This window comes from Pelodiscus sinensis, chromosome 1 (assembly GCF_052426305.1).
Source record: "Pelodiscus sinensis isolate ZL-2025 chromosome 1, ASM5242630v1, whole genome shotgun sequence".
NCBI classification, from domain to species: domain Eukaryota; kingdom Metazoa; phylum Chordata; order Testudines; family Trionychidae; genus Pelodiscus; species Pelodiscus sinensis.
Window position 1 is genome coordinate 342,501,081 of NC_143052.1, and position 55,562 is coordinate 342,556,642.

Below are 55,562 nucleotides of genomic sequence, written 5' to 3' on the forward strand. Positions count from 1 at the left end.
CACTTGCTTTTGCGGAAAAACTTGCCAGCTGTCTACACTGGCCGCTTGAATTTGCGCAAGAACACTGACGATCTAATGTAAGATTGTCAGTGTTCTTGCACAAATACTATGCTGCTCCCATTCGGGAAAAAGCCCTCTTGCGCAAATGTATTTGCGCAAGAGGGCCAGTGTAGACAGCTAAAAACTGTTTTGCGCAAAAAAGCCCCAATGGCGAAAATGGCGATCAGAGCTTTCTTGCGCAAAACTGCATCTAGATTGGCACGGATGCTTTTCCGCAAAAAGTGCTTTTGCACAAAAGCGTCCGTGCCAATCTAGACGCTCTTTTCCGCAAATGCTTTTAATGGAAAAACTTTTCAGTTAAAAGCATTTGTGGAAAATCATGCCAGTCTAGACACAGCCCTTGTGTTTTATGTGAGCCTATGCCTTACTGTTTGGAATGCATACTCTGTGTACTTCAGTTTCCCTGTGTATTACACCAGTGCCTAGGTGGTGGGGAAAAAGAGGTGTGACTTTGCTGACACTCATGCGGAAGTTGAGGTGGTTCTAGCTGCTTGCACCTACCGTGCCCATTGTAACCTGAGACTTTGCTTGGAAAGCAAGACAAAGATGAGGAGAGAGGCAAGTATGGCAGCTGGACGCAGGTGAGTCTCTGCTGGTTTGGGGCTCTGGGGAAGGACCAGGTCTCTGTCTCTGGGCTCCTTTCTCCCAAGATGGACTTTATTAAATGCTCCTGCTTTCTGTGCTAGTGAGCTCTGCTCTGAGTTCTGGTAACTAATAAGCTTTATGATCTCTTCTAGACAGTGCTTGGTCCTGCCGTGAGGGCAGGGGACTGGACTTGATGAGCTCTTGAGGTCCCCTCCCATTCTAGTGTTCTAGGATTCCAGGATTCTGTGTTACACACTGGAGGAGAGTCACTGCTCACTGTGGAGTTGAGGTGCCCTCGGTGGTGAACCTAGGGTTGGGGGAGCCTAGGTCCCAGCCCACCCCCAGGGCTGTCCCTAAGGGGGTGCAGGGCCTGAGGCAACCATCCCACCGCAGGCCCCGCCTCTCCCCTGCTCCCCCCACTCTGTCTCTTCCCTAAGCCTCAAACCTGCTGCACTCCTGCCACACCCCTTCCCGCCCTTGCATCACCCCTTTGGCCCCTCCCCCAAGCAACGTGGCCCGGGGGATCACTCTGGGGCTTGGCGTGGGGCAGCAGCAGGGATTGCCACAACCCCCCATACCAGTGGGATTCTGGCCCTCCCAGGCCGTTGTGTCTCACTTCTCCCAGTCAGTCGCCCCAAACCATCCATAGAGTTGCCAGGTGTCCGGTATTTGCACCGTCTGTCTGGTAGAAAAATTCAGAAAATACCGGACACGTGCAATGTCCCGTATTTTCTGAATTCCACACCGGACGGAAGCCTGGCGGGGCGGGGGAGCGACTGGGAGGCAGGGGCAGGGGCCGCGATTGGCGCTGGCAGCCCTGTGGTCACGTGCAAAAGCCGGGTGGGGCAGGGCAGGGGCCAGGACTCCCAGCCACTCCCCCGCCCGGCTTTTACACACAACCAGTGGCTCCTAGAGCCAATCGCGGCCCTGCCTCCCACCTAGGAGCCTCTGGTTATGTGCAGAAGCCGAGGTTATGTGCAGTGACTCCCAGCCCCGCCCCCGCCTGGCTTTTGCTCGCAACTAAAGGGAGTGCCTGCTGGGGGCGCGACCCAAAGGACTCCGGCTGTGGCCAGTGGCTGCACCCCCTCCCCACTGCCAGGTCTGCTTCCCGCCCCCCTTCCTCCGGGCCCCCCTCTCCTCCCGTCCAGCCTCGCGGCCCCCGACCTCCCCAGCTCTGCTTCCCGGGCCCCCTCCCTGCGGCCCCCGGACACCCCCCCGCCAGCTCTGCTTCCCGCCCCCCCTCTTCCCGTCCCCCCTTCCTCCCGTCTAGCCCCGCGGCCCCCAACCTCCCCCAGCTCTGCTTCCCAGGCCCCCCCCCCGCGGCCCCCGGCCTCCCCCAGCTCTGCTTCCCGGGCCCCCTCCCTGCACCCCCCGGACACCCCCCCCCCGCCAGCTCTGCTTCCCGCCCCCCCTCTTCCCGTCCCCCCTTCCTCCCGTCTAGCCCTGCGGCCCCCGGCCTCCCCCAGCTCTGCTTCCCGGGCCCCCTCCCTGCGGCCCCCGGACACCCCCCCCCCGCCAGCTCTGCTTCCCGCCCCCCCTCTTCCCGTCCCCCCTTCCTCCCGTCTAGCCCCGCGGCCCCCAACCTCCCCCAGCTCTGCTTCCCAGGCCCCCCCCTGCGGCCCCCGGCCTCCACCCCACCAGCTCTGCTTCCCGCCCCCCCTCTTCCCGTCCCCCCTTCCTCCCGTCTAGCCCCGCGGCCCCCGACCTCCCCCAGCTCTGCTTCCCGGGCCCCCTCCCTGCGGCCCCCGGACACCCCCCCGCCAGCTCTGCTTCCCGCCCCCCCTCTTCCCGTCCCCCCTTCCTCCCGTCTAGCCCCGCGGCCCCCAACCTCCCCCAGCTCTGCTTCCCGGCCCCCCCACTCCCGCGGCCCCCGGCCTCACCCCCGCCAGCTCTGCTTCCCGCCCTGCCCCCCTCCCAGCCAGTCCCGCCACTCCGCCCCCGCCAGGTGTCTGTTTTTTTGGCACTCTACCTGGCAACCCTAGACAGGACAGCTCTGCTTACCAATACTTCTCAGGGCCCCTGTGGGAGCCAAGACCCCACACACACTGTAGGGGCAGGACACCCACCCCAGTGGGAGGCGCATGGCCTTAGCCTTTCCCTCCCCTTCCATCTCCCGACCTGAGCACAGGGAGCGATGATGGGCAGTGTGCATCCCCACCTGGGGTTTGAGTCTAGGATTTTGGTTCAGGCCCATCTCCGGTTCCATGTAGTTTTGATTATTTGTATTTGTTGTTGTTTCACAGAGTTTCTTTTTAATGCTCCAAGGAGCCAGTTTGTGGGACCAAACTAAGACAAGAGCTGATCTCTGGACCATAATTCAGTTGCTGGTGGGTAGCTCTAGGAGGAGATAAGGCCTGCCATTGCTTTCAGCCATTAATGGCTCCCTGCTGCAAGAATGCCCATGAAAAACGCAAAGCAAGCACAAATGCTGAGCTCTGGGCATTGATTTAGGTCCCTGTGGTACCCAAGTGCACAGCCCTGGCTTTGCAACTGGCCTGTAAACAAACCATTTATAACCAAGGCTTTAATTCGCTTCTGCTCCTCCAACTCAAATCTAGAGTCACTCCCACTCAGCTGCTGCCCTGTCCACTTCATTGAAACCGCCCTCCTCAGGGTCACTGCCTCGTCTTGGCCAGGCCTAGGGCCTGTTCTCCATTCTCCTCCTCCTGCTCTTGTGTTACCTTTCAGGCTCTGCAGGGCCAGGGCATAGCAAGCCCTGGCTTGAGGAGAACCCAGCAAACAGGTGCAGGGAACTGGCCCAGCTAAACAGCAGCTAAGGATTGGCTCTGCTTCCCAGAGGGATCCAGCTGCGTAAGGGAGGGAGAAACACGTTCCTGGATAGCACCACCAGCGGCAGGGTGGCATGGGGCCGGCCACCCAGCTCTCTAGTCCCCGAGGCTAAGGTAAGGCCAGGACCCTTGAGCTACTGAGGGAGGAAAGCAAAGACCCTGCAGTCTCAGTCCAGGTCAGGACTATTTATTGGTTACTTTTAAACACTGCTTGTGGCAGAGGAGTAAAACAGCCTGCGTGGAAGACTCAGGGAGCTTTGCTCAGCTCTGGCTGTTTTGTTCCCAAGCTGGAGGCCAGACTGCACTTTGATACTTTTGCATGCTGCCGGGCCCTGGCCTGTCCCTGTGTGCCCTTCGAACTGCCCCCTCTCTGCTCATTAACAGCCACCTTTGGCACTTCTTCCCCCCTCCCCTGGTGTTCTTGTGGGGTTTGTCCTTGGCCAGCTCCATTTCTCCTCCCATGCCCTCTCCCTGGGTGACTGTCTCTCCATTCGTACAAATTCAGCAATCCTGGCTGTGCAGAGGACTCACAAATCTCTCTCTCCACAGCTGATCTGTCTCCCTCCATCTGGTCCTGCCGCTCAGCCTGTCCGGCTCCGGTGGAAACTGAGCTCCTGAGGTCTATTTCTATTCCCCCAGCCTCACTAGTTGTTGTCACCGTCCCACAGGCCACCCAGGCTTGCAGCCTGGTGGGGTCATTGGGCCATTCCTAAGAATGGCTTCTTCCTTCTCCACAACATACTAGACTCTAGAACTTTTTCCTTGTCCCAGTGTCTGCAAAGCTTTATCCAGGCTCAGATTATCTTCCACTGCAGCCTCCTGTCTGGCCTCCCTGGTAACAACACCCGCCCACTTCAGGCCATCCCAAATGTAGCTGCCAAAGGGCCTTCCTTATGTATGGATCTGGTGATGTCAACTCCCCACCTCTTCACTAGGCCCACAGCATGCTACATTCAAGCTGCATGCCTCATTCTTGTCTTCTAGGCCCTGCACAACACTGCTTTATCCTGCATCTTGGACCGTGTCTCTTCTTATGTCCCTCAGACTCCACTCTATCAATGGCACTGGCCTTGATGCTCTATAGCTGCAGAAGTCAGACAGGAGATGGTCACAGCAATCAAGCTGAGAAGCCACTGAGGCCTGGACAATGGCCGTGACGACAGAAAACACAGGACAGATTGCGGCGCTATTATGCAAGAAGAAACAACAGGGTTTAGTAAACGCGCCGATGAGAATAGATAGGGATGGGAAGTTAAAGGGTATGTCTACACTGCAGGGTATCCCGGAAGAACTCCACTGTGTCCAGGGAACACGTTTGCTCTTCCGCTTTTTTTTGCAGAAGTGCACAAGCGCTCCTTCGGAAGCTCTGTCTTCCGCAGGGTATGTCTACACTACCCCGCTAGTTCGAACTAGCGGGGTAATGTAGGCATACCGCACTTGCAAATGAAGCCCGGGATTTGAATTTCCCGGGCTTCATTTGCATAAGCGGGGAGCCGCCATTTTTAAAACCCCGCTGGTTCGAACCCCGTGCAGCGCGGCTACACGGGGCTCGAACTAGGTAGTTCGGACTAGGCTTCCTATTCCGAACTACCGGTACACCTCGGTAACACCGGTAACACTGGTGTACCGGTAGTTCGGAACAGGAAGCCTAGTCCGAACTACCTAGTTCGAGCCCCGTGTAGCCGCGCTGCACGGGGTTCGAACCAGCGGGGTTTTAAAAATGGCGGCTCCCCGCTTATGCAAATGAAGCCCGGGAAATTCAAATCCCGGGCTTCATTTGCAAGTGCGGTATGCCTACATTACCCTCCTAGTTCGAACTAGGAGGGTAGTGTAGACATACCCTCATTCCATGAGGAAGAAGGGATCTTCCAAAAGAGGGGGATTTTCTGAAATTTGGCCCAGTGTAGATGGGCCAAATTTCAGAAAAGCCTCTTCTGAAAAAAAATTAGAAAAAGCAACTCAAAATGTGGAGCGCATTTTGCGTCATTTTTTCTGAAAAAAAGCTGAAGTGTAGACCTAGCCTTAGAGAGTAATTTATTTTTCCTGATACATCTCCCTGTGGCACGTGGGCAACCTTGTTTAAGGCCTGAGCAAGAGAGTTATTAATAGAAATAGTGCACGCAATGATGGCAGATGACCTGCTTTATTTGGCTGGATTAAGCATGGGATTACTGGAGGAGTGTTTAAATGTTCACAAAGCTCTGCTGCTTTTTCCCATTGTTGTCTGTTGTTTCTTCCAAAGAGGAGAATTTTGTGTAGTTATCCAGCCTCGGAATAATACCAGCTGCAATGTGATCAGAATTTGGAACGAGCACAATGAAAATGAACAGTCCCAAGCATTCCCCATTTAGAAACGAATCTGCCGTTTTTTCCTTCTTGTGCTAAAAGAGGTGATTGCTGTTTCATTAATAAAAATCAGCGTTACAATAAAAACCTTTGAGAGCATCCTGACTGCTTTCCATATGGCTGAGGGAGGAGGACATGAAGAAGAGGGAGAGGTGATGGCTGTAGAAACCATGGGGAGCTAGAGGCAATGTCAAATAATCTGGACAGATGGCTGATGGCCTCCTAAAGATTACTCTTCATTCCCCAGCATAAAACTTACATGGTGCTAAATCTCATTAAGTGTTGCATTTAATAAAGTTCTGAATATGAAGAAGCAGCTAATTAAAGTCCCAATTACCTGCCAAATGTGCCCTTTAGAAACATACTTCCTGTCTCAAACAGCCCCACCCTCTTCATCTTCTGTCCATACTTTCTCCTTAAGAAAGCGTTTAGGATTAAACGCTTTGTGTGCGTAGCACCATTCACTTGGACTCACGGGGCAGATTCTCTTGTCTGGTACATCGGTGCAGCCCTGTTGAAATCAGTAGGATTGCAGCAGTCGGAGAGAGAAGGGAGTATGGTTTTGTAGTCTCACAGAGTGTGTTTCCAAAGGGATTTGGGAATGTCAGCATCATCTTTTTTCCTGCATTCATCCCTATTTCAGCAGACACGACACATTCCGAAAGCTGGGAGGGTTGATAGTGGTTAGGCTGGTAGACCTGGGCTCAGGACTCTTGTAGAGCTATCTAGTCCTAGCTCTGCCACAAACTGGTTAGGTGACCTGAGGGCAGATCACTTACAACCTGACTTTTTCCTTTCAAGGTGCAGAATGCTAGCAGCTCCTATTCAGTGGGGTTGGTGGATGCCCAGTGCTTGTAAATATTAGGCCTATGTACCACTCCGTGCCTCAGTTTACCTCATATGGGGGCAACAGGCTCAGTATCCATTTCATCAGGGTGTTGCGAAAACTGCTCAATGAATGTTAAGAAAGTACTTGGGAATCCTTGGCTCCCTAGACGGTTGCAACATAGTATGAAGAAATGTGAGTACTATGCCAACCTGCGAGCGTTGCCAGCTGTACCCAGACCTAACATCCAGCAGGAGCTGCCTCAGCTGGGATCTCAAACTCTTTGAAATGCACCCTGCCCTTTATAAAGGCTCTAGTCTCTTTCATGCCAGTGGGATACAGCCTTCATGGATGGCAACAGTTCTCTTTGTTACAGAGGGTCACGCTGTGATACCGGGAATTTGAACCTCCTAGTAAATTATATTTAGTGCTGGGAGGGGGGGAAGTAACCCAAAATGTGTGTAAGATACAGCACCAAATGAAGAGACTAATAAGCATACATGTCTGCATCAAAATTATGTTTAAAAACTATAGCACTTTACACAGCCGAGATTACGAATACACGTCACTTTATCAGGGCATTTTCTCAGCTCATTGGTGACTGCTCTGAGCTGTCTCTCACGATAGATGCTTGGCTTGATAAAGCCCTGGCTGAGTTGATCTAGTTGGGATTGGTCCTGCCTTGGGCAGGGGGCTGGACTTGATGACCTCCTGAGGTCTTTTCCAGCTCTATGGTTCTATGATTCCTATCTGCTACCTTGGTATGATTACTGAGTATGTCTACACTGCAACCAGGAGGTGTGACAGCAGCAGGTGCAGACAGACCTGGGCGAAGGCCGTTCAGCTATGTAGCCAGGGTCCTGGGTGGGCAGGGCTAGCCCATGCAGCCACCGCTGCTGCAGCAGTTATTACTCAAGGTCAGTTACATTGCCAGCTAGAGCAAAGCCAAGTCTGCTGTGTGTACATGTGCTGCAATCACGCCTTCTGATTGCAGTGCAGACAACCTCTGTTGAAGCCAACCAGGTGACCTTGGGGTGAAAGGCCTTATTGCCTATCTTGATGCTGAGGACACTGGCCTCTTCACCCTTGCACTTGAATTTTTCCATGGCTAATCTATGAAAACGACACCTCCTTAAAGTTATATTGAAGGGAGGGTCTTAATACCACTGCCCAGAAACAGTAGTTTTACCCATGAAAGCTCATGATCCAATATATTTTTGTTAGTCTCTAAAATGCCACAGGACCACTCATTGTTTTTAAAGTTACAGACTAGCTCAGCTACCCCTCTGACACTTAACAACGGTGATGTCGCTCTTAAGGCAGACGTAGTAACAGGAGTTTTTCTAAAGGGGAATTTGAATATTGATGGGATTTTTATTTGACAGTCTCTTACCTAGTGCTCATGACATTCTAAAGTGTGAGAAACTGGAGAAGGTATCTTATGGTACTAGTGTAAACTAGAGATAGGCCTAAATTCAAACTCTGGATCTAATCACACACCAGTGTGGGGGAAACAGACCCCAAATTTGCAGCTGGTCCCTAGCTTTCTGGAGGGCTGAATCCAAACTGCAGGTTCTGAGCGTTCCAGATGGTGGAGCTGAATTTTGTGTCTTGGGCCCATCCCTGAGTTTGGCCAAAATGGGGTGGCCTGGTTTATATAAATTCCAGATGCTTGTCCTCTGGGACATTGTATTTAGTTTTATGTTCCTCAAAGAGTTTGCACAGCTCTTGAATATACGTCTGATGTACTCGATCAACTTCTTCTTGGGAGGGGTTGTGCTTCTTTTCCACCTTAATCGGCTTCCCAACTGGAAAACAAAGGCATGAACCTTAGGAGAGACCAAACCCCATGTGCTGGGGTATCCAGATACCACCCTCATTTTTAACACCAAGCTATGGCTTCTGCAGGCAGGCCCACCAACATGGGGGAGGGTAAAGAAGGCAGTTGCCCTGAGACCTGGTGATCAAAAGGGCTCAGGGCTTCCAGCTGTCACCACTGCTACTGTAGGAATGACAGTGGCTGGAGCCCTGAGCCCTAAAAACCACCACTGGAGCACCACATGGCATGCTCCTGGTGGCTCTAGGGCAGTGTTTCTTAAACTGTGTGGTGAGGCAGTCGGACGTGTGCCGCAGAGAACAACGGAATTCAAAATGGCCGCCCTTAAAGGGGGCAGGTGACCTTTTTTTTTTGCTCAATAACTTCCCCCCAATCCTTTTTTTTCTCAGTAACTTCCCTACCCCCCCACCCCCAACCTTTTTTTTTTTTTTTTTTTTTTTTTGGTGTTTCTCCATAAAAAAAAATGTATCGTTTGGTGTTGCTCGGTCTTAAAAAGTTTAAGAAACACTACTCTACGGGATACTAGTTGCCTCTAGCCCTGCCCCTTCTACCAAAGGCCATACCCCTTCTGGGAGCACAGAACCAGTGTCCCCCCACACCATGCCCAAAGGCCTGACAAGTCTGTCAGTCCCCCTGACCTGGAGGCTGCAGGTTCACGTATGCAATGTTCTAATCAAACAACACTGTAATTAGGGATCAAGATGCAATATTATATGCTAGGGACTTGCATTTGGGAGGTGGTGGGCTTAGCTGACAGGGCATTGCCCTACCCTTCACGAGACCTAGGATCTAGTCCTGTCGCTGTTGGGTGACCTTGGGCAAGTCTGGTTGCTTCTGTTTTCCTCATCTGTAAAATGGGGATAATGACACTGATCTGCTTTTGTAAAGCATTTTGTGATCTAGGGATGAAGAGTGCTAGAGAAGAAGTAGGTAACATCATCTGTAGCTATCATGAGATGCTAAGGCTGACTGTCACCACTTGAGGGAAATGAGATGCCGTGTTGGAGCTCCTATCAAGCTGCCCAAGCAGCCCTCACTGTCACTAAGGTGGAACAGCTCTGGAATAACTTTTGTTCTAAAACACAGGGAAAAGATGTCAGCGAAGCTACAAGATGCCCTTGCAATCTTGGCTCTTGCCCAAAGAATAGCCATGGGAACACTGTGGCTATCACCAAAAAAGACTCCTCCCCTTTACTCTTAAGCTGGATTTGTCTACACGCCTATTCACAGAAAGCCCCGGGGGGGTAGACATAGGGCAGAGGGAATGTGTCTACACTGCAGCAAAACATACATCACTGACCCACATTCAATGACTCAGGCTGCGGGGCTAAAACACTGCAGTGGACACATTTGGGCTCAGGCTGCAACCCAGATGTGGGACCTCACCAAAGAGGAGGTTTCCAGAGCCTGGGCTCCAGCCTGAGTCCGAATAGCTACTCTGCAATTTTAAACCTCCCCACTCCCCACCCCCCAGCTCCAGCCCCAGCAGCTGGAGTCAGTGGACCCGGGGCGGGTGTTTTATTGCACGTCCACAGATGCCCAGTTTTTCAAAAGACACTTGCCATGTTGATTGCTTCCATTTCTGGGGCCCTGTGCAGTACCATTATGTTGGTGCCCTTATGCCCAATGGCAGCCTGGGTGGGTGGGTGCCATAATTTTTTAGAGATGTGGTTTTATAGCCTCAGAAACACACTAAGGAAATATTTTTAAAGCACATTTTAAATTAAGCTCCTGTCGATTAACACGGTAAGTTCAGAAACTGATCGTATATATTTGGGGTTGGCAAATGCCTGTTAAATGGCTTCAGTATCACTTGAATGGCTTTTTCACAGGATCAGTGTTCTGCTAATAGCTCTGGTAGGCTTTGTCACTTTTAAGTTAACTAGATCCTCTCCAGAGGAAGCAGAGTCACAGAACAGGAATAGGGAGAGGTGAGGGTGGGAGTGGTGGACATTAAGACCCAGCAGTGCCCCATATTTTCAGATGCCCTACACAGCTGCATATTCTGCATATGGGTAAGGACGACTATCTGCTCACCTGCTGAAAATCAGGCTAAGTCACAGAGCTATTTTGAAACACCTCGATTCATTCCTCATTTTTAAAAATCTGCAGCTTAAATGATCTGGCTAGAGAGATTAATGCTCAGATTCTCAAAGGTATTTAGGTTCCTAATTTCCATTATGATCAATGAAAAATGCGGACAGGCCTAAGTGTCTCTAGCAATGAGAACAACAGGCTCTTCCTCCCCGAGAAGCAATTTCCAGTGGCACAGGGCACCTCTTTAGAAGACTGGAAGACCTTGGGGTTATCTCCTTCTCTTCTGAATTTCAATCTAATTGTGTTTGTCAGGTTGCAAAAGGTTCCTATTGTTTTAGGTAGCTGTCCATCTGTCTAATTAAAGGCCCTGAAAATACACCTGTGAGTGCAAGTAAACCCATTGAGAGGATCCAAACAAACTGTAAAACAATTAGGAGTAATTGCAGGCTGTCAAACCCAATCAGCACCAGTCAGCCTTGGTCTTCTCAGCCTCTCTAATTAGACTAACAAATGTTGGCTGTGCTTAGTGGGATCAATACACAGTTGGCAAAAGCAGATGCAAAAACCACTGGGCTCCGTTGGAATTTGGCTATACACTGACTCCCATGCTAGGAACCACCTTTCTCTGCAGTTTGTTTGCCAAGACCCAAGCCCTCAAAGCTATGGAAGTGCCTATTTCCTACTGGGTCTTTGGGGGGTATTTAAGCAGCTCTAAACATTGCACTGCTCCTTTTAATCATTCCTGTAAACTCTGTAGGGTTGCAGTTTTGTACTGTCTCTGAGCTGCTGGTGGAACTGGCTTGCGGACACTGAAACGATTAAGTCTACTGAGGATGACACAAAGTCCTAGCTCAGTTCAAAGCTGAACCTAGGCAACCTGGACCCAAAGTGCAGCATAAAGGGAGCTTCCTCAGAGGCACCTTCCCTGTGCACGTGGGAAGCAGCTGGCTTTCAAGTTCAGATGAACGGGGAACTTCACACCATATGGGAGCTATGGTTTCAGGCTGCCTGCAGACTCAGGTAGACATTGTTTGTACTTCTCACATGTGTAAGCATTTCTTTCCATCCGGGAGCCCTAGACATATGCCTGAAATGAACCATGGTTTAGTCTGTGTAAACTGGCAGAAAATCCTTAACTCCCCCTGGAGAAAGCAAGGGAAAGGGTTGTATGTCTTTGAGTAACAGCACCAACTGGGCTGTGCTGGGGTGATTTAGCATAAGCACTTCCCCTTCGACAAGGCTGTGTCGAAAGGCACTACCTTTCCTTAGGCGGGGACGTGCCTTTTAAGAATCTCCGAGTGCAATCGCAGCAGGCCATTCTGAGCCAAGGACCCACTTACCCACGGTGAAGATGGGCCGTCGGTATGGGAGCAGCCCTAAGCTGTACTGGAACACGCCCCGGGCATGGAACAGGGGGAGGGAGATGCCCATGATTTGCTGAAGACGGTGCTGCATCCTCCTCAGCCAGGAGCCTTTGGGGTTGTCGACCTGGTCAAAGAGCTCATTCTCTCCAAAGGAAAACACGGGGACCAGAGGAGCCCTGCAGAGGCAGAAAGGGGACGTGTTGGGCAGCTCACGCGCCGCATGCCAGCAGACACGGCACGTGAGGGGAGGCTCTTTCTCTGTGCATGGCCAGGAGCCAGCAGAGTTCGGCACTCAGCAAGAGCTCCCGCTCTGCCACTGGACAGGAGCTACGGTGAAGGCTCTGCCGCTGCCAGGCCTCCTCTGGGAGAGCAGCTCTGCAAGAGCACGTGCTGGCATGCAGCGGCCCTGCGAGCCTATCAAAGGGGTCCCCACCTTGCTCAGAGCAGGCAAGCTGCCCCTTCCCACAGGTGCTGGGCAGGGCTGTCTAGGGAGTGTTTTCAGAACACAATGCTGGCCTTAAGCATAAGCAAAGCCAATGGCCACTTGGGGCCTGGTGCTAACGCCCACTGAAGTCAATGAAGAGATTCCCACCAATGTCATCAGGCTTTGGAGCTGGCCGTTAGAGGTACCCTGTCCAGCATGAGTCCAGGTCCTCTCAGGCCCAGCTCTCCTTGCGGCAATGGAACTAGAAGGGGAATGGCCCTGACAGCAGGCTGCCCTCTTCTCCTCTAGCAAAGGGAGCCAAAGTGGCCTTGTTTCCCTGCCTCCCTCCACCCCCCCTTTGCTCAGGTGTAGGCCTGGGAGCAGCGACAGGGCTCACAGCAGTACCCGTGCTCGATGGCCACTCGGACGAACCCCTTTCGGTTTTTCAGCAGTAGGGTGAAGGCTCCAGGCCGCGCATCCAGGGCCTCCTGGGCCCCTCCCACCACAATGGTCAGCATGTTCCCACCTCCCTTTCTCCTCAGCACGTAGGAAGCGCTGTCTTTGTCTGACGGGATGAGGCCTGGGTGGTGCAGAGATAAGAAGAGACATTTGACACTAAGAGCCTCACTTACCAGGGGCCAGTCATTCACACATCACTACTTGAAGAGCTCCACCAAGGTGCTTGAAGGCACTTCCTCCTCCTCTCTTCTATAGCACCAGGAGCTGAGACAGCCCTTTCCAGCCCCACAAGCCCCCAAAGGGGGACAGTCACAGGGTGAGATGGTCTCTTTTAGGGAACCTGGGCTCTACCTATGACAGTGACCCAGGGCCTGGGGCCCGTGCAGGAGATGTAACATGCATGGGATCTGTCCCTTTGTCTGTGACGTCGAGGTCACGTTTCTGTCTCACTGATGTAAATGATTTCTCAACAACAGAAGTGTGGGCACCACAATGCATGGCGTGTGGTGACTGGTGATAGAAGGAGTGGTATCCCTCAAATGAGGACCCTTGCCGACGTAGATAAAGCCCATTCCCAGCCTTGAAAAATCTCCAGTTTAAATAAGACAAAGCAAAACAGAGGCAAGATCTGGAGCCTGGCCTGCCAGTGTGTGTGTGTGTGTGTGTGTGTGTGTGTGTGTGTGTGTGGAGGGGGGAGCAGAGTAGGCAGTTGCCATGGCGCCCAGAGATTTCAAAGGGCCTCAGGGCTCCCACCCGTTACTGCTGCCACTGTTAAATTGCTGCTTGAGCCCCATGTGACATGCTCTGTGCGGCTCTGAGTGTTAGAGGGTGGGGTGTGCTGTGGTCTGGGGGTGCTAAGGGCTAGTCGCCCCGGCCTGCTTCTTCCACCCGAGGCCCTGACCCTTTTGGGAGCACAGAGACGGGCCCGACACACCTTACCCAGGGCCCCGTGGAAGTTGTCACCTCCCCTGCCTGGGGTCCTACCTCTGCAGAGGATTGGGGTTACTAATGGGGAGGAATAAGGGGAAGTGACTGCCTGGGGAAATGGGTTTTAAGCAGGGACTTAGAAGTGAGTGAAGGTGTTTGGCAGATGTGGTCAAAAAGACTGTTCCTGATGCAGGAGGCATCATGGTGGAAAAAAAATACTTGCATGATTCTTAGAGAGAACAGGCAGCGTCAGTCAAAGGAATAGGCTGAAAAGCAGGACTGTAACCAAGGCGGGACAAGCAGGGCAGCTGTCCAGGGTGCAAAGCCAGGGAGACAGAAAAATGACCAAAAAATGGGAGAAAGCACAAATATTTTCCAGGTGCTAAAAAGCTTAGTTATAGCTCATGGCAGTGAGTCTCAGAGCCCCATTGAACTGACACGGCTCATGCTGCAGGGCTAAAAATGGTCTCTTTCCCCCTCCATCCAGTGGGAATGTCTCCAGTGCTCTTTTTAGCCCTGGAGCGAGCACCTCGGTTAGATGAGACTTGTTACTGGGCCGGTGTTTTTTAGTGTAGATGTGACTTGTCGATTGGGAGCTACCTCTGCTGTATGATGGTTTGTTATTTGCATTGTGTCTCCCTGGCAGTAGTTTCTTTGTAAAAGCAGCAGCAGCAGAGAAGACGTTTTTCACCCCCTTTCATAGTAAGGGCAAGTTCTCACTATGTGCCATTTGGACATAAAAGAATTGAATTCTGCACCCAGCACGTGGGGGATTTAGTTTGCCCTTTGAAATCAGCAGAAGTGACGCAGCGATGTCCTCAGCTTTGAGAGTGGATGCGGTTGTGTCAGGTCTTGTTGGCTTTTCTTTCACTGTTTCGCATAACAAGCAACACACGGACAGAGTGATCTCGTAGCTGAGACACTTGGCTGGGACTCACAGATGGGAGGGGCAAATCCTTGTTCTGTCACAGATTCCCTCTGTGACCATGGGCAAGTCACTTAACCCCACTGTGCTTCTGCTCCCCCTCTGCAAAATTGGAGTCTTTGTCTTGCCTATTTAGACTGTAAGTTCTTCAGATAGTTTTTTTGCATGATCTGTTTGTATAGCACCTAGCACAATGGGGCCTGGACTGAGGACTCTGAGGATATGTCTAGACTACATGGCTCCATCAACGGAGCCATGTAGATGAGTTTACTAGACATAGCAAAATGAAGCTGCGATTTAAATAATTGCTGCTTCATTTACATCAAAATGGCCGCCGCACTGTGCCGACGATCAGCTGATTGGCACAGCGGGGTAGTCTGGACGCTCCGCAGTCGACAAGGGAAGCCTTTGTTGACTTCTCTGTTATGCCTCATGGAATGAGGTTTACCGGGGCAGTCGGCAAAGGCTTCCATTGTTGACTGCGGCGCGTCCACACTGCCCCACTGTCCCGCCAAACAGCTGATTGGCATAGCGTGGCGGCCATTTTGATGTAAATGAAGCGGCGATTATTTAAATAGATGCTTCATTTTCCTATGTCTAGTAAACTCATCTACATGGCTCCGTCAATGGAGCCATGTAGTCTAGACATACCCTGAGTGCTGCGGTAACACAGACAATACAGTATATAACATGAAAAGTTAAACCAATAACGTGGGGAGAGGAGAGAAGGAAGGTCATAGCCTTTAAAGGTCTGATTGTTCCTCCAGCAGAGCTTTTCTTCTGTGTCCCCTCCAATCCTGGACTGCGTGCATGCTTATGGCAAAGCACATAGGAACCCAAACAAGGAATAGACTCCCCAGTGTGACTCCAAGGACCTATCTGTCACTATCACTGCCACTTAGAGGGGCTACTCATACCCTGCTCCCGCACTACGGCCTTGCTTACCTCCGCTCAGCAGATAGTCTCTGAAGAAGGGCGCTCTGAACCAGAGGTTCAGCATCATGACGTGAGGGGTTATCCCGGGGAACAGCTGCGAAAACCCCGTTGCTTCGGTGCAGAAATTGACGAAGGCACCAGCCACCAGGACGCCATGGGGATGGAAGCCGAACACGTAGTTCTTACTAGGATCCAGCTCTGCTGTCTTCACCAGCTGGAGACACAATTGCCGGTGGGCAGAAATTACACAGGAGCTTGTAAAACAGCTGCCAAAGCATGACTGGGCATTCGCCACAAAGAACAGTCGTGATTTTTCTTTGTATGCAGCTAACTCCCTCCCACTAGGGGGTGCCTTCGGTAAGTCACCCTTCCCTCCAAAGCTCCCCGAGGCTAGAGAGGTTCACAAATTGTTCTCCTCCCCGTTTTTAAAACATTTTCCATGGTAAATGCCCCTTCATTCAAAACGGGAAATTTCCACCCAACTTCAGTTGCTATTTTTCAGGTTCCAAAAAAGATTTCAAGACAAAACCTGTTGAAGTTCTTGGAAACATTTCATTTGGGTGGGGGGGAAATCCTTTACTGTTTGTCTGTCGACATTCCCCTCCTTTTCTAGTGGGAAAGTTTAAAAATGGAAAGACTGTTTCCCACCCCCCTTCTTTTTTTTCACCCAGCAATAGCAGGGACTACAGCCTGGCTTCTGCGGTGCAACCACATTTGTGCACTTGGGCCTATATCCTCAGATGTATCTCAGCATGAACTCCCACTGGAGTCAGTGGGTGCTACCAGGATCTGGGTCCTTGAATCCCCGGGTGGTGCGGTTCCTGTTTTGTTTTCAGGCCAACGCCCTCTGGGGGTAATGCTATGAGACAGCAAAGGATTATGGGTACAGTCAGAATTGCTAGCAACACTTCAGCATGCCTGACTTTCTCCTGCAGGGGAGGGGAGCTCTCCTGTTGAAGAGGGAAGAAAATGCTTTAACAAACCAGGACAAGGCTGAAAAATAGCTGCTGACATCAGCAAGTGGGGCTCAGCTGCTTCTGGGCTAGAAGCACTTTCCCTGGAGTCTCTTCTGCATTGAGAATTAGAAGTAATCTCTAGCACCAGTTTTTCTAGGGGGAGCGACCTGAGAATAGCAGTGCAGTGTAACCCAGGCTGGTCAGTGTGACATTCTGCCCCCTTCTAGCAACAGCTACAGCTACACCATCAGAGACTGATGAGTCTGCTGAAGCCTTGGCTAAGAGCTAGGCATCTTGTGGCTTATGCATTAAACTCCTGAGAGGCTAGATACAATCCTAGCTGACAATGACCAGGGTTTCTCAGGGCACGTCTGCACCACAGCGTTATTTCTAAATAGTGAGTGTCCACACAGGTGAGTGTCCACACAGAAAGCCCGTTATTTTGAAATAATTGCAGAATAACAGGCTTCTTATTCCAGAATAATAAACCCTCGTTTCACAAAGAATAACGTCTATTTCGAAATAGTTATTTTGAAATAGGGTGCAAGTGGATGCTCAGCTGCTGTTATTTTGAAATAACGACTCCAAAGAGTCATTCAAAAGAATTACTCCCCAGTGCTTCCTGAGGCTCTAAGTCAAGGTAGCATGTCTTCAATAAGGGAGCCTGCCTCGGACTACTTTCAAGGCTTCCCTGTAATGTGGACATGCCATCTCAAAATAGTTATTTTGGGAGTTGTTATTTCAACTATAGTCTCAGGCTATGTCTACACTGCGCTGATTTTGCGCAAGAAATATGCAAATGAGGCTAAATGTGGAATATCACCGAGCCTTATTTGCATAATGAATGAGCAGATGCTTTTTGCGCAAGAGGCTTTTGCGCCAAAAGGAGGCATCTACACAGCTCCTTCTTGTGCAAAAAACCCCTCTTGTGCAAGAGCCGTTCTTCCGCATTTTTTTCAGGCTCTTGCGCAAAAAGTGGCGGCTCATTAATTATGCAAATGAGGCTCAGCAATATTCCACACTTAGCCTCATTTGCATATTTTCTGCGCAAAACCAGCACAGGGTAGACATAGCCTCAGTGTTACACAGGCATTGCCATAGGCACAGGAACTAGAGGTGCGGGAGGTGCTGTAGCACCTTGAGTTCCCAATCTAGCACCCAGGATCCTGGCTGCCTTCCCATGTGCCATGCATGGGCTCTGCTGTTGGCTCTGCGCATCTAGTTATCACCACAGCAAAAGAATACTGCTGCTGGCTCTGGGCCTGGAGTCCCGGCTGCCATCCCTGTACTCTTTCGAAAAAGGCTTATCTTTCCGAAAGAACTGCATCTAGACTGCAGTTTCACTTTCAAAATAGCTGTTTTCGAAAGAACGCCGTGATGCGGTTATGCAAATGAAGCATGGGAAATTCAAATCCCAGCTTCATTTGCAATTTTGATATGTCTCATTTACTTCCCTCTTTCGAAAGCGGGATGTTGTCTAGACATACCCATAGTGTTCTGGATAGACGCTGGAAAGTGCTTTGCTGGGCAGTCTTAGCGTTAAAAGTCACATATAGTTGAGGGTCTAACTTTTATATGGGGTAGAGCTTCAGGTCCCCCCCTCCTTTCACCTGCTGGGAGAGTTTCAGGGACAGGGATATCTGACCTTTGAAGGGCATCCCTGTCCCACCACTTCATCAAGGAGATCATTAGGAAGGAGTAAGAGTCACTGGACTATTTTGGTTACAGCCCTGCTCAGCTATTCAATCTCTATCAGCATGGGGAGCTTTTGGGGACAGTAGGTCTGCCCTCTAATAACATTCTCCACCTCCCTCCCTGTCACTGCTAGAGCCCCTTGTGTCTGGGGCTGGCCTGGATCTGATAGCCACTGGGATGCAAAGAATTAGGGTGGGGGTCAGTGTTCCCTCTAAGCTGCAGGGCAGCACAGCTTTACAGCTGAAAATCAGCCCGCCCAGTCATAGACCACTGAAAGAGAGAGCACGAATGAGTGATCTCTACAGCCTGATTTTGGCTCAGGCTGTAGAGGCTCATGCGCTAAGCTCCAGAGGAACCAGGTTCAGTTCCGCCTGTTGGAGCTACAAGAACATGGGATTTGACGGTGCAGTTCTAGGTCCCCAGACTGGGTGTTGGGTGCTCTGCTAACCTGCCTGAGCCATTTGAGAACATGGTTGCTTCCAGCCTGAGCTAGACTTGAGGAAGGGTAAGTCTTCATGGTGGTTAGACACTCCTACCAGCTGATTGTTTAATTGCAGTATAGATGTTCAGGGTCCTAGAGCCTGAAATGTTAACCCTGCAATTACACTGCCCCTTAGCCTGAGCCCTGTAATCCCGAGTCAGCCGGCACGAGGGTCTTTAATTGCAGCGTAGTGAGGCAAGGATAGCTGCTGCCCAGGTCCCTGGGTCATGCAGCTCCACCCCCACTGGCTGCACAATTAGCTTTACTTACTGCCCAGCTTCATGAGCGAACAAGCCTGTTGTACAGGAGTCTGTGTGGGTATGTCTACACTACCCTGCTAGTTCGAACTAGGAGGGTAATGTAAGCATACCGCACTTGCAAATGAAGCCCGGGATTTGAATTTCCTGGGCTTCATTTGCATAAGCGGGGCGCCGCCATTTTTAAAACCCCGCTCGTTCGAACCCCGTGCAGCGCGGCTACACGGGGCACGAACTAGGTAGTTCGAACTAGGCTTCCTAGTTCGAACTACCGTTACTCCTCGTGGAATGAGGAGTAACGGTAGTTCGAACTAGGAAGCCTAGTTCGAACTACCTAGTTCATGCCCCGTGTAGCCGCGCTGCATGGGGTTCGAACGAGTGGGGTTTTAAAAATGGCGGCGCCCCGCTTATGCAAATGAAGCCCGGGAAATTCAAATCCCGGGCTTCATTTGCAAGTGCGGTATTCCTACATTACCCCGCTAGTTCGAACTAGCGGGGTAGTGTAGACATACCCTGAGTCTGGCTGCACAACCCTCTGCAAGAACCTACAAATGCACTGCAGGAAGTGGGCCTGTAACAGGCCTGAAAAGCAGGGGAGAGGCCTTGTTGGATGAGCTCAGGGAGGCTGGGAGAGCCCACTGCAGAAGGGTTATTCTCAGGGATCCATTCCCAAAGCCCTTGCACCTCCAAAGCAGCCTGGCCTATGAAAGAACCAGGCCCCGCCAGCATTATCCACTCCGCTGCCTCTGAGGACATCAGTCCACTCCGTGGTGCTATTCCAATGGCAGGGCAGCTAATTAGTCCTCCCGAAGAAAGTCAGACACAGCAGCAGGCAGGTCAAAAGAGTTGTTTGTTTTTTTTAATGGTGTGGCTAATTTTCCATCTGTCCCAGAGCATTATCGAGAGTGCACATATACCCAGTCACGCGCATCTCCTAACGAGGGGAAGCTGTGAACAGAATGCCCCTGAGCAGCAGAGCACAGGACATGAGGAAGAAAAGGGATCAGGTTGTTGATTTGCTAAGTAGCTAGCGATATTTCCATGATTCACTCAGTCTCAGGCCACCTTGTTTTGTTTTCTATTAGGATGTGCACTTAAATAACACCTTTCCTCTTCCCCGGGGAGCTTATAAATGCATGGAAGTGAGTCTAAGGGTTGGGCATCACTGAAATGTATTCCCCTGCAGGGGGAGTACAGGCAGTCCCCGAGTTACGCGGATCTGACATGTCAGATCCGCAGTTACGAACAGGGATTTTCTCGCTGATCTGGAAGCGCTGCGGTCCGGCCCGGGTCCTCCGCCGCTTTGCTCCGTGTCTCCCTGGTCTGCTGGGGGGGGGGGACGCAGCTAGTGCCCCCCCCCCAGCAGACCAGGGAGACGTGGAGCAAAGCCCAGGGCCTGTGGTAGAGCAGGTGGGGCACTGCCGGTTGGTCCCGCAGCACCGCTCCTTGGCGCTACTGGACCAACTCGGCAGCACCCCAGCTGCTCTGCCCCAGGAGTCCCCAAGTTAGCCGCTGTTGAAACTGACCAGCGGCTGACTACAGGAAGCCCGAGGCAGAGTTGCTCTGCCCCGGGCTTCCTGGAATCAACTGCTGATCAGTTTCAGCAGCAGCTGACTTGGGGATGCCTGGGGTTCTTAAGCTGAATCTGTATGTAAGTCAGAACTAGCGTCCAGATTCAGCCGCTGTTGAAACTGATCAGTTTCAGCAGCGGCTGAATCTGGATGCCAGTTCTGACTTACATACAGATTCAACTTAAGAACAAACCTACAGTCCCTATCTTGTACGTAACCCGGGGACTGCCTGTACTCAGTAGCTGTTTAATGGACCACAGCAACACTTGAGACCAGCTTAGTGGAGACCATCTCCACCTGACTCTGAAGGGGAATACTGGAGCCAAGGGAGGAACCCTGGTTAAGTGATCGGGACAGAGGGCTGGGCAATCTGGTTTGCCATCCTGCCTGTGCCACAGACGTACAGATTTTCAGAAGATGCAGCATTCTGATGGCCGTCAGTGTGTCAGTAAGAGCCCACTCCAGGCACATCCCATTTCCCTGGCACAACTAAACCCTTGTATTGCTTTAAGTTATGACAAGAGGAATCTGTATACTGAATTTTGAGGTCCTAGCTCTTTCTGTTTAGGACAGGGGTGGGCAAGAGGCTGCCAGTGGGCAGGATGCAGAGCGCATTTTGCATACCTTTTTCCGAAAAAAAAAAAAGGTATAGAGTAGACCTAGCCCTAGAGAGGGAGGAGAGGGAGGCTTCACACTCTGTTCCCTCTCTCCCTCCACCCTGCCACTCGCAAAATATTTCAGCTCCCATTGGCCAGTTTCCAGCCAATAGGGGCTGAGAAATTTTGCTGGGGGCTGAGGCAGCATGTGGAGCTTTCCTCTGTCTCCCCTCCCCAACCCCATTCTCGGCGCAGAACCATGTGGAGCCGCCAGCCGACTGTGGGTATGTCTACACTACCCCGCTAGTTCGAACTAATACTAATACTAGGCTTCCTAGTTCGAACTACCTAGTTCGTGCCCCGGTAGCCGCGCTGCACGGGGTTCGAACCAGCGGGGTTTTAAAAATGGCTGCTCCCCGCTTATGCAAATGAAGCCCGGGTAATTCAAATCCCAGGCTTCATTTGCAAGTGCGGTATGCCTACATTACCCTCCTAGTTCGAACTAGGAGGGTAGTGTAGACATACCCTGAGACTTCAGCAGAGAGCCTGCCTCAGGTTCCTGTAGGGCTGCTTGTTGGGAGCTGCTTAGATAAGTGCCTCCCAGCCAGAGCCTGACTCTGTCACCCCACTCCCTCTTTCCCCCAACTACCTGCTCCGGGCCACCACCCGAATTCTCTGTACCCGCTTCTTCCAGGTCACAGTTCCCTCCCAGACCCTGCACCCTCTTCTAGAGCCCATCCTCCAGGCCAGAAACCACTCCTGCACCTTTACTCTCTCCTAGAACTTGCACCCCAAACTTCTGCCCTAGATCACAGCCCCCTTCTTCACGCAAACTCTCTCTCAGACCCCACATCCCTTCCTGCACCCCAGTTCCCTACCCCAAGCTCCCTTCTGCACCCAACCTCCATCCCAGACCTTACACCCCCTCCATAGAAGTGTGGCCCTTTACCACTTGCAGCCCCTCATTAAAAATTATTACCTACCCCTGGTTTAGAAGGAGTTCTTGATCAAATAGACAAACTCTCTATAAAATATATATAGTAGATTCAGTATTAGGTGCCATCACAGCAAAAAGATACTGGAAAATCAGATATAATTAGGGGGGTGAAGGGATTAATAGGGAAAAATTAACCTCTGGATATGTTGGCTGAAGAAGCAGACAAGAGTGTTGTTATGTAGATGCATTTCAAGGCTGTAAAGAGGAAGGATACAATCCTGTCCTTGTGGGGAGTTTATGCTTTGCTTCCATCAGGTCAGGATTTCATACCAGTGATGAGGGCTAGGGCTACTGACAGGCCAAGGACATGCATTATGTAGGCTGAATAGTGGGAGGAGGAATTTCATCTCAATGAGGTTTGTTAGACCATAGAATGGTTGAGTCGTTCTCAACTGTTTCCATTTTGGGATACATTGCCCTGGCTCCTCTTAGCAATATGAACCCTGAGAATAGTCCATTTGTACCACCTAAGACTGGACACAAATAGGTACCACAGGGAACAAACCTGTGGTGGCCAGAGGCACGAACGAGATATAACCATTGTCCCTTTCCATCCCTGATTTCTATGAATCCTGATTCCCATGCAGCTAATTGCCCACTGTCTGCACAGTGTGTTCTCATTACTGCTGGTTGTTTATTGTTCTCCTGCCATGCTGTTCTCTGTGTTTTCCCTGTGATTTATTATACTTTATAGTACACCTGTGTCCAGCCACTGCATGCGCTAGCCTTTGCTGTATCATTTGTTTTCTTTACATGTTCCTTTTGGCAGGAGCTGAGCTAGAGTGAAAATCCTGGTGTTTTATAATCCTAGCAGCTGGAACATCTGTTCCTAATATAAGGTTCCTCCTGGAGGGCCAGATCCAAAAGTCACTGAAGTCACATGGCCCTTAACCACAGTGGGCCATGTATTGGGCCCACAGAGGGGATGCATCCCTAAGAGAAATATGTATCCTCACATGGTACACTGCCTTTTCAGTGGCACCGAGAACATCCTGGGGCATGCCCACAAAAGCTCATGATGCTATCTACATGTTTTGTCAGGTACTGCTAGACTATTCATTGTTTTTTTAAGTTTTTCCAGTTACAGACTAACTCGGCTACTTCTCGGAAGCTACAGAAAACCGTTATTCTCCCAGCATTCAGGGTTACAGACACGGTCCAGTCAAAGTTTCCTCCTTCTTGAGGAATAAGCAAAGCAAGAAGGGGCCACTTTGCCAATACTGCCTCCATTCATTTCAGGTGCCTCCAGTGCTGGATATCCAATTTGACATCCCCAGACTCATGTTACTCAGGAGCACTGAGCACCTGCAGCTACAGCATTCAGGCGTATCTAGCTGTTGACCCAATAGCAACGGATAGGTTATGAACTGCAGATCAATGAATAAGCCAGCTGCTCTCACACACACCAGATCTGCCCCTTTTCAGACTGGTTTGATTAGTAATGTGCATACTGCAAGCTCAGGTAAGAGTAGCCAGACCTTCAGGTCTAACTTCTCATCGCTTTCTTGACATGTTAGGTACTTAGATGGCCCCTTTACCACAATATCTCAGCATCTCGCTGTTGCTAATGGATTTAACTTTACAACAGTCCTATGAGTTAGGAAAATGCATGATCCCCAGTGTACAGATGGGGAACTGAGGTACTGAGGCCAGATGTACACTAAAAGGGAAGGTTGAATCAAAATGTGCAACTCCAGCTAGATTAATTACGTCGCTCGAGTCGACGTACCTTATTTCACATTTCCCCGCCATCCCTACAGTGGGAGGCTGATGGGAGCAAATGCTCCTCTCAGCTTTACTTACTCCTCACAGAAGCAGGAGTACCGGCTGCCAACAGAGGTGTCCTCTGAGTTTGATTTAGTGAGTCTTAACTAGACCCGCTAAATCGAACTCTGGAAGATTGACTGTGGCAGTATCCATCTTCCGTTTAGTGAAGACACGAGACTTCCCTGAGGTCACACAGGACATCTGTGACACAATATGAACTTGAAACTGAGGTCTCCCAAGTTCTGTGGTAAGCAGCCTCACCACTAGACAGTCCTTCCACTCTATCCTCCCTCTCATTAGGGGAACTCTTAGACACAATAACTACCTTCTTAGTGCCCAAACGTTTCTTTTTAATGGTTAGCCATTCCCATTTCCCTCTTCGTTAAAATTCAGTCAGACTAGTGGTCAAGCTCAGGTCATGGTCACGTATTGGGAAGAGAGTTAATCTCTTACATTCCACAGGCTAATTGTTATGTAATACAGTCCTAGATGCCTTTTGGGGGTGGGGATCCCTTCTCTTGCTGAGTGGCTGGCTTGTTTGTTTGCTTCGAAAGGGGGGAGGGATTTGCTCTGGATTTTTTCTTTTCGGATGAGTTGTGTTTTTAATAATTGTCAGAGCACCCAGAGTCTGGGCCAAGCACAGCCAATCTAAATCCAATGAGCTCCTGCTTGCCAGTCCATCCCCAGGTATTTCCCATTCCAGAAAAACAACAACCCGTGAATGAAAATAGTGAAATAGAAACAGCACTGCCCAGATGCGCCTGTCTCTTGCATCCAACAGATCGGAGGGATGCCCAAGCCTATGTCAGGAGATCCAGCTGTGATCGTGTTCGATTTTTCCAAACTGAGCAGCACTCAGATTAATATTGCTAACTGTATTTGCAGAACCATAGGAATGCAAGCTCAGAGGACAGGTTCGTTCATCTCCTGACAATGAAAGACTGTTCCCTACAAATGTATTCCCTGGTGCTTTTCTCAGTGCAATTTTCAATTACTCGCCTTACTGGAGTTTCCTTGGAAGACTCTTCCCCAGCCAAGCGGAGTTTTCTGTTAGGAGACTATGAGCTCATTGTCCATGTTATTGTGCCCATTTCATCCTGTGTCATGACTTCATTTTAGACCCGCTCCCTTTTGCTCTTTCCCCAAATACCACTGTAAGTAGAGGAGTGGTCCCCCGCCTGTGGGCCGCTTGTGACCCAATCAGCTCACAGCTGCAGCCCATGTGACATCCAGGGTCATACAGGTAGCATATGTATGATGTGGATGCAGCCCACATACTACGCAGAGAGCTGCATATGAGCCCACAATGGTTAATAGGTGTGAACCGCCAGGGTATGGTCATCAGTGTGAGGAGTAAAAAAACCAAAAAACCCTCCCATTCAAGTCCAGGCCCCTTTCTTCAGGCTGGTTTTCTTAATGAACAGAAGATGCAAAATCCAGTACATGACACACAATGCCGAGGCTTTGTCTACACTTCCTGGGAACTCAACGCTGTGGAGATCGATCTCCCAGGGGTCTATTTAGTGGGTCTAGATAGGACATGCTTAATCGACCATTGATCCTGCTCCCGTTGGCTCTGGTACTCCCCAGGATCGCATGGTAAACCTATCTAAGGTACGTTGACTCCAGCTACGCTATTCACATAGCTGGAGCTGAGTACTTTAGTTCGACTTCCCCCTAGTGTAGGCCTGGCCTATGTAACAGAGACCTGGTCCATTTCTGCAAGCTGGGAAGAGACAGGAGACAGCTCACCCAGATCACATGGGTTTGTCCTTAGGGTTGCCAGGTGTCCGGTTTTGAACAGGACAGTCCAATATTTCAGCTTTCTGTTCGGGAAACAAATTGAGAAAATAGAAATGTCCGGTATTTTCTAAATAAGATGTAATGTAGATTGTGATGTCATGTCAAGTGCGTCCGGTATTTTTGTTGAACCATCTGGCAACCTTATTTGTCCTCTTTCACTCTGCCAATCTGTTCTCTTCTCCTTAGCTGCTGACACATAAATATGACAAAAGAATCCCCCTCCCCTCCATGCAGGGGCACAGGGATGGACCCTGGTACTGTCTGTTCCAGCCAGCAGAGTGCAGATTGGCTACAGATAACCCTTTGCGGTTCTCAACTGCAGTTCTTCCCATCTTCATTTTGTTCTTCTGAAGCCAGAGGTGACAGTAAACAAGCTCGCCCTTTGAAAAGTCGTGGAGATCGGGAGAGATCCCGGATGATTGGAAAAAGGCAAATGTAGTGCCCATCTTCAAAAAAGGGAAGAAGGATGATCCAGGGAACTATAGGCCGGTCAGTCTTACCTCGGTTCCTGGAAAAATCATGGAAGGGATCCTTAAGGAATCCATTTTGAGGCATTTGGAAGAGAGGAAAGTGATCAGGAATAGTCAGCATGGATTCACAAAGGGCAAGTCGTGCCTGACCAATCTGATTAGCTTCTATGATGAGGTAACTGGCTCTGTGGACATGGGAAAGTCAGTGGATGTGATATAACTTGACTTTAGCAAGGCTTTTGATATGTTCTCCCACAATATTCTTGCCAGCAAGTTAAGGGAATGTGGGTTGGATAAATGGATGGTAAGATGGATAGAAAGCTGGCTAGAGGGCCGGGCCCAGCGGGTAGTGATCAATGGCTCGATGTCAGGATGATGGTTGGTTTCTAGCGGAGTGCCCCAAGGTTCGGTTCTAGGACCGCTTTTGTTCAATATCTTTATTAATGACCTGGATGAGGGGAAGGATTGCACTCTCAGAAAGTTTGCAGATGACACTAAGCTAGGGGGAGAGGTAGATACGCTTGAGGGCAGAGATAGGGTCCAGAGTGACTTAGACAAATTGGAAGATTGGGCCACAAGAAATCTGATGAGGTTCAACAAGGACAAGTGCAGAGTCCTGCACTTGGGATGGAAGAATCCCAAGTATAGTTACAAGCTGGGGACCAACCAGCTAAGTAGTAGTTCTGCAGAAAAGGACTTGGGGGTTACAGTGGCTGAGAAGCTGGATATGAGTGAACAGTGTGCCCTTGTAGCCAAAAAGGCTAATGGCATATTAGGGTGCATTAGGAGGAGCATTGCCAGCAGATCAGATCCAGAGAAGTCTTTCCTCTTTATTTGGCTTTGGTGAGGCCACATCTGGAGTATTGTGTCTAGTTCTGGGCCCCCAATTACAGGAAGGATGTGGATGCATTGGAGAGGGTCCAGCAGAGGGCAACCAAAATGATTAGGGGGCTGGAGCATATGACCTATGAGGAGAGGCTGAGGGAGTTGGGTCTGTTTAGTCTGCAGAAGTGAAGAGTGAGGGGGGATTTGATAGCAGCCTTCAACTTCCTAAAGGGAGGTTCCAAAGAGAATGGAGAAAGGCTGTTCTGAGTAGTGACAGATGGCAGAACAAGGAGAAACGGTCTCAAGTTGTGGTGGGAGAGGTCCAGGTTGGATATTAGGAAAAACTATTTCACTAGGAGAGTGGTGAAGCACTGGAATGGGTTCCCTAGGGAAGTAGTGGAGTCTCCATCCCTAGAGGTGTTTAAGTCTCGGCTTGACAAAGCCCTGGCTGGGTTGATCTAGTTGGGATTGATCCTGCCTAGAGCAGGGGGCTGGACTTGATGGCCTTCTAAGGTCTCTTCCAGTTCTATGGTTCTATGATTCTGTGATTCTAAGAGCTGGCTGAGCTGCGGCACAAGCCAGCAGGGAGCCACTTAAAGAGGTGGCAGGGACCCGGGCTGCAAAAGGAAATTTTAAGTTACTTTCACCGCTGCCTGAACCAGAGATGGAGGAGGTGGTGTGTGCCAGGCAACTGTTGCCCTTTGTACTACTGCTGCACCTTTTAACCTTCAGTCCTAGGCAGAAAGGCCCTGGAGCTTAAACCAAACCAGGGAAAACAACTTGTTTTCCCTCTGTAAGGAGAGCCCACATGGAGAAGGAGGCCAGAACTGTTAATATTTCACTCGTCCAAGCTGTGTTTGTGTTACATTTTCATGATTCAAATGAGGAGATGGCTGTGGGTCGCAGTCCTTCTTCCTTGTCTACTCCAGCAAACAACTGGGGTATGTCTAGACTACATGCCTCTGTCCCAGAGGCATGTAAATTAGACATACCGAAGTAGTCAGTGAAGCAGGGATTTAAATATCCCCCGTTTCATTAGAATAAAAATGGCCGCTGTGCTGTGCTGGCTCAGCTGTTTGTTGGCACAAACTGGCAGTCAAGACGGGGATCGGTTGGCAAGGAAAGCCTTTGCCGACCGATCCTGTAAACCTCGTTGCATGAGGCATAAGGGATTAGTAGGCAAAAGCTTTCCTTGCCGACCGATATCCATCTTGACTGCCAGTTCGTGCCGACAAACAGCTGAGCCGGCACAACGCGGTGGCCATTTTTATTCTAATGAAGCAGGAGATATTTAAATCTCTGCTTCATTGACTGTGTCGGTATGTCTAATTTACATGCCTCTGGCGACAGAGGCATGTAGTCTAGACATACCCCCGGACAACAGCAAACCTTCTCTTTTCCCCACAAATGTTCCCTGTAATCTTTTCCATCCATGTACAGAATAAATTTTTATGTGCACTAAGGCATGTGCGGAAGGGCACCACCAGGAGAAACACAAACCCTAGCTATGGGCATTCTGTTCATCAGCTGGGTAGCATTTGAATCTCTCCTGAGTGGCTGCACAAGTGCCCAGCTTACAGGGAACGCTGCTCTCAGCCTTCTCCCTCCCTCGCTGGGCCACAGCTCTCGGCCACTTGGTGGAGTCCCCACAGGCCACACACCTCTCATTCCAGGGCAGCTCTAGTACACTACTGGTGCCAAGACGTTCCCTGTCCTTCAAGCCGGGGCAACCTGTCTCATGATCAGAGCAAGGCACTGAGAGTTGGGAACTCTCGCTTCCATTCCCTGGTGACAGGCTGATTGACCCTGGCTAAATCACTTAGGCCAAAAGATTACCACTTGGGTGTCTGGAGCTGGTCCCCTCAATCCATGTGTAGACTCCAAAGCAGAGCTGGCCAGATGATCCGAGGTGCTGAGAACGTGCACCGCCCAGCGACTTCCTGTCAGAAGGCACCTCTCCTTGCATGGCCTACCTGGGAGTAGGGTCTGGTGTGGACTGTAGCCTTTGCTCTCAGGATACTAGCCCCGGATGCAAGAGGATGGGCACTGGATGTGTCTGTCTTCCACCCATACATGGGTCAGGTTATTGGGCCAGGTACAAACGGAGACATATTTGTGGTAGCATCTTGGTGCCTGAGTCATGGACCTGGAGCCTGCTGGGCTAGGCACTTTACAAACACAGAACAAGAAGTCCCTGCCATCAAGGAAACAACACCCTTAGGGCTGTGGCAATTTACTGCCAACCCACCTGATCAAGCAAGGAATTGGGAGGAATTGTGACCTGTCCCCGCAGCTTCCTGACCCGTGCCATTACACATGGCCCCTTGCTCAGGGCTGATCTTAAAGGCTCAAGTTAGCCCTTAGCTCACACCTCACAGATGGGTCACTGACTCGCCAAGCCGGCTCCTGCATTGTTGCGTTTTATGCTCATGCTCCTATGGTGGAGCCGTACGGTCGGGAAGCTCAAAGGAGGAGAGAAATGCTGACAAGGATAAGCTAAAGCTGTGGTGCTTTCTTGCAGTCAGAGCGGGCCTCACAAGATTATGGTTTGGAGGCTGTGGTGCCAATGGGATTTCCAGGCATTTGTGTGAACTAGCAGCAGGGGCAGCAGCCATGTCAGACAACAATGAAACAAGATTGAATTCCAGCTGGGTTTGTCTAATTTCAGTTTCCCAGAGTTATCGCGTAAGTTATTTAAGGAAATATGGGGTGGGCAGGGGAGAACATATGACATATGTACAGCCTGAAGGGTTACATAAAAGGTGGTTTCAAAACAAGCAGGAATCACTTAGCAGTATCAGCGTTCTTGCCGCACCATCAGGTGCATAAACCTTAAGTCAGTAACCACCATATAAATGCAAGAACCGTGTGTCACATACGGTACAATGTGATAAATGGGCATATAAATCAATACACGTTAAGTCACAAGCCTTCGATTCACAGCACAGGACTGGAGTCGCAGTGCAATGGGGCTCATCTTCATATTTCACTTCTCCATTCTATTATGGTAGAACCTGCCTGCCTGGTCCTGGTCTGATGATTGCAGCCAAATGACGGCAATCTGGGGCACCAGGCTGATCAGCCAGGGAAGCAACATCTACATTTTGCAATGAAAAGTGGAGCTGGTTGAAATTCTGAATTTCTGTTGCAAGGCGGATTGGAACAAAAAGTTAAAATTTCAAAACTTCCCCAAATGTGAAATTCCCAGGTCAGCTGTAACATTTCATTTCAATAGACTCGAGTATTGATTTTGACTCTTCTTGTCTGTTATATTTTTATTTTATATTAGTTTTGACCTTGTTTTTCTATTTTTATTTTGTAATTTGAAATGAGAATTTAATTATTTGAAAATTATAATGTGAACATAAAGCAATAATTTGTGTTTGGTAATTCAGCTGGTAATTAGTTTGGTAACTGATATTGTAATTTGCATAATGTAAAATGGTATAATAAAATAATATGAAATAAAATAAAAATACAAAATGAAACACATTTCAAAATGAGAAGTCCATTTCAAAATGAAAAACTGAAATGCTCTGAGAAGGCTGACATGCATCATCTCAACCATATTGAAATATTTCATTTATTTTTTTCCCCAAAAAGAAATACTACTGAAATTGACATGTCCCCATGTTACATTTAGATTTTTTGAATTGGACTTTTTGATTGAAAAATGTTCCAGTCACAATGTTTGAGCCTATCTGTGTTGTCTGGTGTTTTAATGGCAAGGCATGTCAATGACATAGTAAGAAAGCAGTAGCTAATTGAGTTAGTAAAGCTGGTTGGATAGACAGGTTGCTAGGCTATAGCTGAGAAGACTAGGGTTCAAAACCTTACTCTCCCACAGGCTATCTGGGTGATCTTGGCAAGTCATGCCTGGTCTATGCTACAAAGAAAAGTTGGAAAAAGATACACAAATTGTGAACTGCAATTTGTGTATCTTTTTCCAACTTTTCTTTCAAGAGAGGCTTTTCTGAAATGTGGCCCATCTACACGGGGTCAAATTTTGGAAAAACCTCCTCTTTCGACACATCCTTTCTTTCTCATACAATGAGGATTAAAGGGATGGTGAAAGAACGCGGCTGCTTTTTTCGGAAATTGTTCCGAAAAAGCGGACACATTCCTTGGCCGCGACATAGCTTTTCCAGGATACCTCCAGTATTCCACAAAAGCTCTGCAATCTAGACATAGCCTCAGTTAATTTCTGTCTTTGTATAACTGGGCCAACAGCTCTGCCCTACCTCACATATGTGCTACAAGGATAAATACATTAAAAGTGCATGAACCACCCTGGTGATAGAGAAATGGGACTACAGTTAAATTTATTATCAATAGGCAGTTTATATGCTGAGATCAGTGAATTACCTGTAAACAGGTTTCAGTGTCCATATGTTCTGCTCATTATTCAGGCATGTGGGCACAAGCCAGATTCTTTTTGACGGGGCTATGGGGGGGAATTTCCTCTCTGGGCTTTTCATTCCACATTCCTGAGGCAGCTTATACTGGCTGCTGATGGAGCCGAGTGAGGAGGTCTGGAGGAGCCGCTGGTCTGATCCAAAATGGTGTCATGCAATGAATGGTTGGATGAACACTATGAGCTGCCTGAGAGCCATCCTTTGGGATGACTGCCCGAAGTATTTGCTCTTTGTCATTCGATTTCACTGTGTGGCTGGGCACCTCTGTCACAGGACATTGTTTAGTCTCCCCGATTTGATGGCTCCCAAAGAGGCTTCAAGAGGGTGACACAATTCCTTCCAGTAAATATGAGCTTACAGGAGTCTTCGGTCAGGTTCAGGCTGCCTGCCCCCTCCTCCCTGCGCAGGAGAGGAATGGTCACTTTGAGCCATCTGTAGTTCTCTGGTCTGCCCCTGGAGTGATCGTCAGGGCAGATTTCAAAGTTACCAAATGGCCTAGAGGGATTGGCACCTAGCCCTGTGGTACAGAAAGAGCTAAGAGAGAGATGACTTTGCAACTACTTGATGTTGTGTAATCCCCTGCTGCCTTCTTTCTTCTCCTATCCATAAATGAAAACCAAAGTGAATGGCCACAGCTATTAGAAATTAAAAAGTCCACGGTTAACGTCATGGGCCACTGTATAAATTGCCTCAATTATAAATAATGCTTCCCTTTTATACAGCTCATGCCAAAGGGTCCAGGCTTATGAAAAGAATTCCTGGGTGCATTTGTTTTCAGTCCAACCAATGCATGCTTCCGTTGGAACCCAGTCGTGCGTCAGAGCTGCAGTTATGTTAAGTAACCCCAGTCATGGTTTCTGCATAACCAATGGACATAAGCAAGATGCAGGCCAGAAAGTCCTGAATCACAGCCTTTCCTTTCAATGTGACACTGTGCTGTCTGAAGACATGTGGGCTAGATATTGCTTTCAGTTACACCAGTGAAAATCCAGAGTGACGCTACTTCCAGCTTCCAGCAGTGGCCTTTCAGAGTTTGCTAATCGCCTTAGATAAGTAGGTGCTAGCAGTTAGATAACCTCATTATTTGCAGTGCTCGAGATATTTCCTCTGGTAAGTAGCAGGAAATAGAAAGGGTTGCAGTAGACATGGAGGTAAATTTTCCGTCTGTCCTGTGTAACATGGGCAAGCTGGCCCCCACTGTACTCAGTGGGGTTACTCTGTGGTACCCGATACCAGAAGCCAAAGGCTAGAATGTCCCAGATGGATTTGCTCATCATACAGTAAGTGATTACAGCCCATGTTTCCTGTGGCCCACGTCAGTCCTATGCTGGTTCTGACAGGGCTTCCTTTTCTCCCCCTGCTTTCTGGGCTTCAGGGCTCGTTCCTATCAAATTATGTCAGAAAGAAACAACAGTTGTATGGGTGGCAACGTAGGCCTTGACTGTGCCCTGGGATGTGCTGGCTTCTGCATTTTGATGGGGCTTTTCCCTTAAAAATCTCCAAGCTCTAATTTTGCAAGGTGGGGAGTGTTATCCCCCTGCACTGAAAAGGGTTGTGGAACCAGGGGCCAAGTGGCATAGCCTTGCAGTGAGCTAACGCCAGAGTTGGGCACAGAACTCAGGTGTGCTCCTGGCTAGTCTCTCACGGTGACCCCCAGACAAAGCACCTCCTAATAGACGGCCTGCAGCGTCATTGGGGTAGGGGTGTGCGGGATGAGAGTAGCTGGGTATGGAAGGGAAAGGGATGTGTGAAGGGATAGGCTGGGCCATCCCTACTACTGCTGGTGTCCTCTACAGTCCTCCGCTCTGGAGGGGGGCTGCACTCTGGAGGGGGCAGGAGCAGGGCATTTGGGCAGGAGGGGTTGGGCCCAACCCCATATTCACCAGCAGTGGGAAGTGAAGCCACCCGGTCTCCCCTGGCTCCAAGCCACACTGCTCAGAGTATGGGTTTGGGGGAAGGGGTGGAGTGAAGGCAGGGGCAGAGCAGGAGCAGAGCACGGTGGAGTCTGTCCAAGACCCCACGCTCCCATAAGGGATCCACTGTGGTGGGCTGAAGAGGGCATCAGCAGTGCTGGGAGGCCAGCTGGGGATGGGACTGGTTGCTAGAAGCCACAATGCTCCATACCGCAGCACACAGCTGCCTAGGGCACCATGAAATCTGGGGCAAGTTGGTGCCCCAAATTTCATTCCACCCTATGCAGCTGCTTGCTTTGCATATTGATAGGGATGGCCTTAGTTAGGGATTAGCTCACTTAGGGTATGTTTAAACTCCATCCCTTTTTTGATAAAGGGATGTAAATGAGACATATCGAAATTGAAATGAAGCCACGATTTGAAGCCGGTCAAGACGGGGATCTTTTGACAGAAATGCCCCATTTCGAAAGATCCTGTAACCCTCTGTCCAAAGAGCCCCATCCTGACCACATTTTTTTTTTTGAAAAGTGGCTTTTTGAAAAAAAGCTGCAGCCGCCATTATGTAAATGAAGTGCGGGAAATTCAAATACCAGCTTCATTTACAATTTTAATATGTCTAATTTACATCCCTTTATCGAAAAAGGGATGTAGTTTAGACATACCCTCAGGGTACATTTTAGGAAGTTTTTCTTCACTCAGTGCACAGTCAACCTTTGGAACTCCTTGCCAGAGGATGTGTTGAAGGCTAGGACTTTCCCAGGGTTCAGAAAAGAGCTAGATAGATCCATGGAGGTTAGGTTCATCAATAGCTAATAGCCAGGATGGGTAGGAATGGTGTCCCTAGTCTCTGTTTGTCTGGAAATGGATGACAGGGGAGGGATCACGTGAGGATTACCTGTTGTGTTCCCTTCCTCTGGGGCATCTGGTATTGGCCACTGTTGGCAGACAGGATATTGGGCTAGATGGCCCTTTGGTCTGACCTAGTATGTCCATTCTTATGTTCTTATGTTTATACAGCGGGGCTAAAGTTGAATTAAGCTATGCAACTTGAGCTACGTCAATTGCGTAGCTTAAGTCAAAATAGCTTAACTCGGCTTTTGGCACTGTCTACGCAGCAGGAAGTCGAAGGAAGAACACTCTGCCTTTGACTTCCCTTACTCCTCGTGAAATGAGGGTTACAGGAGTTGGAATTAGAAGTCCTCCAGCTCGATATTATTTCAAAATAAAGTCTTAGTGTAGCTGTAGGGATAGACATTGGGGGATGGACAGTGGTAATTAGCAAGGACCTGTTGAAACTGGGGTTGCCAGCCCTCCAGGATTGTCTGGGAGTCTCCAGGAATTAAAGATTAACATTTAGTGAAAGGTTATGTCACTTGATGAACCCTCCAGGAATATGGCCAGCCAGAGCTGGCAGCCCGAGCTGATCGCACTGGTTCGTTAGCAAAAGGTGAAACTCACTGCAGGTTAAGCTGAACAAATGAACGTTATTAAACCCCATGCCCTGCTCTCATCCGCCCACCTGACTGTCATGCTTTCAGACCCGCTCCCTGGTCCCCTGATCCCTTGTCCTAACAGACCTTCCAGAGAGCACAAGCCTCTAACTCATGGGCGGAGGGTAATGTAGGCCTTCCCCATAATGCCTACACTCCACAGCTATCTGGGAAGGCTGGGGCCATGCCCCAGCCCTCCAGGTGATCAGTAAGGGTTGGGCAGGGTTTGGCTCCACGTGGGGGTTGGGGGTGGGAGGGGAAAGTTGCTGAAGGGGCGGGGCCTCTGGTGAAAGGGGCGGGGCTGGGGCCTGCCTTCCCTAACTGGGCCTTCACCCTCCTCCCACGCTTGGACTCCACTTCCACTGATCATGATACTCTCATCAGGGCCTCGCCCAACTCCTCAGTGGCTCAGTGCTGCTACTGCTGCTGCCTCCCTCATTCACAGCCTGGAAGCAGCTGCCTGCCAGCCCCACCTCCTGCAAATAGCTGCAACTGCACATCAGGGGGCTCCTTGCCACACAAGAGTTTTCTCTGCTCCCAGCTGAGTTTCAGGTTGATTTTCTCTGCTTCTGTCTGTCCTCACTCTATGAAGTTTTCCAAAACTCACCAGGATGCACACCCGGCTTGCTGGCGGACTGACAGGCTGGGGCGCTCCCAGATCCCTCCCTTACTGCTCTGTCTGTGGTTCTCTAAAAGTTTAGCTCTGCTAGCACGGCACACGCAGGGGGAGCTCTTACAGTGGCTATGTCTACACTGCAGCGACAATGCAAACGAAGCGCTCATTAGTATTTCTCGTGCTCTCATTTGCATAGTCTCTTCTGATCCGTTTTGCAGAAGAGGTTTTTGCATAAAAAACTCACAGTGCAGACGAGGCAAAAAACCCTTTCACGCAAGATTCTGTATACCTGCTGTTTTAAGGAATAAGAGTTCTTGTGCAAAAGGTTGGTTTTTTGTGCAAAAACCTCTTTTGCAAAACAGATTGTAAGAGACTATGCAAATGAGAGCACAAGAAATGCTAATGAATGCCTCATTTGCATTGTCTTTGCTGACAAAGGCTGCAGTGTAGACGTAGCCGCAGTGAGAGAGCTGTAACAAGCCCGTGTTTGCATTCCTGACACTTGCAATGGCAAAACTGCACAGTCAGCTAGTTACCTGCAAGAAAAGGACTGTACATGAGGAGTGCATATCACTCAGTCACCAAGAAACTGGGTGCATGCACCGGCCCTGCCATCCTCTCTCCTGCAGCAACAAACATGTTAACTGAGCAGAGCTCAGCTGTAGGGGACACTTTCTAACAGAGGGCAGAGCAACCTGGCAGCTCTTTTTCGCTTTCTTACCCACAGGCACGGAAGATTTGCCACATCAGGTTTGCTGCTGGGACATGGGAGGATTAAAAGCCATTTTTAATCTTCCAGGAGCCACTAATCCTTTCATGTTAAATGAAACAGAGGCTGCTGTGGGGTAGGGCAGGGATGCCTGCGTGTGTTGCTTTTCTGGGGCTTGACTGAGGAGCAAATGGCAGATCCATTTCTTTCAGTCAATTAGGCTGGTAATGCTCCGCTTGCTAGCCAGCTGTGCACCCATCACCCAGCCAACCGCACGGCGGGAACACTCAGCACTTACTCTGGATGGTGCTCATCCTCCAGAGATGGCCGAGCTCTTTGCAAAGCAAAGGAAGGCTCAGTAGCCGCACCGTCTCGGTGGAGGGATATATCCTGGGTAAATAACATGGCTCTTCTTCAAGTGGGAGTCAAGGCTATTAACCGATCCATGTTTACAAAGGGCTTTCGAGCCACAAAGGCCCTAATGGCTGTTTTGGCCAGACGCTGTTGCTGACAGCAGAATGCTAAGCATTTGAGTGGCTGAGGAGCATGGCCCTGAAGCATGGCTGTATGGGGCAGGAAGGTTTTAGGGGAGTACTCAGTTCTCCTAGCTCTGTTTTTGTTCAGCAGCTGGAGCTGTGTTGTCTGGGATTTGTTGCTTTGCAGCACCACCCAGTGGCTTTCTAGAGAACAGCAGCATTGCCTTGGCGGAAACTCTTGGGTCCTGATGTTGACCCCTCATTCATGGGTGTAAATCACAGATTACTCTCAGTCTAATGATGATGGTGATGGGCGATCACTCATTGCCGAGTATGATCGTCTTCCACGAGAGTTATGGACCCTCAGGTGGCTGATAAGGCCGATCCTTGAACCACAAGTTCTATTACAGTGAGGACAGATGTTTCCAGGTACAGCAGGAGACTGCTGACCGTTTCCCCTTCCTCCTGCACCTCTTCTCTTCTCCTCTTCAGAATGTCAGTGGTTTCTTACATTTTCGACCTCTGGGATGGTGATCCTGCTGGATGCAGCTGCTGAGCCAGGAGGAAGAGGCAAGACTATTTTTAGGGCACTTTTTCTTGCCCTTTCCCCATGTGGGTGAGCAGAGTGGATCCTAAAGAGGACCACGCAGTCATGGGTGCAGCTGCTGAGATGCTCGACCTGCCTCAGTCCTTGAGCAAGACGGGTGAATCACATACCCATTGCCTGTGTGTCGGTCGGTGACTGTTCCCATCATCACTTGCCGATCACCAGCAGGCTTCTGACTTGTGCAGGTGTTGTTTTCCCCCGAAAATGGAAGGTGCCTGGGTGGGGCTTCTTTTAAAGTGGGGAGACTCGTGCACAGCAGTCACCACGCTGTCCTTGAGACACAGAGGGCTTGAAACCAACGGCATGGACACCATGACGACTGCAGATCATCTATCTGCTGCAGCCTTCATCCACCTGCACAGCTGCTGTAACATTACTCAACAGTATCAGCTCCATTGTGCAGGTATCCTCCGTCTGCTCTGCCATTGAGGACTTCTTGGGTCACACTTGGTCTGAAACCGGGCCCTTGCCGTTCTGCCATGGGTGACCCTAAGGGAGTACATGACTCCAAGCAATGTTGCTCTCTGGGGTCATTGGCACACGCAAGGCTCTCCCCCACAACAATGTGATGATCCATGGTCTCAGTCTGATACAGTGACACTGATTTGACTATAACTCAGCTTCTTGGCCTTCTGGTGTTGCAGTTACTACTGGGGTGACCAGCTAGCAAGTGTAACAAATCAGGACAAGGAGTGCAGGGGGTAATAGACACATTTATACAACAAAGCCCTGATTATCAGCACTGTCCCCTATAACATGGGGACATTTGGTCACCTTGGTTAAGACTGCAATGGAGTGATGGCTGGAGGCGAGGGAGGGCTTATGGTGGAAAACGGTAGCTCAGAGGAGGAGACTATGGAATCTCCATTGGGCACAGTGGTAACCACCAGCCCAGAGTCTGTGAAGGTGGCCAGGAGAGCAGAAAGGGAAGGGTTCCTTTGGCACACACCCTGGTTTGGTGGCAGAATCTGCCCAGACTTGGACATTTGGGGGTCTCATGAAGCAACGCAAAGACATGTGGGAGCTGGCTGTCTTGTGGCTAGGTATGTAAATGGTTAACCAGTTAACCGGTAAGCCTCACCTTTAATGGGTGAGGGCTACTGGTTCTGGTTAATTGGCATGGGCAGGGGGCTGCTCTAGCCTCGCAGGGCTCACTGCAGGCAGGGACTGCTCTGACCAGCCCCTGTCCGTGGTGGGTCCAGCCCGGCCCTCCTGCCACAGGTTACACTCTGGCTCCATGGGAACGGGGCTTCTGTGAGGTGATTCTCTGGGAGACACCATTGTGGGAATCAGGAAGGCTTCCGGCAGAGGGGAAGTGAGATGTCCTTGTGTGAGTTTGGGATTTTTCCTTGGGAATGTTCCTCTCTGCCCTGCTGATGCAGGAAACCCTCCCTGGCATCCTCCTCATACACTCCACACACCAGACAGCCAGTCTCTCTACACCCCTGGTTTCTGCCCCAGCCCTGGTTTTTTTTTAAATCATAAGGATAGCACACGGTGTGGGATACCAAGGAACAAGCCCTGACTGTGCCAGCAGGATGAGTCACATTAGTGATCAATTCCCCCTCACTATTTTATCCAGCTGCAGCAACTGCTACACAATCCATCCCCTCCGGGGTGTTTACACACTTCCCTTATTTCTAGGCAGGGAGCACGATCATCCCTTAGCTAAACTACTCATCTGCATTTCTTTCAATAGCTCTACAGAGCATTGTCCGTCCAGCCCCTTGATCATATTGGTGGTTCTCTCTGCACCCACCATGCATTTTATCTGCATCTTCTTGGCATTGGTGCTGAAATGCTACGCTGTGGTAAAACTTCAAGGCTCTTTCTACTGCTCCTACAGAGCAGCATCTCTTTCCTGCTGGCAGATTCAGCTCTCTCTGCAGCTCCTCAGCCTTCCATCTTTTGTCAGTCGTATCCCAAGATGGAATAAAAAATAAGCAAATGTACTGATTATCTGGAGAGCCGTGGAGAGGTATTATTTAGCCAAATCAGCTGTTTTCCCATGTATTTAAGAGAAGCAAAGTGGATTTTGTAATCTATATATTTTAGAGAGTTTGTCTCTTTGATCAAGAATTCCTCCTAAACAGTAAGACTCCCCAGCTGACTGAGGGTTCCACGCAGCAATTCCCCAGAACGCGGGGTCAGCTGGTCCCGAGTTCTACTGAAATGCTGCATGGAGCCCAGGATCAGCTGGGGAGTCCCCCGGTGACCCCGGCTCTGGGTGGCATTTCAATTCGTCAGCGCTGCATGGAGACCCTGAGCTAGGGGCTCTTGTGCATTTCAAAGCTGGCACACCATGTGCAGCCCAGAGTCAACAGACTTCCCGCTGGCTCCAGGCTGCACACAGAGTTCCGCATTCTTCTTTTAAAATGTACAAGAGTCTCAGTGGACTACTCGACTAGTCAATTAACGTTACTTAACAGCCTTAGTATTAACCCTTCGCACTCCAGACCTCTGCAGCACTGGATGTTCCTTGTCCCAGCAGAAATAGCTCCCTCAGTGCCTCTGCTCTTTGCTTACCACAAGGGGATCCCTAATATCTGCTGTCCCACTAGGCACTTGGAGCCAAAGGCATCGCTAGGTCTGATGGCTGCACCCCAGGGTGTAGTGAGCAGGGTTGGCCGCTCACTGACCCTGAGGAAGAAGAACCCCCCTCTGAGCACCAGTGGGCTGAGCCGGAACCTGCCCCTTTAAAGCCACAGAGGCCTGGGGGAGGGGCGGGAAGTATAAAAACTAGGCCCAGACACTCAGTCGGGGGCCAGCTGTCGGAGGGTGCAGAGGCCTACCCTGACCCCTCACACCGGGAAGACCCTGAGGAGCTGGGCCACCCGGCTCAGGCGTTGAGGAGGAGACTTTTTTTTCTCTACACCTAAATTTGGACTACGGAGACCCTGCGAGCCAGCCAGGTACATACTGAGGGGGAATCTGGAAGTGGCCCAGGGGAAGCGGGGGATGGTCAGGTGGGCCTGATCACCCTTTAATGTATGTCAGCGCGTTTCAGAATAGATTCCCTGCTGACCCCAATGGCCGCCAAGGCGGCCACTGCTAGGCCCCTGGGCCAGGACACGGTGCAGTAGGGAGGGTCCGTGTCCCCCCTGCCACCTCCCCCATACTGGGTGGCAGCCTCCCCCTTCCCGCTTGTGCTATGAAAACTGTTCATTCGCCTGCCCTGCCCTGAACCAGGGCCTGGGCCACCATCTGACCATGGAAACTGTTTGTTTGTCTGCCCGCTTCCGGGGCCCTGGTCTTAAAGGAGCCACTGGACGAGGAAGTACAGGCCCGAGCACTGGACAGGGGGTCAGGACTAAGCGAGTTTGCGTACACAGGGGAAATGTAAAGTTACAATGGGCACCCGGAGAGCGACTTCAGAAAACATCAGTGGCTACTATCCAGCAGGGTGCTGGGGACAGCCAGTCGCCCTTTGCTTAAAAACTCTCTGGTCTGGTGTTTTGAGCCAGAAGCGGCTCTGCCAAAATGGGGCTCAAGGAGACTGGCTGCTTTCCAAAGCACAGACTTTTTTTTATTATTCTTGTTTATACCAGGTGTAGCCAATGGGGCCCCTATGGTATGTCTACACTAGCCCCCTAGTTCAAACTAGGGAGGCTAATGTAGGCATTCGAACTTGCAAATGAAGCCTGTGATTTAAATATCCCAGGCTTTATTTGCATGTTCCTGTCCAGTTGCTATTTTTAAATGCCACTAGTCCGGACTAACTGCCTGCAGCTACACGCGGCAGTTAAACGGTAATTCGAACTAAGTCCTTAGTTCGAATTACCGTTTAACTGCCGCTTGTAGCCATGAGCAGTTAGTCCGGACTAGTGACATTTAAAATTGATGGCCAGACGGGAACATGCAAATAAAGCCCAGGATATTTAAATCGCGGGCTTCATTTGCAAGTTCAAATGCCCACATTAGCCTCCCTAGTTTGAACTAGGGGGCTAGTGTAGACATACCCCTAGATACTACTGCAGTGTAAATAATAAGTAACTGATCACTTTGGAGGTGTTGACAGGACGTAACCAGGAACGGAGGTTGCTCTGTCAAAGACTTGTTAAGGCGGAATGAAACCAGCTCCTAGGAAAGTGTCCAGTTCAGGACTGGAAACTGAGACCTGATGTACTCATTTCTGGATCTACCTCTGGCTTGCTGAAGACATGAACTGGATGGGCCATTAGCTTTTGATGTGACTCAGTTAGTCTCATTAGCACTGGTACTACTGTTGACAGGGTTCCCCCCCCCCCCCTCATTCCACTCTCCCTTCTTTTTCTGTTAAAAATTTGGAGGATCCCTCCCTGCCTTTTTTTTCTCTACTCATCTGAGGAAGGAGATTTTGCCCATGAAAGCTCATGATAATCTATCTATCTATCTATCTATCTATCTATCTATCTATCTAGTTAGTCTCTAAGGTGCTACAGGACTACTTGCTGTTTCATTACCCCTGTGTCACAGCTAGGCAAGAACTGCAGATTTCCCATTGCATTGTGTGCTGAAAGCTCTATTCAGCCCTGGAAAACCGTCCCTTTGAACTAGCCACCACACAAAATCTACCCTCCTTCTTCCCCTCCCCCCCTTGCTGTCATTATGATGGTACTGTAATGAAAAAAACAAATGAGGTTTCATTTGCCTACAGAATATTACTCAGCCCTGACAGGCAAATAACACTCTGCAAAGCTAGCTGGCTTAATTAACTAATGTACTTGAATGGGAAGTGCCAGCACCTAGCCAAGCAAAAGAGAGGCACCTAGTGAAGCAAAAACTAAAATAAAGGTTGGTAGAGTCAGGGAGCGGGGAATTGGGAATCTTCACCCTCTGGAAAATGCTGGGATGCCAAATGATTTCCTACCTTCTGGAATAACCTTATTGCTTGCTGTGCTGCGCTTCCCTTTCACCTTACTCACAGGAAGCAGCAGCCGCCACGGTGGCGTGCATGTCCTGGGCTCTTCAGAAATGTACTTAGTACATGGTCTGCAGAGAAATATTCGTCCAAGATCCAAAGCAGAGCTGCTCTGCATTGCTGTCAGAGGTGTGCACTAAATGAATGCTAGTAACCAAAGTCCATGTATCAGAGTTCATGTATGTGTAATACCCAGGGCTTGACAAATTATACAATCTACTCACCTGTGGCAAGTAGATTGTAACCTGGAAGAGCCAGGTTCCAGCAACCTGCACATGCACATATCACCAGACAGCATGGCTGGCAAGCAGGGCTCACCACGGTTCGGCAAGTCCTGGTAATACCAACAGGTGGAATTGAACCTGGGAGTTTTGGATCTTAGTCTGGAAGCCTCAAATTGTTGAGCTATAACCCAGCTGGCTCTCAGTAAAGGCTGTAGAGTACACTCAATCTTTCTCGCTGTAAATGGTCTAAGCACCACACCCAGTAGGTATGTGGGTTACATGTGGAACACATTTCCATGACTGTTGCCTTATCTCCAAGTCCTTAACAACTCGGGGTCTCTTCCCCATGAAGCTTGATGGGGCTGCCACCCTTCTATGCCCCTTTTGTACCTTCTCTATATCTCTGCCATGAAGGCTTCTCTGCCGGTCTGCTGACTATTTCTCCCCATGCCCTCTTCATCCACTCCCAGTTCTGTGCTGCCTTTTATGCTGCCTGATTCACAGTGGCTAGGTATATAACTAGCCGAACGTGAGCTCCCAGAGTGACATGGGTGCACAAAGCAATGCAATCCTTGGATGTATAAATGGGAATCACAAGAAGGGAGGTCAGATCCAGATTGGCTGGAACCCTGTGTCCAGTTCTGGTGTCCAAAAAGGGACATTGATAAACGGGAGCAGGTTTAGAGAAGAGCCCTGAGAATGATTAAAGGATTGCAAAACATGCCTTTATAGTGATTAGTGTACCAGAGGGTATGTTACAGAGAGACCAAATCAGCCTGGAAGTACCTAAAGGAGGAACAAAAACTTGGTGGTAGAGGGCTCTTCAGTCTAGCAGGCAAAAGTGTAACGAGATCTAACGGCTGGAAGTGGATGCTAGACAAATTCAGACTAAAAATAAGCTGTGTTTTTTTGAATAGTGATGGTCGTTAAGCACTGGAACAACTTGTCAAGAGTTGAGGTGTATTCTCCATCCGTGGCAACTTTTCAAATTCAATACTGGATGTTGTTTTAAAAAATATTGTCTAATTCAAAAAGAATTAATTCAGGGAAGTCTTTTGGCCAGAAGATCTGACTAGATAATTACAGAGGTCCTTTTTGGCATAGGAATTGACAGAAAACTCCCTCCCAGTGAATGTTTGCCCAGTATGCTCTTGAGAGCCCATCTGTTTGAAATGTTCCACCCATGGAATCCTCACTGTGTTAACCTTCTCTGTTCACCTTGAGGCTCTGTACCAGCAGTGGTACCTTTCTGCCTTCCAAACAAACAGGCTGGTATGGAGGGGCCTGTAATAGTGGAGTTCTGTAGGCTCTGACTTGGGTTCTTGAAAGTGTTGATTGATTGGGGGTTTGGGGTCATTGTCAGCTTTTCCCCTCTCTAAGCAGCTCTTAAAGAGGCAGGTCTTGCGGCCTGACCTAATGGTGTCTAGTTTGTTCCCCTCTGGAAGGCTCACGCCACTGTGGGATCCCTGACTCTGTAATCCATTGCTTTGTGCTGCCCCAGCTAGCGCCTGGAGACTGCAGGCATTTTGAAGCAAGTTCTCTCATGGGTGCTGAACATGCACATCCTGCCATGGGCACTTAGGGTGCTGCATGGTAAGAGCACATCTCTACTTAGCACAAGATCAACACTCCGGAGGTCAATCTTCTAACGTTTGATTTAGCGAGTCTAGTATAGACCCGTAAATTGAATGCTGAGGGCAGCCCCCACCAGCGTCCGGTAGTCCTCCTTCTGTGAGGAGTAAGGGAAGAAATGTTCCCATCAGCCTCCCACTGTGTGGATGCCACTGTGGCTTGGCTTAAGATAAGCCGACTCTAGCTATGCAAATTGCGTAGCTGGAGTTGTGATTCTTAAGCTGACCTTCCTGGTCTAGTATAGATCAGGCCTAACAGTCCAACAAAACGCCAGTTTGCATTGAAAATTCCCACTTGGTCCTGCAGCCTTGACTTAAAGCCAGTTAATTTTCAGTCAGATACTCCCCTGTAAATTGCTCTAAGCAGAGAATGTAGGAGCCCGGAAACTCTTGAGTTCAAGGCCAAGTTTGGTCCCTGACTTGCTGTGTAACTTCACTTTGTGTCACTGGTTCAAGTGCTCAGATACCTTAGAGGATGCAGGACAAGAATCTCAAGAGGCTATTTCCCTCCCTCCCAAGGTGTGGTGAAACTGAAGAGGTAGGTGTCTAAAGCCAGATATATTGTGGTACGTGGGTCTGAAAATGCCGGGCTAAACAATTCTTGCAAGGTCGGGCAGTAGGTCTCCTACCTTGTGCTCTTACCTCTAAACCACCCTTCCTTCCAGGCTATGCAAGATAAAGCAGTAAAATCTAGTGCTGATTTATTAGGCCCAGTGCTAGGATCCCTTGGCCTCTCTCCAGTACTGTGAGATCCTGAGCGAATGCCCAAGGAACGAAATGGGAGTGCCTTTCCACAGACTTCAGTGGGCACTGGATTGGATCCTACCTTTGGTTGCACTTACAGTGATGGGGAAATAGTCCCTCATGTATCTCCAGACGATGCTGTTCCTGACGCAATGAATCCGTCGCCCACCTTTGCGTGGCGTGTCCCAGTCCAGAAGCCACCATGCTGCGTACAGGACGCTGACCAGCCAAAAGCGAGTGAAGAAGAGGCCGATGAAGAGAGCTATGCAGCACTGTGCTGAGATAAAGAAACAGGGCAGTCAAAGGGCAGGGTCAAGAGGTGAAGAACGTTCTCAAATATCACAGCTTTCAAGGCTCTTCCACCTCTGCCCTCCTCCCCCTGTCATTGGCTTCTTGAGGGCAGCTCAGTCTGGTCTGAGGCCTCTAGCCATCCCCTTTGCAGGGCACTCTGCCAGCATGGAGGGAGCATGGGAAGGCACCGGAATCCACACAAGTGCTGATCAAGTGGCCTGACCCTTTCTTCCTACCCCTTGCAGCTGGTACAAAGAGCCGAGCTTCTGTTCTGCCTCAGAGGCTGGAGTACTGGCTGTAGTCCACAGTAGGGGGGGGCTTGCTACCTTCAATCCCTTTCATGACTGTCTGGGGTAGGGGTCGGGAAGGAGGGTGGTGTGAGAGTAGAATTTGGGTGTGTCTCCCCCTCCCACAATTTGTAAAATCTTTGTAAGACTTGGTTGAAAAAAAAAAAAGACTGAAAACACTTAAAAGATAATCAACCAACCGTTCTTCTATACCAGTGGCTCTGCAAGTGTGGTCCGTGACCATCTTCCAAGTGGGCCCTGGGCTTAGGGCTCACCCCCCTGCAGTGCGGAGCCTGCGTTGGTGCTCCAGCCCAGTGCCCTTCCCCTTGTGTGGTTGGAGCACCAGCGTCGGCTACCTGCTGCGGGGGTGGAGTGGAGTGAGCCTCTCAGACTAGATCCAGCTTGCGGAGGAAGAAATTGGCTCCATGACTGAGAGAGCAGCAACGCAGGAAACCACTCACCTTGAGGCTTTCCCTGCTGCTCCCATTGGCTGGAAATGCAACCAATGGGAGCAGTGGGGGGGGAGAGGGTTGCCTAGGACTGGTGGGAGGCATGGAACCAAGTATGCATCTCCCATCTCCTTCATGCCCAGACCTTCCACCCCCATTCCCCTCCCGCACACACTGTCCTGCCCAGACCCCATCAGACTTTTCAGTTTAGAAAAGAGGAGACTGAGGAGGGATATGATAGAGGTCTATAAAATCATGAGTGGTGTGGAGAGGGCCGATAAAGAAAAGTTATTTATTAGTTCCCTAAATAGAAGAACTAGAGGACACCAAATTAAATTAATGGGTAGCAGGTTTAAAACTAATAAAAGGAAGTTCTTCTTCACACAGCGTGTAGTCAACCTGTGGAACTCCTTGCCAGAGGAGGCTGTGAAGGCTAGGACTATAATAGACTTTAAAGAGAAGCTAGATAATTTCATGGAGGTTAGGTCCATAAAAGGCTATTAGCCAGGGGATAAAATGGTGTCCTTGGCCTCTGTTTGTCAGAGGCTGGAGGGGGATGGCAGGAGACAAATCGCTTGATCATTGTCTTCGGTCCACCCTCTCTGGGGCACCTGGTGCTGGCCACTGTCGGTAGACAGGATACTGGGCTAGATGGACCTTTGGTCTGACCCAGTACGGCCATTCTTATGTTCTTATGTTCATCCAAAGTCCACTCCTGCACCCTACCTCACAGCCTGACCCCACACTCCCACTCCCTCCTGTACCCATTTTGTCATCATGAGTGGTTGGCTAACTGTCCGTGGTAAGGTCTGTATTGAGAGGGGTGGGTCACAGGCCAAACAGTTTGAGAAGCACTGCTCTACTAGGTGTGCAGCCCAAACACACTTCCTTTTCCAACTGGCTTGCAGGAGGACAAACTACCAAGCTGTCAAGCTTCAGAGCAACGCTCAGGAAGTAAACCGCCAATAAAAATAATGTGCTGTCAACACCATCTGTAACGTTCTGTCAGAAAAGCCAAACTCTGGCCCTGTGCATACCTAGTCATAGTCACTGGGCCCAGACACACGGGTAAGAACCAAATAAGGGTGTGACGGGTAACATAAGAGCTTATTAAAAGCTTAAACTGCTGCAGGCTCCTTTGGTTTGTGTATCAGGTGTCTCCCACTGAAATTGTGGTGAATGTGGATGAAGCAGTCAGCTGGCAACAGTTACCACCATGAGCTCGTGTCAGATGTGTCTCCTTAGAGGAGATACACACAGTTCTCTCTGGACATCACTTTAGCTCATTCTGGTTTGTTTTTCTTAACCAGGAGGGGGCTGTACTGCACTGCAGTAGCTTCAGAAGGGTAGCCAAGTTAGTCGGTGACTGGAAAAACTTAAAAAACAATGGATGATCTTGCAGCAACTTAAAGACTAACAAAACATGGTATCATGAGCATTCATGAAGAAGTGGGTTGTATCCAGAAAAGGTCATGATACTATCAACATGTTTTGTTAGTCTTTAAGGTGCTGCAAGACTATTTGTTGCACTGCAGTAGTCTTCGTTTTCATGCATAAAGTGCAGTCATATCTTCAGGTAAAATGACTCTAGGGTTTTGTAGATGCTGACAAACAGCTCTGCATATCTAAGCATGGATGCCACCAATAAAATAAGTTGTAATGTCAACCTAGTACAAGCATTGTAGCTCCATGTTATCTAACTCCATGTACAGCTGAAATAGAACCATAACATTTCCAAGTGCAGATGCTGCATGCTGGAATGTCTCCATCTAAACTGAATACAATGACCTCCATCAAACAAGATGACTAGATATACAGAAATGCAGTATATGTCCCTGGCTGCTGCAGTTACAGTGAGCACAGCTGGGGGAAAGGTGCATGTCTGCTGGCTGGGGGACAGACAGACAAACACACAAACAGACACACAAAAAGACAAACTCTCTGAAATATATAATAGCTGTCCCCTTTCTCACCCCTGCCTCCTGCTGCCCCAATGGGGGAATAGCTGTCCTGGTCTCCATTTCTGGTCCCTTGCTGCCCTCCTGTGGTCATTCTGCAGTATAACTCCTTCCTACCAGACCCCTCCCTTTCCATTTTCTAAGAAACAATTGAATTCCAGGCACATCCCATTGCCCTGGCACAACCAAACCCTGATCTTACTTCAAGTTAAGATAAGAGGCAGCTGCATATCAAATTTGGTGGCCCTAACTCTTACCATTTAAGAGGAATTCTTGAAGAAATGGACTCACGAACAAATGGACAGATACACAAAGAGAAATATGCACCAACTCTCATCGTATATGAGAGAGTTTGTGTGTCTGTCTGTGTGTCTGTTCATTTGTTTGATATGAGAGCGTTTGTGCATCTGTGCATCTGTCTGTTTGTTTGTGCGTCCATTTGTTCAAGAATTGCTCTTAAATGGGCCACCAAATTTGGGGGTGTGTGGTGTGTGTGTGTGTGTGTGTGTGTGTGTGTGTGTAATCAGATAATTGCATAGCTCCAGACTCTCTACAGAATTAAATGGGAATCTCATGTAATAAACCAGGTAGAATGAGCCAGGACTTTTCAACCTGACAATAATGTTGAAATTAAATATTACAAATGACCTTTCATGACTCAAGTGCATGCGCTGCTTATAACACTTTGTGAAAACAGCAGCCAAAGCTAAATTAGGCTCTAGGGACAAGGTGATGTACAAAAGCCCCATGTTGACATTAAATTGGCCATGCTCTTAATACACCTATAAGGCATGCAAATAAACCTGTCGCAAAGCTGCATTATATCTAACCTTTTTATCCTACTGCACAAAGCCCAAGTACATATTACAAGGAGGCAGCGTAGTTCCTGACCGGATGCAGTTGCTGATCAGTAAAGTCAGATTGATTCTTGCAATGACCTCTTATAATGATTAATGCCTGTTATTTAGGCTCAGGTGCTTTTTTGTGACTAGATAATTTGTGCAGAATAGGAGCTGTACCCCACTGGACTTCACCCTAGCTTACAGTTGCATATGCTTGCAAAACATTTTGTATTGAACTCCATCTTCCCACACAGAGGTTCTCTCCCAGTCTGGAACCTAATCCCTAATCCTTAAAAATGAAACCTCAAAAATGGCTTTTTATTGTTTTAAACAATGTCTTTGAGGTTTCAGGAATCTTCTCACGTGATGTCCTATATTTCGTTCTCTTCCTGGAAAAACTCCAGGGAATTTGTGCTGAGATGCAGGATTTTAAGTCTTTTGGCACTGCCAACCCTGCCATGCTTATAGGGGTGGCAATGTCCGACTAAAGCAAGAAACACTTATGTCTGTGTCACACAAGGGATCATGTCCCAGCCACGCTAGCTGTCCAGATGCTAATAGCTGCTGAAATTTTACTATCTCTTCATTTAGTCTTTAACTAGAAAGCACGGTGACCGGTGAATGGAGGCTCTTTGGATTCTGAAAGCAACATCCTTGCCCACTGGAGTTAACTGTCGGGCACAATTGCATGAACTAAAGGAAGGTCTCTCAGCAGCCTAAGACAAACTAACAAGTTTCAGCAAGATCAGACTAACACGGCTACCTCTCTATTACTAGCCTAAGACAAACATTCAGTAGCTCTAATCCCATCCAGTAGGGAGTGATGCACCAATGTACCAGATGGCAGATCACACACTTATTGTCATAAGCGTTTCTGACATGCCGGTTGCCATAATATCTAGGCATCAGCAGCACATAACTTTGGAAAATTATCAATTTGGAGAGTATTCAAACTCTCCTCCCTTTCTCAGAGGGACTATCACTTACTTTCAGTCTAGCTGGTTACTCCTAGGTGCAGGGTTTCCCAAATCCCTGATGCTCTGGCATGGGACAAATCTCTAGTGGGTGAAACTTGTCCCTGTGAAGAGGCCAGTGCAAGGCCAAGGGAGTACGTAAATCCTGTTCTGAGGAGTTACGTGATGCAATAGGCTTTATGCTGGCTCTCTGCGTCATAGCACATCACTAGTGAGTCTGGTAAAGAGGCAGTTTATTTAGGTTACTTTCCCATAAGATCTCATGTGACTTCATCAGAGCTGACCAGATCCTTGACCTGAATCTCCAGTTCTTCTTGTCTGGAAGTGTCTGCCACTGCCACGGGTTCTGCTCTTGTTGCATGCATACACACCAGGGCTGCGTCTAGACTGGCAAGTTTCTCTGCAAAAGCAACTGCTTTTGCGGAAAAACTTGCCAGCTGTCTACACTGGCCACTTGAATTTCCGCAAGAACACTGACGATCTCATGTAAGATTGTCAGTGTTCTTGCGGAAATGCTATGCTGCTCCCGTTCGGGCAAAAGCCCTCTTGCGCAAATGCTTTTGCGCAAGAGGGCCAGTGTAGACAACGCGGTATTGTTTTGCGCAAAAAAGCCCCGATGGCGAAAATGGTGATCAGGGCTTTCTTGTGCAAAACCGCGTCTAGATTGGCACGGATGCTTTTCCTCAAAAAGTGCTTTTGCGGAAAAACGTCCGTGCCAATCTAGACGCTTTTTTCCGCAAATGCTTTTAACGGAAAAACTTTTCCGTTAAAAGCATTTGCGGAAAATCATGCCAGTCTAGACCTTACCCGGGAGCTCAGTTCCCTTTTCCCATGTGACTCCTTTGTGCCAGCTAGCTGAGAACAAAGGAGAGTCTGGGGACACAGAGTTGGTGGCTGAAAGTGACTATGGTGATCATCTGATCTGACCTCCTGTATGGCACCGGTCATAGAACTTCCCTCAAATAATTCCCACACCTTAGCTCTTCGGACATTTTTCTGTCTTGACAAAAAAGGCCGGGATGGGGAACCCACCACAGCCCTCAGTCAGTTGTTCCTGTGGTTAATTATTTCCACCTTTAAACTTACACCTTATTTCTAGTCTGATTTTTGTCTCGCTGCAGCTTCCAGCCACTGGACCACGTTACATCTTTGTCTGCCAGACTGAAGAGCCCATTATGAAATATCTGTTCTCCTTGCAGGTGCTACTAGGCTGTAATCAAGTCACCTCCTAACCTTCTTGTTGTTCAGCAAAATAGATGGGCTTAAGGAGATCCATCACAGATGGCCTATTTTCTAATTCTTTAAGCATTCTTGTGGCTCTTCTCTCCACCCTCTCCAATTTATCAGCCTCCTTCTTGAACTGTGGGCACCGGAACTGGACACAGGGTTCCAGCAGTGGTCACAGACATAGAGGTCCAATAACTCCTATATTCCTATTCAAGATCCCCCTGTTTTTCTGCATCCCTGGAGCGCATTCGCCCTTTTCGCTATAGCATCACACGGGGAGCCCATCCTCAGCTGATTATCTAAGCCCAAAATCTTTCAGAGTCACTGCTTCCAGGACAGAGTCCCACATGGTGTAAGGACAACTTGCCTTCCTGGTGTACGCTTCCATGTGGCCATATAAAAATGAGCATCATTGGCTAGCCTCGGTTTCCCTAGCAATCCAAGTTGCTCTGCGTCAGTGGCCTGTCCTCGGCATTATTTACCGCTTGCCCCAAGTTTTGCATCAAAAGGTGAATACAGGGACACATTGGGGGATCTGCAGATACCACTGAGTCCAGGCACGGAACTGCCCCTGCTGCGGCACTGGGAGTAAGAGGCAGGCCTGAAAGGTGAGGAAGGGTAGATGAGACTGGAACTGGGTTGGGCTGATTCTGGAGCCTTGTGAAACTCCAGGCAGAGAAGGGACATGCCCCAGTAGGAGAGTTGGCAGCTGTTGTTTCACACACCACATCCCAAGTTTTCTCTGCTTCTGAATCAAGTAGGCCCCTCAATGCTCAGTACACACACACTCTGTTTCCCTTTCACCAGGATCCAGCCTCTGCCTTGTGGAGATGCAGATCATGTCTGCCTGTTGTTGAAAGAGAAACTGCAACAGACTGTACCCTCCAAGCTGGCCCAGCCCCTGAGGTCTGGCTGTGCCGCTCATGCGCTGAGCAATCCAGTGCCCCTCTGGAGAATGAATGGCTCCTCTTACTTCCCAGCTGGCCCATTCTCCTTGCATGGGCTCATTTGCATAACCATAGCAACAGCTGCCAGGGGAGGTAGAACTGAGTGGCTGCTGTCTGGCTCTCCAGCTAAAGGTCTGTGCTAATGCCTGGCACAGATTGTACCATCAAGATTTCTTATCTCAGGGTTGAGCCTTGAACCTTTCTAGATTAGCAACCAAGGACCAAAGATTCAGAGATTAGCAACCAAGGACCAAATGCTGCTCATTTAAATTTTAGAGCCTGATCTTTGGAGTTGGGGTGGGCTGGGGCTCACAGCACTTTACAGGGTAATGTCCTTATACAGAACTAGTCAAAAATATTGGAAAATAGCATCTTATCAAAACTGACATGTACCCACAGGAAGCTCTGTTGTCAGCAACTTTCTGTTTCAGGGGAGGTGGGGAGGGGAAGGGTGTGAAACTGTGGGCATTTCAGTCTTGTGGAAAGTTTCCCTTTTGACACTTTTGGAGCACCTTGTTTTTTATGGGGTTTGTGTGTGTGCACTCACATATGGTGTGCGTGTGTGTGTGTGTGTGATTGTGATGAATATCTAAAGAAAACATTGATTGACTCTCCTGCCAGCTTTCTTTAAATATTTGATTTTCTCCCCTCCTCCTTCTCCTTTCCCAGGTCTAAAAATTTCAATGTGGAACAATAACAAACTTCAGCATTTCGTGCACAGTTAAACCTCTGAGTTTTGACCAGCTCTGTCTTTACAACTGCATGGTCCAGAAGTAACTCCCTGGAAGTCAAGGAGGCTCATGCTACTCACTGGTCAGGTCTGAACCTCTATTAACTCTATTGACTTCAGCAGGGTCTTGGTTTACACCAGCGTAAAATAAGAGTAAAACTTGTCCCTGCCACTTATTAGAGAACTCTACTTGTACCCGAAAATACAATCCAGCTACCAATGTTCTGTTAAAATCCTCAAACTTACCACCTCTTACAGGGCGACCTCCAAGGGTATGTCTACACAGCAGTATTATTTCAAAATAACTAGTGTTATTTCGAAATAACGTAGTCTGTATCGACACAGCAGGCAATTATTTTGAAATAATGTCAAAATACTGTCAAGCTGGAGGACTTCTTACTCCAACTCCTGTAACCCTCATTGTACAAGGAGTAAGAGAAGTGGGAGGAAGAGGGCTCTATTTCGAAATAAGTGTTGTGTAGACGCTCCCAATTTCGAAATAAGCTATTTCAAAATAAGCTACGCAATTGACGTAGCTCAGTTTGCGTAGCTTATTTTGAGTTAAGCCCTGCAGTGTAGATGCACCCCAAGTGCTATACAAGCTTTTTAGCCCTGTTGGAGGAAGGTTGACCATCATTTTACAAATGGGGGAGAAGAACTTCTCTGATTAGAACCTAGGCACACTGTAGGGCCCAAGGGAGTTGTACTCTGTGCGGAATCTGGAGGAAAAAGAGAACTGTACACCATGCCTGCATTTCTTGGTTCCCCAAGCTACAATAGACATTAAACCAGCACTTGAGTTAGGACGGCTATTGAGGCCCTTGGTGTGACTGGTACAGTATAAAGGCGCCAATTCTGTGGGCCACATAGCACAGACCATGCCAAAGCAGGTCTGGATTCCCTGTGAGACCCCAGTTCCTCTGCCCAAAGAGCCTGCCTCTGTATCCAGGGAACAGTTACATTGCCTCTGCCAATAGGCGCTTCCTCCAGACCCACTGAGGTACACAAGCTTAAATGGCTTGGCTAGTGGGGCAGCTTATTCCTTAACCCAGAGGCCAGATCTTGAGTGGGTGTAAATCAGCAGAACTATCTTACACCAGCTGAGAATCTGACCCCGCATCTTCTGATGCCCAGACCCACGTTCTCATCATTGGACATCACGGCCTTAATGAAATTCCAAATCTCTCCCTCTCGCTTCCATTCTGACTTAATTTAATCAATCAGCTTCGAGATAATACGTTTTCCCGACATCCAAACTTTCTAATGAGTTCTGTGCCCAAGCAGGGTTTCCTTGGAAACTGCCTGTTTTGTTTATCTAAACAAAGAACTCTGCAACACAGTGCGGGCAGAACAGCTGCCGCATCCATTGGCCATCGTGCATTTTTGCAGCAGCTCATAGTATCACTCCAGCCCAGGCACTGGGCTGCTTGGGGCAGTACTTTCATGAACCTGTGTGGAATTAGGCAAGCGGAAAAGAGAAGCCTGAGGGGAGGGAAAGATTAACTCATGCAGATGGGGAGTGGCTCTGTACCGAGAGGTGTCCTGTACCAAGTCTTTGTTCTTAGCTTGTAGGGATTTGTTTAAAAAACAATAAGGCAAAGCCACACAAAGATAGCTCTAAGTAAATACTGGGGCTATGCTGTTTGGCTAGTGATAACAGGAACAAAGCAGAGAGCCTCTGCAAAGGCCAAATGTACAGGCTGCAAGATAGACTTTTCTTGAATATACCCCTCCCCAGAATATACCCCTCACCAATATACCCCTCACCAGCATACACATGTACAAATTAAGAGCGGCATCATGTGTGTCCACAGAAAGGACTTAACTTTCCATCCCTGTTCATTATTATTAAACTGGTACTTATCTTCAGTATGCTGCCTTCCTAGCCTACTGAAAGTTGAGTCTGGTAAGGGATAGATGGGGGGGAAGGAGAATGAATGTCTGAAGCTTCTCTCTGCACAAATGTATTACCCCTCTAAGGCTATATATATATATATATATATATATATATATATATATATATATATATATATATATATATATATATATATATATATATATATATATATATATATATATATATATATATATACACACACACACACACCAGCTTTATTTTGGAATAACTGACCTTATTCCAAAATAACAAAGAGTGCATCAACACTACACACCTTTACTTCGAAATAATGTCGAGCTGGAGGACTTCTTAGTCCCAACGCCTGTAACCCTCATTTCACAAGGAGTAAGGGAAGTCGAGGGAAGAGTGTTCTCCCTTTGACTTCCTGCTGTGTAGACAGTGCCAAAAGCCGAGTTAAGCTATTTCAACTTCAGCTATGCAATTGACATAGCTGAAGTTGCATAGTTTAATTCGACTTAGCCCTGCTGTGTAGACGTACCCTAAAAAGTAGCATCCTGCAGGGGCTAGCTGACAGGACTAGATATTAGAAGAGTTGGGGGGTCTAGTCCCAGCTCTGCCATGGTCTTGGAGTGAGATGTTAAGTTCCGTGCCTCACTTTACAGCTGGGGAAACTAAGTCACAGGCTCTTTCTGACTCTGTAAGGTCCTTTGATAGGCCTTCTCTCCAAAGATAAATTAAAATTAATCTTACCTAGTCCCAGGAAGCCAAAGACCCACTGAATTACTGAAGCTGTCTGAAGCCTTCTCTCCAAGGGAATAGAGAGAGGAGCAAATTCAACCTTCATCTTGGACCAAGTGCACGATTCAAAAGGTTCAGGACTTTCTTCAAGTGGCAAAAGCAGAGATCAAAGTCTTTTGCCTGCATTTACTCCGTCTCACAGTACAGCATGTTGTGCAATATACAGTGAGTAAGAAGGTTGGTAAAGTTGTGACCGGGAAGCCCAGCCCATTTCAGGAAGGGTGAGTAAAAGAGGGTTCTGTGGGAGTAAACATGGACTCTAAAGCAAAGTGGCTCTCAACCTTCTCCACCTGCCCCCCAAAACCTGAACAAATGAACACCAGTAAGTCACTCAGGCACAATTGTATCTCCAGCTCACCATCCTTGAAATAGGCTCCCTTTAGGACCCTGGTTTGACTTTTTATTTATTTGGGTCTCTATTTACCACTGGAGTATCTTTCCTCCAGCTGCTTGAAGTACTCAGCTGTGCATCTGCATCTGGGAAGGGACATGGCCTCCTGCGCTTTCACACACACACACACACACACACACACACACACACAC

General features: G+C 49.1%; 1 protein-coding gene and 1 long non-coding RNA gene across 2 annotated transcripts; one reads left to right on the top strand and one right to left on the bottom strand.

The window, feature by feature from the left end:
- The first annotated feature begins 334 nt into the window (after window positions 1-334).
- On the top strand, window positions 335-4,825 carry LOC112547513 (uncharacterized). The gene is made up of 3 exons (XR_003091275.3): window positions 335-934; window positions 2,889-2,972; window positions 4,419-4,825. It is a non-coding gene; the product is annotated as an uncharacterized LOC112547513 (long non-coding RNA).
- A 432-nt stretch (window positions 4,826-5,257) lies between these two features.
- On the bottom strand, window positions 5,258-55,188 carry MOGAT2 (monoacylglycerol O-acyltransferase 2). The gene is made up of 6 exons (XM_006133576.5): window positions 54,972-55,188; window positions 44,757-44,935; window positions 15,525-15,729; window positions 12,674-12,848; window positions 11,821-12,020; window positions 5,258-8,414 (listed from the first exon to the last, which is right to left on the bottom strand). Exons 1-6 carry the CDS (start codon window positions 55,063-55,065, stop codon window positions 8,260-8,262), a joined length of 1,008 nt encoding a protein of 335 aa, XP_006133638.2. The 5' UTR covers window positions 55,066-55,188; the 3' UTR covers window positions 5,258-8,259.
- Between the last annotated feature and the right edge of the window lie 374 nt (window positions 55,189-55,562).

Bases quoted from the DNA above. Each gene is read 5' to 3' on its own strand.
- MOGAT2 (XM_006133576.5), bottom strand. From the start codon at position 55,065: ATGAAGGTTGAATTTGCTCCTCTCTCTATTCCCTTGGAGAGAAGGCTT. The intron at 12,021-12,673 runs GTACTGCTGTGA...CTGCCTCTGCAG, and splicing joins CGAGTGGCCATCGAGCACGG to GGCTCCTCTGGTCCCCGTGT. The intron at 8,415-11,820 runs GTAAGTGGGTCC...TTTGTTTTCCAG, and splicing joins ACGGCCCATCTTCACCGTGG to TTGGGAAGCCGATTAAGGTG.